We start from the raw sequence: 58,186 nt of genomic DNA on the forward strand, positions 1-58,186 counted from the left end.
CAGAGCTTTCAGGGCCGCCACCTCCTCACTCAGTGCCCCGCACTCTCGTGTTCTCGCCAGTAGGCGCATGCCCAAATTTGTGGCCGAGACCGCGTTGAGCACGGTTAGATTGTGGGACTCGTCCACTGCCATCTGGTCAGACCTCTGCGCCACATGCAGATGATCTACAACTGTAAGTCTGCTGACAGTCATGCCCTCCGGCAATACTGCCCTACGCGGCACCACCTCAGAGAAGTTTGAGGCTGAGCCATGGTGGTATGAGGAGTTTGGGAAGATAGGGTTTGGAGGAGCCCGTATCTGGGCATTTGGTGGTGCCAGCGACAACTCAAGGTTAAGGTCATCAACAAGCATATCTGGGGATGCCATTGATTTTTCTGTCTGGGCTTTTTGATGGTTTTTCTTGAGTTTGCAGGTTGAAATGCAGGATGCTCCTTCTTTCAACCGAGAAGTGGTTTAAATAGCCATATGCTCATAAGGGAGCCGACACCACTTTGCATTTCCTGCGCAATTTGCGGTTGCGTCCGGTTAAAAGGGGAAGCATTTCTACTTTCGCTTTGCTTTCTTTTCCTCCCTGTTTTCTGGTGCATTATGTTTTGATTTCTTTTCAGTTTGTCGTTTTTGTTTTATTTCAGTTGGGGAAGTGTGATTTGTGTCTTTTTCGTTTGTCGCATTCATTTTATTCCGGTTTGGGGAAGTGCGTTTTGTTTTTCTTCTTTGTCTTTTGCAACTTTCTTTTCTTTTATTTCCGGAAACGAGAAATTTAAAATTTAAAAAAACAAACAAACAAACAAACAAAAACAAAAACAAATACACGGAAAGGGCAAAGACAACCAGGCACACCACTAATACATTAGAAATTATTCTTTCACAGTGCTCGGTGTCTCGGCCATTGGACCTTTGAGTTTAGCCCTATGGCTATCCTCTTCCGGGGCTTCACGCACAGCCTCTTGGGGCTCATCACTCGAGCTCCCAAAGATCGCACTCTTAGCTTGAGCGTACCTACTCTCGCGATCTGTTTTCTTGCGTTTACCCGGTTGGTCCAGGTCCTCCAGCTGCTTTCTCATGTCATGGGCGTAAACACTTACCATCTTTGAGAGATTTTTGTTCTCTTCCCGCAACGCCTCCAGTTGGTGTCGATTCACCTCCACTATCCTTGCCCTTTCCCTTTTTAAGCTTTTAATAATACTCTGGCATTCTTCCACCATACTTCGCTCCGCCGCCAGCTGACCTCTTAGCACCTCCACCTCATGGGACTTCGCAATTAGGCGATGACCCACACTTGCGACTGTTGCCGAGCTTTGCACGCTTAGTGCCAGAGCATCGCTCACGACCCGGTTGTCATCCCTTGATCCCAGCACCCGTATATCCTTGGGAGTTACTAGATTTCTAGCAACTCCAAGGGCAACATCGTTGTCCAGCAGTATCGAGTCATTCACTGTCACGTGCCCCCGTGCAGAGGCAAAGTAGGGCATCCACACTGGTGCCACTGCTTGGCCCCGAGTCTGAGTCGGTGGAGCTAGGTTGAGATCCAACGAGAATGGATAGGAAGAGGCCATTTGAACTTTCTTTTCTTTTGTCTTTCTTTTCTCTTTTGGGTGTTTCTGAGTCTGTGTGTTCTTCCCCAACTCTTTCTCTTCTTCTTTTATAGAGTTAGTTTTTACGTAACCCTAGCCACTGCGCTTCTGCGTTTTGCGCAGCCCTTACGGCCTATCCCCTTAGGTCACCTCACCTGGTCCCCAACCCCTTTAATTACAGTTCCGCCTTTCAGCGCTTTTGAGAAACGAAAGTCGTCACGCCTTCCTATGAAGCCAATAATTCTGGCTTGGGACCGTGAGAGAGACCTCTGCTTGTCGACACGTCTCTCACTTTGTATCCCGTGACTCACAGGTGCCGAGACTTCAGGGCCCACTTTTTCTATTTTACTGAGTCCTCACTCTTTGTGCTTCTGACTTGGTTTCTTTGTTTTATTTACTTTCTTCGCTTTTGGGCTTTCGTTTGGGTTGGGCTTTCATTTGGTTTGTGCGTTTCATTGGGTTGGATTTCTGCATGTGTAAGACTGTTGTTAGGGCTTACTGTTTTATTTGTTTCTGTTTGGTTTCGTTTTTGTTGTTGTTTTTGCAACCGTGTTGTAGTTGTTTTTCGTGTTTGTTCTTGTATTTACTTGCTTTATTCCCTTTAATTCTTGTTATAACGTTGTTGATGCCTGAATTCTTTAACATTGAGGACAATGTTTGTTTCTAAGTTTGGGAAGGGATAGCAAGTCTTTTTCGTTTCACTTAAATTCTTACTTTCTTTTATTTTGTTTTCTTTTCTGTTTTGAGTCTTTTTTGTTCTTAAGTCACTTTCCGGACATATATGATGAGATTGTGATGAATGTTTAAATGACTTGATTGAAAATGCTTTAAAAAAAAAAAATTTGTTATTCACTAAATGGCATCGTTCTAGCATGATATGTTTGAAACCCTCTACGCACTTGCCATTTGTTTCATAATTCTCTAGTTGAGGGACTTGCATGATCCAAAGAATTGTATCAAGCATGAATTAGACTTGTATAACCATATAATGTGAGCTTTGAGCCTTGTGCTTCAATTCATGAGTGTTATACACATATTCTTACTTTTCTTGTCATCTGAGTTGTTGTTTGATCTCATTATTCATTGATTTGGTTGAGCGCTTAAAAGTTACTCATTCTTGTGCAATTTGATTACATGACATTTGAGAAATGATATTAAGGCCCTCTTTGGACCGTTTGTGCCTTTCAAGCTAACCCTATGCATGCTTAAGCATGATTTTTCCATTGTTAACCACCTTGAGCCTATATGTATGCCTTTTCTTTCAAGTAACCAATTATTACTTCTAGCCTTAGCCTGAAAAACAAGAATTTACCTTTCTAAGGAACTCGTGAGCTTTAATTTAGATGTGTTTTTCATGCTAAGTTTGGGAAGGGTTATTACACCAAATCAAAAAAAAAAAAAAAAAAAAAAAAGTACTTCACTCAAAGGGTGAAAGAAAAGAGAAAAGTCGTGGTTAAGTGGCAATGGTTTCAAATTCAATTCCATGTTTCTTGGTTGTTCAAATGGAAGGAAGGAGTGTGAATCGTAATTAGTGGAGGTATAAGGCTTTGTGGTCTAATTGATCACATATAAAAAATAAAAATAAAAAAATAAATGAGTGAAAATCTCAAGCGTGATGTTTCAAAGTCTTTTAGTCAACGATTATATGCTCTTACATTGTGAGTTCCTTGGACTTTGTTGTATCATTATCCTTCATTTCTTACTCACCTTACACCCTTAGCCCCATTACAACCCATGGTAAAGACCTAAATTGATCCTAAATGTCATGTGGTTGTTTTGCACACATTTTTCAGCTTTTAAGTGTTTAGCATCCTTCTTGAGATCATATTCATGCATGTTTTTCATCTTGCTAATTTTGAGTTAAGTCCCTTATGGTTTAACTCTATTCTCATATTTACTATTGAGTGTTGCATTGTAACCCTCTTCCGAGTGATTCATTTGTGAGAGGACAACTTTGGTGAGATTTGAAGTTACATTTGTGCTTGGTATGATTTTTGAAGTTGTGTGAAAACTGAAATTGGAGAATGAGTTTCATTTGGCCATCACACTACTACACTTGAGCATGTTGTGTTCTGAACTTTGCCGCCTTGTGACTAATGTCTAAACTGAGTTTTTCTTGTGAAAACTTTTGAGTCATTTGCATGAGTCGCTCTCTCTTCGGAAAGTGTTCGGAAAGATTTGTTTCGAGTCTTGTTTTAATTTCTGTTTTGCTCGAGGACTAGCAAAAGATAAGTTTGGGAAGTTCGTTCGGTTCATTTTTACACATGATTTTTCATGTTATTCACCCACTATTTTGAGTTAGTTCTTGACATTTTATAACTTTTTACTTCCTTTTTGTGTTTTCTTAGATTTTACCTTGGTTGGAATGAAAATGAGCTAAAAGTGCATTATTGGTTATAAACTTTGTTTTTGTTCATTTTCGTAGGTCAACTTCTTGGCCTGGGATCAACATGCTCTGGTGCTCGGATGAGGTCATGATCTTCATGAGACTTGTTCCAATGGATGTTAACTACAACATATCCAAATTTGAGCTCCATTGGACAAGTATTGCCTATCCAACCAATCCAGCATGTTACCACAGCTCTGGAAATCCGGAATTGGCCAGCTTTTACCTCCTTTGTGTCATCTTGATTCTTCTTGTTACCATAACTCTTGGTAACAAGAAATTACCTTTGTAAATGAGATATTTTCTGAAGCATTTGGCATCTTTGTGAAGTCAAGACTTCATCATGGCAAAGGGGACAAGGGCAAAGGCTTTAAGGAAAGTATGAGTTTTATATTATATTTGTGAGCTGGAAATTGATGGGCAATGGAAAGTTAATTGCAATCTGAAGTGGGAGAGGTTTTGAACGTGGGTAGCCTATCCATTTTATCATTCTACACATTGAGAGCAGATTTTGGAGAGCTTGGAGCTAGGAGAAAGCCAAGGTGCAGCCAAGCAAAGTGGAGAAGAAAGCTTCCACCATTGATGACCTTGAAGCTTTCATCATTTTCTCAAAATCTGTAAACTCTTTCTAATTTTATTTTGAGTTTGTATTTGGAATAAGTATGAGCAACTAAACTCCAAAGCTAGGGCTTAGGTTGAAGCCCTAAACATGATTACCTTATTGTTTTGATACTTGAGTGTATGAATTTCTAGATATTGTTGATGAATTCCAATTCACCAAATTAATCTATCCTTGATGTGTGTTTTTCCTTGGTTGGCCATCTTTGAAAGCATGCTTCTTGAGATTGTTGGGATTATGTGTATCTTCATGTTATCCTAAGCAATAAATGGATGAAGTAAGAATCATCCATGTGATTTGGTTTCTTGAATACCTAATGTAAACACCATGCTATTAGGATTCTTGTGATGTTCATATTCTCTTTGAACTTAATGGGTTCTCCTTGTAATTGAATCGAAGTACGAACCATACCTAGGTTCGGTTATGGGGAGGGCACAAGTATTGTAGCACGAACCATGCACTTTACGTATATTAGAGAGAATCAATGCGTCTTGAGCCACGACCCATGGTCTTGATTGCGAACATCTTCATCAACAAGTTTAGAGTTCATCACTTGAGTATCCATGAACATAGGTAGAATTGTTTAGGGTGGATTCCGAAACCCTAGTGTTTGTTACTTGGTACTTTCACATTTTGATAATTCATCTCTGCCATTCTCATTTAAATTCAAAGTCCATTTACTTTCATGCAATAGAATTAGGTCACTTGAACCAAACCAAACCCCCCCCCCCCCCCCCAATGTGTGTGTGAGTTGTGTGTTTGTTACATTGTGTGTCTTGTTTACTGAATTCTGTTTATTTTCGTAACTGTTTTGGACTTTTGGTCCGCTTTGTGTTCTTGCATTTTCTGTGCTGAATCCAACCGTATAAAGAACGTGAATTTTGGACGTACAGTTGGAAAGTTATAGGCAAAACACTGGACAGAGGTCGAAACTGAAAAACAGAGAAAACGAATCTGCCCAAAAACGACCGGTCTCTTTTACCTGACGACCGGTCGCTTTTCACGTCAAAATTTGAGTTTCGACTCTGCCCAAAAACGACCGGTCGCTTCTGCCTCACGACCGGTCGCTTTAGCACTGTTCATAGGTGATAAAAGGGTGATAAAAAGTGCTGTTTGTGTTTTTCTTTAGTTTTCCTGTGTTGTTTTATTTCTTTTACACTTCTTTACTCATTTCTAGTTTCCCTCTTTCATTTGTGCATTTGTGGTGTGTTAATTAAGTGTTCTCTTTGTACTCAAATTAGAACTTATAGGAAGCCGACAAGTTCTTCGTGGGATCGACCCCGTACTTACATAATCTATACTTCAATAGATTCGTGCACTTGCGGGTATTTTTAATTGGTTGTTTGCACATTAATTTGTGTCCTTTTAGGAATGCAACAATAGCCCCAATAAATTCCTCTGCCTATCCCTCATAATTTCAATGCCAAGGACATATGAAGCTTCACCTAAGTCCTTCATCTCAAAATTGTTAAACAGCATGGATTTTGTATCTCGCAATAAATTCAAATCACTACTAGCCAAGAGTATATCATCAACATATAATACTAAGAAGATAAATTTGGAGCCATTGATTTTAAGATAAATGCATTCATCCAACTTATTTTCAATGAAACCAAAAGCAGTAACTACCTCATCAAATTTAAGATACCATTGCCTTGATGCTTGCTTGAGGCCGTATATGGATTTTTGAAGTTTACACACCATATTCTCCTTCCCCCTTTCAACAAATCCTGGTGGCTGTATCATATAAATAGTTTCAGTTAGGTCTCCATTTAGGAAAGCTGTTTTAACATCCATTTGGTGAAGCTCCAGATTAAAGTGTGCCACTAATGCCATAATAGTCCTTAAAGAATCCTTCGAAGAAACTGGTGAGAAGGTTTCCGTGTAGTCTACTCCCTCTCTTTGTGTAAACCCTTTTGCAACCAGCCGTGCCTTGTGCCTCTCAATATTGCCATTAGAGTCTCTCTTTGTTTTAAATATCCACTTACAACCAATTGGTTTCACAGCTGCATTTGCATCAACAAGTGACCAAACTCGATTCTTTTTCATAGACTGAAGCTCATCCTCCATTGCTTTTCTCCATAGATCAGCATGTTCACTTTCAATTGCTTGCTTGAAATTAGAAGGGTCATCTATATCTCCAATATAGTCAACTTCTTGAAGGTAAATGGCAAAAGGCCCCTTATGTTGTCCAGCTTCAGTGTACCTGCCAAAATACTCACCACCCCTATCGGATCTCACTATTTTAACATGTTTTTCCAATTGTTTTTCAACCTCATTTTTGAAAATTTTAAAACAATCTAAAACTGAAGATTTTTCAGAGATAAAAAATATATAGGAATAACGTGAATAGTCATCTATAAACGTAACAAAATATTGATTTCCACAGATTGTTTTAATTGGAAAAGGGCCACAAACATCTGTATGAATAATTTCTAGAAGTTGTTGACTACGTGTGGAACCTAACTTTCTTTTATTTGTCAGTTTTCCCTTTATGCAATCAACACAAGTTTGGAAATCATCAAAATCAAGTTTTGGTAGAATGTTTTCCTTCATTAAACGTTCTAATCTTGCCTTTGAGATATGCCCTAATCTTCTATGCCAAAGCATAGAAGAGTTCTCATTGATAAGCATTCTTTTATTAGAACATTCAATATTCAAACATTCATAAAAATAAGAACATTCAAATTGCCACAAATCATTGTTCAAAAATGCTCTTCCAAGTAAAACATCAAATTTATTTTTCTCAAACATCCTTACACTATCATTATCAATAATGAAAGCATAACCAGACGCGACTAATTTATTTGCTGAAATTAAATTCCTTCTCATAGAAGGTACATAAAGAACATTTTTCAGTTCTAAAACAAAACTTGAAAACAAATGCAACTTGATAGTCCCTATAGACTCAACAGCAACTTTCTTCCCATTTCCAACAAAAACTTTGAATTCATCCTTATTTGGTGCTCTCCTGTTTGTTAATCCCTGCAAAGTATTGGTGATATGCACAGAAGAACCAGTGTCAAACCACCAAGAATTCATAGGGACAGCAACAAGATTAGACTCAATGCACACAAAAACATTTGAAATACCTTTCTTAATCAGCCACCTTTTGTATTTGTCACAGTCCTTCTTCATGTGGCCAGACTTTTTGCAAAAATAGCATTTGAAAATTTCAGTTTTGTTGACTTAACATTTTGAGACCCTTTAGGTGGTGGTTGGGCAGTTTTGGCAGAAGCATTTGAAGACTTAAAAGCATGAAAGGGCTTACCAGAACCTGATGCACCATTTTTCTTACCATGAGTCGAATGCACAAGGTTGACAACTTCCATTTTCTCACGTTTCAGCCTATCCTCCTCTTGTACACACATGGAGATCAACTCATTAAGATCCCAATTTTCCTTTTGCGTGTTGTAAGAAACTTTCAGCTGTCCAAACTTTTGTGGTAGTGAATTAAGAGCTACATGCACGAGGAAAGGGTCAGAGATGGTTACTTCCAAACCCTTGAGCTTATTGGCAATGTCAATGAGTTTCATAATGTACTCCCTGACACTACTTTCACCATCATATCTCATAGTGTTGAGGGCATTCATCAAACTTCCTGTCTCAGCCTTCTTTGACTCCTTGAATTTCTCCCCAACAGCCTCTAGGAAAGCCTTTGCCTTATCATTGCTCGGAATATCACCTCTCACTGTTTCTGTCATAGCCCTTTTCATAATGAGAAGAGACATCCTATTAGCCTTATGCCATTTTTCATGTTGCCTTCTCTGTGCATCACTGCTTTCATTTGTAAGAGCTGCAGGTTCATCCTCTCGTAGAGCTAAATCCTAGTCCATGAGCCAAGAACAATCTCCACATCTTGCTTCCATTTCTTGTAGTTACTTCCAGTCAATGTCTCAATTGAAGAGAAATTGAAAGAGGGATTCACAACTGATGAAGCAGCCAAAACATATTATGTTAATTTACACTATCAAGAACAAAAAGATGAACTTTAGTTTTGTTCTTTAAATCCCTGAGAAACTTTATGCATTATTATATTTTTTCCTTTGGGCAAAAACATAGTATGCAACGAAAATTTTCTTTATTGTACCACCAATACATAGAATACAAGGTCAATAAATAATCCCTACACCTTTAGGTAGAAGAAACCATTCACAACCAAGCACTCTAAAATTGTTATTATAAATAAACCCAATCCTAGACATGTATTTATAAAAAAACCCACACACTATTTAAACATATAAACACACCCAAAATCAACCCCAAAGTCAACAATTGTATATTTTTTGGGTGTGTTTATAAATGAGCTTTGAGTGTGTGTAATGATGGGTTTTGGGTGTGTTTATAAAGTGTTTTGGGTGTTGGGTTTTTTTATAATTTCAGCCCCTATTTTGGGTGTTTTAGTTAAACTCCCTTTAATTTACCCGTTATAACTTAGAAGATTACAAATTATGGTCTATATATTTCAAATGAACTTTGAATTAAGATAGATTATTTAAACTATCCACTTTGGTGAACATCAAATATCTCCTTAAAACTAGGCCAATTTCTTGATTACCATACTAACAGTATGTACAGTAAAACCAAACTTTTATGTTCATGTATGATGAAAACAAAAAAAAAAAAAAAAACATGAATTTATTGTAAAAGAATCACACACAAAAGTGTATACATCTGATTGATTGAGTACGTGTAATGTTTTATTTTTTACCTTGTTTGCTTCTTCCTTAACCTTTGATGTTAGCGCAGCAAGAAGCAAGGTAGGAGTGGAATAGATCTCACCAACATAATCAATCAAAAAAACCCATATGCCCAGATTGAATGGAGATGAGAAGAAAAAGAAACAAAAAAAAACAAAAACAAAAACAAAACCTGTACTTTTGGTCTTTTATCAAAATCCTTTAACCAAAATAATAATGATAATTCCAAACAAACACACGATTGCAAATTTCTTTATTCAACAATTTAGTGAGCGAATTCTAAGCATATAGCAGAAGCTCTGATACCACATGTAAGCACATATATGAATACATTTAATCCAAATAGCATATATGCAAAGAACTACACTCATCATGTGAATTGAACCATAAGAACTAAGAGTACAAGAATTGAGTCTTACCTGATGAAGCCATTGATCACAGCAGACAAGGAAGGCTTCTACTCTCAGCAGCCTTGACTAGTTTTGACTAGTGCTTTAGGATTCAGTCAAGTATATGGGCTCAGTGATCACTAAAGACTCTTGGACTTGTCATGGTAAAATATGTGCAGTATAATCCATCTACGCCCAAGTGGGAGAATGTAAGATAATTTGATCTACGCCCAAGTGGGAGAATGTAAGATAATTTGGGCTTTGATTGATTATATACAAGGCACAATTTTTACTATGATTAAGCCTAAGAGGGAGCCCTGATTAGTTGACTAATAGAGTATCCTAATAAGGAGGGCAATCAAGCCCGAATAAGGTGTGTCTATTGGTATTAATTAAATAAGATACTGAAAGGAGCAATCACATTCCTTGATAGGGGGGATCTGATTTGTATTGTATTCTTATATAAGGAGGTCCCTGCTCTCACAGCAAAATGCGTTCTAAAAATACCTAGTCCTATTTACTAGTTAGAGCATTCGGTGCTGCTGAGAGTAGAAGCCTTCCTTATAGTAATCTATTTTATTATAGTTTTATGAATAGTAGTGTACATTCTAATTATGTTGAAAAATATTTTGATAATCTATTTATTGTTTGTTTTATGAAAAACATTTTTTTTTTAAATGAACCTATTTGTTTCTCTAAATAATGTACCTATTTTTTTTCTCTAAATTATGTACCCTTTTTTCTCTGAATAAAGTACCTATTATTTGTTTTATGAAAAATAATTTTTTTAAAGGAACCTATTTTCTCTCTCCAAATAATGTACCTTTTTTTTTTCCTCTAATAATATACCTAGTAAAACAATGTACGTATTTTTTTAAATGAAGCTATTTTTCCTCTCCAAATAATGTACCTATACACATTTATAGGTATATTGTAAAATAATTTACCTATGGGTAAATAATGTAACTATATTTCTATAAATTATTGTGTACCTATTTTTAATTTATGAAAAATGTACGAAAATTTCAATTATAAAGTAACTGACTTAGTTTTTTTAAATTTTTTTGGTAAATAATATACCTATATTTTATTCAAATAATATATTTATATTTTATACGTGTATATTTATATTTATATTTTTATAGGTACATTATTGGATATGTAATTGTAGATTTTTTTTTGGTTTGCAATTTAAGGGGGCGGTATGTGAGAGGGAATGACAACCAAAAGAAATGGGGTGATTGATATGCTATTAATAGGGAGTGTTAATTACAATTATGACAATTAATGAAATACTTGAAATAAATTATAAATAAAAAATGAAGTTTGGTGGCAACGATGTAAAAACATAGGAATACTATGACCTCTTATATCTTACTGGTCATTTAAATTTGAAATTGGGTTTTACGCATAGATTTATAGAGTGATGGGTATATGTTTAGGAAATAGAAAATGTAGAGATCTATATTAGACAAGTCTTCAAATGAACGGAACATCATGCGAAGCCGGAATTTGTCTAAGTGCTCATATTTCTCATGAATTTCCCAACACCTGTCCACAAAATTGATGAACTTTGCATGTGGCTTGTCCGCCTCCTCTTCGAAATCTAGTACTGGGACTGAAGACCACAGCCCTGCCCATTGCTTGCAAAGAGAGCTCATGCGGATGGCTTGTTTTGTGGGAAGGAATTGGAGGATATGGTGGATAACAAGGACGGGTAAATGAGGTATTATGGCGGTGGCCATGGAGTTTTGCTTTCCCTTCAAATTATTCTTGTTTGTGTTTGGGTGATTTGGGATTTTTCTGGTAGCCATAATCGATTTCTTGTAGGGATTGTTAACCTAAGTTTCTTATGGCTTTATATACATGGGTGATCATATATAGCCTCTCATCAATCAGGGAATTAATTAATTATAACAATTCTAGAATCACTAGGAATCCTTCTAAGGTAAGAAAGGGTGTATTCAATTGAGATTTTAAAAGACTATTTGGGGATAAAAAAGTCTAGTGGATTTAAACAGAACATAATGACTTAGAGATTTTCTATTTAAACCTCATACTTCTCTTAGTTCACCCCAATACTTAAATTATTAAGCTGTAAGTTTTATTATTGTGTAAAAAGACAAAAAAAGTCATCCAACTTAATACTTAACCCTATACACACACCCCACAACTCTTCAAAAAGACACAAAACCAGGGAAGCCACACAGGTGGTCAGCTACAAAGCTGAGTATGAATGGTACAGTACAAGTTGATCCATCTTTACCCACGTAAAAATAGAAAGCACATGTGTTCAAATTTCATCACCATAAACTAATAATATTATTAATATTGATGCAGTACATCTTTTGGTACAGTACATTGAGTCTGAAAAGGTCCTGCACACTTCTGATATTTTTCAAAATCATGATTCATCCCTTTTGTCCCATTGCTATAATTAACGTCTAGTGATCCAGCAAACCCAAAACCACCATAGCTCCTATATTCTTGATCACTTGCATGTTTATGCACTTGAAAATAGACAATGAATAAAACTCTAAAATATCATCAAAAAATTAATTTAATACTTACTATTTCTCATGCCCATAACATATTTCCTCCTCTAAAGATAGCTTGTGGGGTTTAAATAAAAAATCTATTTTTTTTCTTATTTTTTCAGCTTGTGGTGTATTTAAGGGTAGTTTGGGAAGATAGTGGGGTTTACTTAGAAATTGTGAAAATTTAAATTAAAAGTTAGGGTGAACTTAGAACATGGAGTGAACTAAGAGAAGTGTGGGGTTTAAATAGAAAATCTCAATGACTTACAGGATTTTATTTATGAATTTATATAATAAAGATTTTTTACTTAAGGATTTTTAAGATTTCTATAATAGGATTTGGAGGATATGGTAGATAATGAGGCCGGGTAAGTAATTATAAGGTCTTGTTGAGGCTTTTGTCTCCACAATATTTTTTTTTCCGCAGCCTTGTTTGTGTTTGGCTTGTTGTGGCTGCGTGCTCCCCCCTTGTAAACCATTGTGAATGAATGACGACATTGGAGAGAAGAGATAGAGGAGGTTTTATTTATAAGGCTAGAATCCTTGTAGGAGTACGAAACCTTTTTTTTTTTTTTTTTGAAAAATAATATCGTAGTATGAGTCAGAAATTTTTATCAAATTTGAACTCAAATAATATCTTATAGGATTTACTTCCAAGTTTCCGTTTTATTAATTTATTGTACAAATGACTCTTTCACGACACGTCTGCCTATTTGAAAAAGTCAATGCTTAAACCTCGTACAAAGTTGTTGACAAAACATACCCAAGTCAAACACAACTATCTATTTTTATTTAATTATCCATTTACTATTCCTCGAAATATCAGCAGAATCCCTAGATATTCTCTACAAATTTCCAGAATAAATCTTATCGAAAAGGGTAAGTTTTGGCGCTTTCTTCCTTGGCAATCAATCATTACCTTCTGCTTATTCCTCTTCGCCACTTTCTTCCTTACTTTGGTCTCTTCTCTATTGCTTCTTCCTCTTCTCCAGTTCCTATTTATAGATAGTCGGGTACCAAAATGAAATTAACCCCCATACTTTTTCTTTTTGAAGTGGTAAACCATCTCAAACATAGAAAATTTAGACATTAAATCAATTTAGAAGAGAAGTGTTCTTTGTTTTTCAACAAATGTTTGGTCATGGTATTTGAAGAGTTTCTCCAACAAAGTCGAGATGTCATTGGACTATATGGTCATGTTAATTACTTGGTAAAATGCTTCCCTCCACCACATAGGGGTTGAAATTTCATAAAAACAAAGAAATTACCGAGTTCAACCAAACACAAACTTACTGAGTTTGATACTTCCAATCATATATATATGGGCACACCGCCCGTGCCGACGCCCGAGAGACTAGCTAGACTTGTGGTTGTGTAGAAAATGTTTTGGCAGTTGTATTCTCTTCCTTGAATAATTAGTGTCCAGATTTAGGTCACGATATTGATTCAAAAACACAGACATATGCATCGAAGAACGTTCAATTTGCCAAGTATAAAAGTGTGCGTTTTATGTATGGCATGAGAACATTCATTGCATCATATTTTCTGCCACACAAATTGCAGTCACAAGACACCCTGTGTGAAAACAAAAAGAAAAAGAAAACAAAGAGTGATAAAACCTACAATTGCGTTTCATCTTATATGAAACCAGTCTTCCAAAGAGTGATAAAACTTTTCCTTTTTGAAAAGGGTATATAACAAGGATAAATTAAGAGATTACAATGCGTCCGAAAACGAAACAAGGCCAAATTAAAGACACCAAGAGCATAGGAAATAAATACTGCACCATCAAACCAGAATTTAGCAAAACTAACCAAATGTCTACCATAGACAACCACCAAAACTGAGCCAAATTGCACTATCAAAAGGATTCAAGACTGCAAAACGAAACTTTAACTGTTCCATTCAAGATGGCAAAAGTACACGAAGTTAGTGTCAAGCACTCGATAGAAGGGCACCGTGAAATTAAATTGGAGAAAGCCCGGCGACCAAAGTGCACAGTTTTGAGTGACAAAGTTTTCACAGATGGAAGGCTTATGGGATGAGAAGTGCTGTCATCAGTTATTCTCAAACTCTCCAAATTTAAGGTTGTTACAGATTTTGCATTAAGAATGGTCTTGGATAGGCAATAGTATTTGAATTTAGGTTTTCTTGGAAGACTGATCTCTAACACTTTGACGCTTCTCTCAATTGCAAAGCTCAACCACTTTTCTATGTTTCTACTTTTCCCACGGTATCTCATGCGAAGCCTGAACTTATCTAAGGACTTGTCTTCCTCACGAAATTTCAAACACCCTCTCAAGAATTTAATGAACTTCTTCCGTCGAAGATTTTCGAGCTTTTCGTCGTTATCATAGGGCTCGCCCTCGTCAAAATCTAATACGGGGACCGAAGACCATACACCTTTCCATTGCTTGGAAAATATGCTCACGCTGACGGCAAGTGTAGTGGGAAGGTGTTGGAGGATTTGGTCGATAACAAGGTCCGGAAAGCTAGGTATTGTGATGTCGTCTCGGTCACGATCATGATCATCTTCCCTTGATTCATAGTACTCTAGGGTTTGGAGCTTTTTACTTGTATTTGTGTTTTCTATGGGATTTTTTCTCTTGGTAGCCATGGTAGATTGAGCATGAGTTTTGAATGTTGATGAATATAAGAAAAAGCTATTGTGTTTGTAATGGTAGAAAGGTAGGAGTCTAAGCTCCAACTAGAAGTCTTTAAGTAATAAAAAACCAAACAGGAGAACATATATTAATTAAAATTGTTAACTTATATCAAGAGAGAGAGAGAGAGAGAGAGAGAGAGAGAGAGAGAGAGAGAGAGAGAGAGAGAGAGAGAGAGAGAGAGAAGGTGTGTGTTAACATTACGCAATCAGAGAGAGAAGAGAGCAGAGAAAGAAGAAAATGGAGAAGAGGAAGAAGCAATAGGAGAGAGAAGAGACCTAAGTAAGGAAGAAAGTGGCGAAGAGGAATAAGCAGAAGGTAATGATTGATTGCCAAGGAAGAAAGCGCCAAAACTTACCTTTTTCGATAAGATTTTTCTGGAAATTTGTAGAGAATAGCTTGGGATTCTGCTGATATTTCGAGGAATAGTAAATGGATAATTAAATAAAAATGGATAGTTGTGTTTGACTTGGGTATGTTTTGTCAACAACTTTGTACGAGGTTTAAGCATTGACCTTTTCAAATAGGCAGATGTGTCGTGAAAGAGTCATTTGTATAATAAATTAATAAAACGGAAACTTGGAAGTAAATCCTATAAGATATTATTTGAGTTCAAATTTGATAAAAATTTCTGACTCCTACTACGATATTATTTTTCAAAAAAAAAAAGGTTTCCTACTCCTACAAGGATTCTAGCCTTACAAATAAGACCTCCTCTATCTCTTCTCTCCAATATCGTCATTCATTCACAATGGTTTACAAGGGGGAAGCACGCAGCCACAACAAGCCAAACACAAACACAAGGCTGCGGAAAAAAAATATTGTTGAGACAAAAGCCATGGCCTCAACAAGACCTTATAATTACTTACCCGGCCTCATTATCTACCATATCCTCCAACTCCTTCCCACAAAACTTGCAGCCCAGGCTAGCTTTGTTTCCAAGCAATGGGCAGAGGCGTGGTCCTCGATCCTGGTGTTCGATTTCAAGGAGGGCGATCCATACAATCACGACGGAAAATTCAGGCTCCGAATGAGGTACCAGGGAGATGCGAAAGTCCTAGATGCATGGTTGAGATCTGCAGTTGAGAGAAGCGTGAAAGAGTTAGATATAAGCCTTGGAAACGTACCGACCGTCAAACCCTACTGCTTGCCGCAAACCCTTTTTGATGCAAAGCTTTTAACCACTCTCAGTTTGGAGGGTGTGAGAATAGAGGACAATGCTGATCAGCCTATAAGCTTACCATCTCTAAAATCCATGTCCTTCAAAATGGTGGACTTCGAGGGCATGGCACTTTCCAACCTAATTTCAGGCTGCCCTTGGATCGAGCATTTGTCCTTAAATTTATGTGACCTCGGCTCCTGGACTTGGAAACTCAAAATTTCAAGTTCGAGTCTCAAATCCTTCGAAATTTTCGATTGCTACTCTCGCCACATTGAAGTTGAAGCCAAGAATCTTGAGTCTTTTAAATTTGATTCAGACTTTGAATTGCTTGAGAGCATGGCATTGTTTGATTGCACCAACTTGAAATGCATTAACATCTTCAGTCAGCACCTTCAACACCTTATATTATATGCATTGTGCCAAAACAGTGTCGAGGCAACAATTAACACTCCAAATTTACATTCTTTTGATTTTAGTGGATATTTGATGGCTAACGTTTCCATGGCTCCATTGAAATATTTATCGGATGCAACACTCATTCTTTTGGATCACATCAGAGGGCCCGCCTTCAGCTTGCCATTGAATCATTTTTCTACTTTGAGAGACTATCTTGAACACTTTGATTGCTCCAAAAAATTGAAACTGTACATTCATGATGCTGAGGTATTTATACACATCCAAAAATTTCATTTTAGCAATAAATCTATGCAAATATTTATTAATATTTTTTTTTGGTGTTTAATTGTGTAGGGTGTCATGTTTCCAGAAGATTTTAGAGAGGCCTTCCCTTCACCATTACCAAATCTCAAGCATCTCAACATAGTCATGAATTCTGCAGTAGAGGGGATAAAGTCTGAGTTGATGGAGTCCTTGCATTGGATGGCACCTTCTGTAGAGAACCCATCAATAGAATCCTTAAGTAGAACAAATTCGTCCAGTACAATTACATGAAAATAAATTGTATTATTTTTTTTTTTTAAACACCAAATAAATTGTATTGATTTTTTTTAATACCAAATAAATTGTATTAATTGAAGGTGTATAGTAATTTACAATAAATATAAATAAAATTCTAGTTTCCATCCAATTTGTTGGAAGTCCTGGGTTCAAGATGTAAGACTAAATGTTTTCGTTGTTTCAGTTCAAATCTCATGGAAGTCCTTAGTATGATATGACCCCTCTCAATAGGAAAGGTCTTTTAAAAAAACCAAACAAACTAAAAACCAATTAATACATGTAACCAAATTAAATGCATATTTGGATAACAAATACATTTTGATATAATCATCCATCCTGTGAATCAAATGCATTTTGATAACAAAAAAGGAACCAAATATATATAACCCAATACTAACAGCAGCTAGGTACAAAGGAAAAAAAAAAGGGGGGGTTAGAGTTGATTGTGTGAGCTCTGTTGCATCGATACGGCAGTTTTTGGGGATATGCTCGTATCTGATACCGTATCCGATATGGCAACGATACATATCTGATACGCCACATGGCATATCGTAGACTTTTCTCGCCTGTTGACTTTACGATACGGCTCCGATACTCCATCGATACAGTCATGATACACTCGCGATAAGTCAAGGGGTAAAAGCGAAAATATTTTGAAACTTTGGGGGTGATTTTGAAAGTTATTGAATATTTGGGGTTAAAATGTGAACTTAAAACTTAGAATTAACTACACTTTAGTCCCTGTAGGTTTAGTGTCAGTATCGAAATGGGCCCCAAGGATTCAATTCAATCAATTTCATACCCGACATTTCAAAGTATTACCAATTTACACCCGCCGTTACATTGACCGTTAAAGTCAGACGTTAAATGCTGACGTGGCAGTCGTGGGACCCACCTCATAACCAAACAGCAGTTAGAAAGAGACTAATATAGGACAAATAATATTAAAAAATTCTTTATTTTTAAAGTTATTTAAAATCAATTATTATTTTTTATAAAAAAACATAATTAAAATGACAATAATAATAATATTGATTTTAAAAATATTGTCGGATTGGCAAAATCAATGAAACTATTGTTAAAATCAATAATACATAATATTGATTGTAAATACATGTATTATTGGGTTTGGATTTAGGTAAATACATGTCATTTTAAAAAAAATCAATAATATTGTTAAAATCAATAATAATAATACATAATATTGATTTTAAAAAACCCTATTGTCAAACCTAAATCCAAACCCAGATCTTCACCACTCATCCCTCTTCCTCTTCCTTCTTCTCTCCACCCATCAAACCCTAAATCCAAACCCAGCATCTCCACCACCCATCCTTCTTCTTCCTCCTTCTCTTCCAACATCCCCACCTTCGTTCCTCACCCACCACCCACCACCTTATTCTCCCTCAATCCTCTCCTCCTAGCCCCAACCAATACCAGAGCCCTAGCCAATAGATCTGAGGAGGAGATCTGCGCGTCGTCGGAGACGTATGGCAGATTCGGCATATGAGTTCGCGACGACGTCACTTAGTTTTCAAGGTTGACGATGACCCAACCACCTGGGTTTTCGAGGTCGACAAAGACCTCTCGATTGCCCGGAAATTCGCACCTCCTGATTGCCCCTCCCGATTGCCCATCGCACCTCCCAATCACCCGGAAATTTCTAGCCACTTGCAGATCTGGGTATGGGGCTTGGTGGTGGGAATATGGGTGTATTAGCATAACTGGATCGAACCATATGTAAGAGAGAGAGAGAGAGAGAGAGAGAGAGAGAGAGAGAGAGAGAGAGAGAGAGAGAGAGAGAGAAGAGAGAGAGAGAGAGAGAGAGACTAAGAGGGGAGGAGATATTTCAGAGGAGGAGGGAAAGGGGATGGGGCTAGGGCGGGGCTGCGTGGAGAGTAAATTCCCAGAGCAGAGTTACAACCCCGAGGCATATGAAGAGATGATGGAATTTTTGAGTAAAAACTCGTTGAACGATGGAGACCAATTCTGTGCCAACTTGATGCGTGAATCTTCCAGGCATAACGCTCTGGGTATATTCATTTCATTTTATTAAGTTGTTTTTTTGAAAGATAAGGAGGAGGAAGAAGAAGGGTGGGTGGTGGAGATGCTGGGTTTGGATTTAGGGTTTGATGGGTGGAGAGAAGAAGGAAGAAGGATGGTGGTGGAGATGTTGGGTTTGGATTTAGGGTTTGATGGGTGGAGAGAAGAAGGAAGAAGGAGACGGGTGGGGAGTTTGAAGGGTTTTTTAATTATGTTTTTTTAATTATAAAATAATTGATTTTAATTAACTTTAAAAATAAATAATTTTTTAATATTATTTGTTCCATATTGGTCTCTTTCTAACTACTGTTTGGTTATGAGGTGGGTCCCACGACTGCCACGTCAGCATTTAACGTCTAACTTTAACGGTCAATGTAACAGTGAGTGTAAATTGGTAATACTTGGAAATGTCGGGTATGAAATTGATTGAATTGAAACTTTTGGGCCCATTTCGATACTGACACTAAATCTCTAGGGACTAAAGTGTAGTTAATCCTAAAACTTAGAATAAAGACCCTGCCTCTGTCGAGAGGCTAGCTAGGTCTTTTGGGCGATTCAGACGGCATCCAAAAAAAGAAGAAGGAAGAGAGAGAACCCACCAGCCATCGCCGTCGCATCCATCGCCATCGCCGTCGCACCCATCGCCATCGCCATCTCAGATTCATTTGGTTGGGTGGGTTTCTTACGCAGCTTAAGGTTTTCTTCTTTTTCTTTTAATAAGCTGCTGTGTTGTTAATTAGATAATAGGTATATGGGTAATATTGGGGTGGGGATGGCTGTATATATCCTTTTGTTTCTATGGTATTCTGTTTCATCATCTATTATGCAGAATTTCATAGTGTGTATGCAGAATTTCATCATCTGTTAGACATGCAAAAATAAAAGATTTCATTAACACAGAATTCCAACTGATTCATTTTATGCCCTAATATTCTCATCTGTTTTAGTGTGTCTGATTTTGAATGTTTTTGGATTTAATTGTGTTCTGTATATTGTCTTTCTTGAAATTAATCAGCTTTGATTTCAATTTTTAGGGCAAACCCAATCCTATTTAACTCAGATAATTAAAATGAAGAAACCTCGAAGCACAATCTCCACATCAAGCAAAATAAAGTTCGAAGAACCCAAATCTTCGTCTTCATCCGAAGATGTAAGTAATCAGAAGTAATTTTTTTTTATTGCAATTATAATTCTTATTGTTGTGAAGGGGAATCAATTTTTGCATTTGATTTTCATTCTTTTTTTTATTTATAATAGGAGGAGGAGATAGAGCAGGAGCTCGCAGATGTGACATTTGGAGAACTGCAAAAGGCACGCTCAAACGGGTCACATTTAGTGCACCCAAAGCCCAAAGAAGAGAAGAAGGGTGGCCGGGCGAACAAGAACCGGTAATTTGAGCATACATTAGATTGTTTCCCATTGGTTTTCGTTGGGTTTTTCGTAATGCAATTGAAGAGCTGAATATATGTGTGTATGTTTGCTTTTGAAGGCCAATGGAGGTTAGTTGCAAGAAGCCTGTTACAAGATTTCGAGAGATCATTCAAGGTTCGAAAAAAGTGAGCTTTTGATATAAAGATGTACTGCATTGTGATTTTATGACTTAATTAAGATTCAACCTTATTTGTGGTACACCTTTCTGTTTTCCTATTGGGTTCCAAAGGTCTTCAAGAGAACATATTGATAACTTAAATAGTTTACTATGACAATAATTGACGATTATGGTTTTAAGTATTTGATGTGGATTTTATTCTTAGGATTCATTTCTCCTAGAGAAGTCTTTTTGTATCAAAGTTATGTTAAAGTGAGAAAGTGGATGAGCAAAGTTGTGAGTAGTCAATCTGTGATTAGAGCTAGTTATTTCCATACGTAGGCAATCATCTTATTAAGACAACTAATGGAGTATTGGAGTAAAGTGGAAGGCTTACATGTACTTCGTTTAGTGTAAAGCTTGAACAATTCAATCAGTGTACTTTGGTTGAATTTATTTCTTGCTATGCTCAGGTGGTACGTGACCCACGTTTTGAATCTTTATGTGGAACACTGGATGTTGACGGGTAGGCTTCTCTCTCTCTCGCCCCCCATTTGTGGTGTGTGTATAGATTACTTTATTTGGGCTTCTCTCTTTTTATGAAAGATGAGTTGCTACTTCTGGCTTCAACAAAATTTATGTTACTTAGAAAACAAAAAAGATAACCTGTATTCAACAGGTTCAGGAAGAGATATGACTTTCTATTTGCAAACGAGCTTCCTGCCGAGAGAGAGGTAAAATTTCTTAAATATGTTATATGTCTTCAGTTTCATCTCTACATATTTATTATTTTTCTCTGATTTTTGTGTTGCATATGACAGGAATTGCTGAAGCAAGTGAAGAAATCCAAGGACCCAGAAGTCATTGAAGAACTAAAGAAACGCATATCTTGGATCGTAAGTGCTTGCCTTCAAAAATATATATTTGATAGATTCCCTCATTTATCTTTCCTTGCTATATATTCCTTTTAACTCTATTTTGCTTGAAAGAAAAATTAGAGAAACTGGCTCTGTCACTATTCAGTTTTCTTCATTGTTGTGTCTTTTCAGGATAAACAGCTCAAATCTGAGTCAGCCAAGCGCACTGAAGCTGCAATACTGGCCAAGCACAAGCAAAAAGAGAGAGAAGCAGCAAAGCAAGGGAAACAACCCTTTTTTCTTAAGAAATGTAATACTCTCTTGCTCTCTCTCCATCTGTGTGTGCATGTGCATGTGTGTTTTGTTTTAATGGTCTTATATTTCCGGATAGTACTTGGCAGATGCAAGAAAAAGCAAAATATTTTAGATCTCCCAATTTTAGATTCATTATACGAGGAATTCTAGACCCCTTGACAAGAGAACCCCAAGATCTTATCATCTGATTATTCGAATCCCAATTGTACTTTTTTAACTTTCTTAATTATTTGCAGCTGAGATCCGAAAGAAACGACTTATGGAAAAGTATAAACAACTCAAGGTATAAATTTTCGTTTGTCATGATGTTCAAGATACCTTGTTGGGACTAGTACTTAGTCATCGTGGCTTGGCAACTAACGTAATTTTTAAAAAATGATCAGGGATCTGGCAAGCTTGAAGCCTTCATCGAGAAAAGGCGCAGGAAGAATGCTGCAAAGGACCACAGATACATGCCATACCGTAGGCCTGACAACACTGAGCAACAAATTTAATGACTTCACTTGGTTCTGGAGAAGCAGAGTAAATTTTCTTATTAGCTGAGTGGCATTGGGAGACTACTGGGTAGTGACATGGTGAGTTTGCTTGGAAAGCTGCAAATTTCAGTAAATTTTGAAGAAAAGCACCCAAAAGATAATTTTTTTTACTATTTGGAATTTAGTTGTCAAATTTGGATGTGGGTGGCAGGGTGCCAAAGAGTAATTCAAATGATCTTTTAATTATTCGTAGCTGCTATATTTGCTCACTATTTCATTCCTTAAAATGCAATAGTAAAACAAAATATTAAAAAAAATCAAATAAACTCTCACCCTCTGTCTTCCCCACCCAGCCAACCCCAGAGCTCTGATGAAGGTAGCCTTGCTGCTGCTGGGAGAACTAGTACTAGTGGGCATACAAAGAGTTCTGCCAGAGGCCATTGGAGATACGCTGAAGATTCAAAGTTGAAAGAACTTGTGGCCCAATATGGTCCTCAAAACTTGAACCTAATAGCCGAGCATTATGATGGCAGAGGGACATGCAATAGTGCGGAAACCCAACAACCCATCACCATTTCATCTGCCAAATACAAAAATGAACCACCAAAAGTCAATTGACCTTTTTTTAAAAATCCTGTAAAAGGTCACTTTGACTTAAAATACCACCCTTGTTACAATGTAACTATTCAAAAAAGGTTTTTCATTTTAAACCCAAAAACACATAGTGGGTTTAGCTAAAAGCTAAGATCGGTAACCTCAATTAAAACTAATCCTAATTAAGAATGAATCTAAAATTTCCTATAAATGATATGGTTTTCTTTTTGCAGGGAAATAACGTGTATGGAAATGATTGCTAGGAGAGTAGTTAAGGAGTTAATATTCATGTTAATCACTCTGACTATGATTATTCAATCACTGTCAGTGGTTGTAGAAAATGATGACCCTTTTCATTATTCTCCACATTCCCTTCATATTTTCTCCTCACTCACTTCTCTTACTTTAGACTATTATTAATGGGACCCAAAGTGTTTCCCGTGTTTCTTCCATGCAACACTTCTATTATGTGTTTCTTGAAAAACCACCTCAAGTGCTTTTGAACCCCAACAAAGGACTCCTAGATTATTTTCCAACATCGTTTTTAAAAGACATAAGTATTTGTACTAATTTAAAACAGCTTTTGGCAGCTCCAAAAACACTCCCAAACGTTCCTAAATTATGTGAATGATTCTTCATCGTTAAGGTTTTGCATCCTAAAACTAAGGTGGATATTAATTAACAGGTGTTAATCATGTTAATCATGTTTTATTAAAAATTGTCAAATTAGAGGACCCTACTCGTTTTAGCCACAACATCCCGGCCTAATTAGAGCATATCCATTCATTGTTCATTACGCTTAATCTATTTGACTCCAGTATTAAAATCAAATCTAAAATAAAATGTTTTCATTTTCCTTCCCTTCGGATAATCCACTAATTTTTTAAGTGCACTCCCAACCCAATTCCCACGTGCTAATTAAAGAAACGTGAAATTCGTGTTCCCAATTATTTTACTCCCGAAAAGAAACACGCACATGTTGTATTCTCACAAATCACCTGAAGGTTTTCGCTTCCAGTACACGTGGCAGTACGTGGTAGGGCTTTCAGAATATTGTGAACGCACATGCTGTATTTGATCAAAGCTGATAGCTACGTGTGGATCCCACAAACAAAATTAGACTTTAAAAATAATACTAATTTGTGTTCAATTTTACATTGCAAACAAATTACGTAACAAAAATGTGATTTTCTTCTAAAATTGATCACATTAATGTTAAATGAAGAACAAACGAACTTGTTTTAGTCACGTACAAACCTACAATTTTGTCTAGAAAAAAAATAAAATAATATGCAATTTGCCTGAAAATAAATTGGGCTCAAGCGCTATGAGCATTTCCAGAATCCGATGAATGATCAGTGGCAAAATCCATCATCCTCATCCAGTGTTGGATTTCGTCTTCTCCAATCATTTCCCAGAATTCCTTTTCCTTTTCCTTTTCCTTTTCCTTCCCAATCTCCGTCATTTCAATTTCCCGAGAAAATTCGTTGTTTGTCTCTTGCTCTGTAACTACCTGCTGGGGCTGTGAGGGCTGTGCGGGTTGTGCGGGCTGTGCTGAATTGGTTTCCTGGGTCAACAATGTGGTGTCGGGAAATGGAAAATTGAGCTTTGCTCTGGGTCCGCGGAACTCGATCGCGGCCTTGTCGTAGGCCCGGGCAGCCTCCTCCGCCGTCGTGAATGTGCCGAGCCAGACCCGAGCCGCCCGTCTCGGGTCTCGAATCTCCGCAGCCCATTTACCCCAAGGCCTCTGCCTCACTCCCCTGTAGTTCTTCTTCACCCTCTTCTTGGGCCCCTTTTTGTTATTGTTTGCCTTTTCCTCCTGCGCTGGTGGCGGGAAAAAATTGCACCCGAGACAGCCCTTGATTTTGCACACGTTGCAGGTGTCCAAATCGGACGGTGTCAATAGGGCGTCGCTGTAGCAGCTACTTCCAGTTGCGCCCGGGTAGGAAGTGGCGGCGTATTGTAGTGGGGGGAGGAGGGAATTGAAGTCCATGGAGGCGGTGGTGGCGGTGCCAGCGACGACGTTGCGAAGCGCGGAGACGATGACGGTGAGCTCTTGGTCTTGGGTGAGGCGGTGAGGCGGCAGCGGCATCGGAGGCTCAGCCGGGTGGATGGGCTGGGGGTCGTTGAGCTTGGGTCGCTTGTAGGAGGATCGCATGTTGTTGTTGTTGTTGTAAGAGAACAGAGAAGAGAAGTGGAGATAGTGTTGTGTTTTGTGTGAAAGTGTTTGACAATTTTTGTGTTGGAGCGGAGAGAGAGAGAGTGGCGGGCGTTTATATACGAAGGGGTAAGGTGACGTGGACAACAGCTGTCACACCGTTTAAACACGCAGTGTGGTCACACACGTGGGGAATTTTGTGAGTTGTGTTTGTGTTTTGGAGGAAAGTGGAAGTGTACAAGTGTCCGAGCTGACAGACTGTCTCTTGGATTAACGGTGGACTGACGCTCACACGCGCTGTTTTAACAGCGGAAGGTGACCTGGGCTTTAAGATATCTAAGGATAGGGACACGTGGCAGCTTGAGAAGTAGACGGGTTCCGCTATGGGACAGGGTTGGAGTTTCCTTTTGCTTAAAGACCGACATATACCTTAGTGATTACATCATCATCGCAGACAAATGAAAATCCTGACATGTTGTCCCTTGCTAGATTACGAGGATGAACTTATTCAACAGTACTTGAGTCAACATGGAGACTTCGGAAGTTTTTTAGAACACTGCTTCAACTTCTTCATAGAACATAGCTTGATTATTTTTTATACAAAAATTACAATGAAATGTAAATCAAAGAAAATTGAGTAAAACTCATAAATATTTGATTGATAATAAATTAAACTGTCACAAATGCAACGATACGAGTTGGTTTAAATTAAAAAAACCAAAATACTCTAAAATCATAAAAAATTCTAGATTCCAGAATATTTCTAAATTTAGCTAATGAAAATTCTAGCTAAAATTATATTAGGAAAATAATATTCTAATAGATAACTTATTAATATAAAATAAAACATATGCTCAATATCAATTTATAAAAAGCAAACTTTGTTGTTTTTGAAGTTACAACAAATGATTTCAATTTTTTTGGAAAATAAAAAAGTTATTGCGAGTAAGCCTGAAATAGTAGAAACTCTATAAAAAAAAAGTCGTCGTTGATGATTTATTGGATTGCGTTAATACGATGACCTCAGCAACTTTTTATATTTATCTTGAGATGAACCAAAAGCAACTTTCTGTACACCCGAAACTTTCAACATGAAAAAACGAAACACGGTTGTCAACATCAAAGAGAGTCTCGGCGTTTCACACAACACACGGTTAGAAGAAAGCCTTAAAGCGCCAGCTGAACTTTTCATTCCCATCCCAGAGGTCAATCTCTCTCCCTCCACTCGTACTCCCAAAGGATAAGACAAGACAGACAGACAGACCCCACCAAAACTGGAAACATTCATTGCTGAATTGGATTTGCCTCAAAAAGGAAAGTTCTGTAAAATTATGGCGGAATCTTCCAACTTCCTTCCCTTACACTAAATTGTGTGCGGGACCACTCCTATTCCTGAGTGTGTGTGTGTGATCGCACACAAGAATCTCTCACATTAACACTCGCTCATTTTCTTTCTAGTTTTCTTTAATTACGCGTGGTAAAATGATTATCAATTGTACACCTGTTTTGGCGCCCCGTTATCAATGTCAATCACGATTGAGATTTCCCTCCGTCTAAAAGCTGCAATTTAATCAGATGGCTACACTCAATTTTGTATGATTGATAATTTTGCTACAACATGGTTTAAATTTAAAGCACGATGTCACACACACACACACTGACGAATCCATTAGGCCCCGTTTGGTTCACGGAATGGATTTGAGGGGAAATCAATTCCCATGTCATTTCCCAAGGAATGGGAATGAAAGATTCCTTTCCCACGTTTGGTAATGTTGGAAAAGTAATCGGGAGATTTCACTTTGTTTCCTTTCCCATGTTTGTTTTGAGTAGGAATGGAAAACAAAATTTGTATAATTTTCCAATTATACCCATATTAAATCAAATAAAAAAAGAATGCATTTAATGATATGTTGTAATTATAAATTGTTCATAGGGACAAAATAGTCATGAAAATTGTGCATTGAATGTTGGCACATTTTCCCAAACTTTCCCATGAGGAGGGAAAGCAAAACCCAAGTTAAGAGGGGGGCATCACTTTCCCCCCTACTTTCCCATGTGCCAGGAATCCGTTTCCCATTCCCGGACTTACCAAACATGGGAAAGCAATTGAATTCTCATTCCTATGCCTCCTTTCCCATGAACCAAACGGCCCCTAAAGGTCCAAGGAAGATCATGTTCTTTATGGTCCTAGATTTTCATGAAATTTTGTATTGAATGGGGCTAAGCTATTTGATAAAATGCCTCAAAGAAGACTAAGGCAGGGCAAGGAGGGCAACCTCTAATTTGTACATGGATACGTTTATATGATGTGTCTTTTTACATTCAAGAGTCGATTGATCTTCACTATTAATAGTTCTTGCTCTAAAAAGAAAATTCATGAATCTGCCACTGACCACACATATGATATTTGGCCTTAAAAAAAAAAAGTAATAATTCAACTAGTGAAATGTTGTGTGTTCAACTCCCTCTTCCCACACTATTGCTTGTAAAGAAAGAAGAAATAAAAAAAAACTTACGGATTCATAACAGGGACTGAAAGGTATTTTACATGGTAGCAAGAGTACTGCTCATAAGTTACTGGCATGTTAAAAAGACCAACTGAATTGGGTCTGGACCGCACTTGAAGAGCATCTCTGATGTTAGTGGCCTTGTCGGCTATGGATTAGACATTTAGGTCCCTGAACGGTGTTGGGAAATCAGTGTATAAAACTCGCTTCCCATCAAATCCCATGTCCCCTTGGAATCAAAGCATCTAACACATTTTCTGCACACCATTCACAATCTGCAATGAACAGAGAAGGGTTTTTCTTTCCGGTAACATAATATAGGAGTAATTTTTTCAGCATTGTCATCGCCCACCACACGTCTATAACTTGTGTGGATTAGTAACACCACGGTCACAAAGAAAAATTTCTCTGTAATATAGGGTTATCATGTAACACTTTCCATTCCATAAAATGTCTCCATATTTCCATTCCCGGGATGTAGGCATATCCTTGCATGACTTGATCTGAAGGAAATGGAAGATGTTAATTAGATGGACTGCAACTTGATCTCAAAATGGCTCATGGGGATCAATGTGTGACTTGGGATGTTAAATTATACTCTTCAAGATAGTGAATTTGTGAAGTTCATTGGCATTTTAAGGCCAGTTTTCCTTTGTAGAAAATGGAGTGTCAGAACAAACCCCATACACTGAAGATCCTTAACTTTTGGAGCAATATTAGCTTAAACACAAGATAACAGCTTCAGTTGCTAAAAGCTAGTACTTATTTGAATCTTCAAGACGTATAATCTGAACCCCATTGCAATGATCTGAATCCAGCTACGCATAGACACCTTAAACTGTTCTAGTCAGATATAGACTCAGGCAAATAATACAACCGCACTACAAAAATTTCTAACTAGTTCATTCCAGTTCCACAGAGATGAGATCAACAATACCCAATTCCTTTTTCTCCCACATGGCGTAATCCTTTCCAGAAGTTGCAATTTTGAAGGCTGGAGGCACTAGCTTCCCAATGTCAAGCCTTGGACCAATCTTGACTATGATTTTCTCATCGATGGAAGCTACATAGACGTCTGCATCAGCTGATAGAATGCGCATGGCACTGTCGGTGAGGCAAATTAGATCCCGCTCCTGGATCTGATTGCAGTGAGTTTAGTGAACTCCTCTTTCAGACCCCAGTCAAAAAAGTGGTCATAAAACTGTGACAAAGATAATCAGAAAAACAAAGTTGAAGTATGGGCCATAACCATCAAGTCTAAATAGGTTCACTAGGGAAAACAGAAAGACCTCAAATACTAGGCGGTGAGAAAATGCTCAATCTGGCAACGATATCAAATTATTTCATATTTATATGTATTGGAAAGCAAGTTCATGCTGAATCTTCACCTAATTTATCTGAAGTCAAATGAACTTTTCTGTCCAAACATCCTGAATCTAGTAAATACCATAATGAGAATTCCAGGACATCCTGAATCTCATTTTATAGTCAGCTAAAAGAGCATTTGTCAAGCACTTATGAAACAGAAACATGCAGTTTTCTAGCTTGAGAAAAAATGTAAATTGAATTCCAAGAACTTACAATTGACGGGATCCCTGGATGAGTAAGAATGTAGGCATAGCCCTGCATGACCTTATCCTAGAGCTCCACCCACTGAACCCAATTTCAGTGTCTAATCAATTCATCCAATCCGTAAGCTCTTTCTGAACTTTTGTGTTTTTGTGGTCAGTATCAGGAGCAGCATTGTAGTCAACTCCAGTGTCATGGTTCCTCTTGCCATCAGAATATTGTGTGTCGTCGCTGCAAATAAGAGAGGGACTTTAATCAGTCCTGTATCCCACTGTCATGTAAGGCACTTATCAGTGACTTCAATTCATATTGGCATCAATATTTTGATGCTTTGAGATCATAGAGCCTTCCAGGCATGTATCCTTAGAAAAAGGAAAGATACGAGACATGCTCAATATACAAAGAATTCTCCTATGACATCTAACATATTCTATTCTATTTCTAGAGTAACGCCGCGCGGCTATACTGTTATTTGTATAGTAAAGCCGCGCGGCTATACGTTTAAAATATTCTACTTGTGGAGAACGGCCGCGCGGCTATACTCTTAAAATATTCTTTTTAACCTTTTTTTTTATATAAAAAAAAGTTACTTTTAGTAATTAAATAATATCTTAGCCTTATTTAAATACTTTCATTAGTAATTGTGTTTTAATTATGATTTCTTTAGTGAATAATTAGTATTAAATATTTGAATAAAAATCCTAAAAATTTAGTTTTGGTACCCAAGTATTGTAGTATTCCAAAAATGGATTTTAGCCTTAAAACTTAAATTCAAGTCACAACATGATTTGATAATATCAATTACTTGTTGGCGTTTGATTGAAATACATGAACTTGAGACCTGCATTGGAAAAGAAGAGAATGTATCTACTCTTTATAAGTGGGAGTCTTCCCACACATGCTATATGCAAGGTGGGCCAAGGGGAGTGGAACTTGGATTTACTCAAACTAATTTTGCATAAAAATAAAATAAAAAGCATAGTCCACAAAATAATTCAAAATAATTAATTACTATTTATTAAGTAATTTATGAAATGAGTAAAATATTTAAATATTCACTAAACATAATTACTAATTAAAGTAATTAAAAAAGACTATGATATTACTTAATTACATATATATTAAATTAAAGATGTTGGCCGAAAAATAAAAACAAAGAAACTAATTTTATATGTTTAAAATTTATAAATGCTCTCGATGCCATTTTTACTTTTAACAACTAAGATATTGACGTGTATTGGTAAAGAAATTAGGCATCTCTAATGTTAACCTCTAATAATGACATTTCAATTGGATTCTTCATAGATAAGAATCCTAAGCAGTTTAATTTTCCAAAGAAATTCCACACATGCAAATTGTATTCACTTTCTTGCATCTTCCAAAGAAACCCCAATTTTTATTTTCGGTAGAGGACTACTATTTGCTTTATTCCTTGATAAATAAGCATAAAAGACACTTGCAATACAACAATTTCTAGTTACTTCAGTCCACAGATGTTATACAAGACTGTAGGAGGAAGAGAAATAAAATAAAACAAATGGACACTAGTTTCTTAGAAGAATAGGCTCTTTCATTATAATTCAGCACTCCAAAATAACAATGATAAAGGACCTATTTAAAGACTTCTCTTATCATAACCGATAGACCCACTCTCATATCTTAGACTCTTCATCAAACCCACTAATTCATGAAGCTGACAGTTTATTCAATTCATTAATACATGAACTTACTAAATCAGAGAATAAGAAAAGACTCAACATAATAGCATATTGAAACTTCTTGAATGCAATAATGGTTTCTTTCTCCAACAAAGACCTCATGCTTTTTTCTCCCACACGGCGTAATCCTTTCCAGAAGTTGCAATTTGGTAGGTTGGAGGTACAAGGTTCCCAACGTCGTACCTTGAACCAATCTTTGCTATGATTTTCTCATCTATGGCAGCTACGTAGAGATCTGCATCAGATGCTAGAATACGCAAGGTACTGTCGGGTTTGATTCCGTTCCGGGATCTGATTGCAATGAGTTTACTAATCTCCTCTTTCAATCCCCAGTCAAAGAAGTGGTCATAAAACTGGTACAAGATAATCAGGTAAACAAATGTTAAGAATGGACCACAAGTAACATAAGTTTTCTGCTCTAATAAGTACAATAATCAGAATATCATATTATAGTCAGCAAAACGAGCATTAGTGGAGGGCTTATGAAGATGCCAACTTTCTAACTTGAGAAAAGGTAACTCAAATTTGGAAACTTACAATTGAGGGAATTCCCGGGTGAGTGAGAATATAGGTATATCCCTGCATGACTTTATCTGATGGAAATGGCCAAATTTTTTGTGTGGAACCTGTATCATGATTGTCTATGAAAGTTACACTCTTTCCTGGCAACAAACCAATCATTCCTGGAGCCTTTCCATTCGGGTCCTTCAGCCGCCACAGTTCCCCTTGGACTGCAGCTTGAAGTATCCCTTTAGTGGTAAAATCAAATGCTGTAACATCTCCTCCAGCACCCTCTACCCATCCCGCAAGCTCTTGACGATGGGCATCCTGATTGTACTCGGGTTTTCCATCACTTCCATAAGCAAGGGAATTCCAAAGTTCACCTACTGCGAAATTTGGACTTGTGTTTGTCACATACAACTTGGTAATTGCTGGAGAATATCCCTTGACAAAATCAAGTCTCCACCCACTGAACCCAATTTCAGTCTTTAGCCAATTCATCCAATCCGAGAGCTCTTTCTGCACTCTTGTGTTTTTGTGGTCAATATCAGGAGCAGCATCGTAGCCGGCTCCAGTGTCAGGGTTCCCCTTGCCATCAGAATATTGTGTGTCGTCGCTGCAAATAAGAGACGGGCCCCAATCAAGGCGATCATCTGGAGTTCCTCCTTCAAAGATGCACCATATTCCTCTCTCATCTTGTTTCTCTGCAGTTCTGTGGTTTATAACTATATCTGCCACAGCCTGTATCCCACTATTGTGGAATGCGCTTATCAACGACTTCAGTTCATCTTGGCTTCCATATTTTGATGCACTGAGATCATAGAGCCTTCCAGGCAAGTATCCTGGAGAAAGGGAAGAATTGGCATATGGCAGTCATGCAACTGCTGCAAAATAGCTAAAGACTCTATGCTTTCAACATTGCCACAAACTAAATTTTAGGGTAATGTGGTATTATATGGATTTCAAATGATCCCTTATAAATAGTTATTTCAAACATATTGTATCTAGTTATTTAAATACATCGTATCTAATGTTTATAGATTTTGATTTTATTTTTGACTAATTTTTTTGGGTTATCAAACTTAAATCATTCCATTCAAATGCACCCAAATTAAGTTCTAGCTCAGCAACTTCAAAAAAAAAAATTCTGGTTTGAACAGATTTTACCTTCAGATGAAGCACCCTGAGAAGGTGGAGGAAGCCAAACATGTGTAATTCCAGAAGAAGCTAGTTCAGGTATGGACTTCCTTAAAGAGTTGTACCATCCTCCTTCCGTCTTCCATGATTCCCAATTGAACCCCTGATCATCAGCCCTCCACAAAATTAGTTAGCCCTTTGACACAGAGAGAGAGAGAGAGAGAGAGAGAGAATATTCTTTCTGTAAATACCTGAAAAAGGATTTGGGAAGCAGTGAAGTTGGGCAGGAGATTGATACAGAGTAGGAGATATAAGAGAGAAGTAGTTAAAGATTTCATGTCTCTTTCCTTGTATCATAACCTGCTGGTTTGAGGTTAAAGTTGCATTGTGAAATAGTGTATGTTTCATCATTGTATTTAGGCTTATTTACTGTAGCATCCCTGAAATTTTGGTCAAATTTCACTTTGCCCCCTAAAATTTAAAGTGACCCATTTACCCCGCTTGACCGTGGTTTGGTGACTCACTTTGCCCCATGCTGTTATCTCCATTCATAACTCCGTCAATTTGGATGACGTGGCAGGGCTATTTTCGTATTTTTACCACAAATGATGATGTGTCATGTACATGGCCCACTTTTTTTGCTGCAGTGAAACAACATATTAATAAAATAAATAAAAATGTAATTACTGTTTAATTTAAAAAAAATATGGAAAATTTAGTTTAAAAAAAATATCTTCTTCTTCATCTCTCTCTGTCTCTTTGCGCCCTCTCCTTCCCCTAACTTCACCATCAGACCACAGCCACCACCCAACCCAACGCCACCCAAAGCAGCCACCAGTCAAAACCCTAGCACTTCTTTTTCTCTATCACCATTTTCTTTTGCCTTTTCTTCTCTCTCTCTCTCTCTCTCTCTCTCTCTCTCTGAACAAACAAACTTGTTATTCTCTCACTCTCCAAAGCAGGTTGCTGAATCGAAGGAATAAATGTGAAAAAATAAAAATAATGCTAAATTTTTTTTTCTTTTTTCTTTGAAGAGTATGATCCCTCCATCTCTCTTCCGCACTCTCTTCGAACAGCTTCACAGCCCCATCAACACCATCGAAGGCTTCACAGCTTCGAGGAGATCCGATGGCTTAATCGGGTGGCAGGCGCTGACCCGTTTCAAACCTGATCTTGGCGGTCGTCACTCTCTCTCACACACACACAATCCTTGCTACAATCCCCAAATTGTTGACAAGAAAAACTCAAATTAAGGAGTTTTGTAGGTATGAGAGTTTTGTGGGTATGAGAGTGGTGGATGTGGGCATGGTTTGAGAGAGGAATTTTGTGGGTGATTGCGGAAATTTGGGGCTGCAGTAGATTGGGTGGGGTGCGGGTTCTGGGTAATTGATTGGGTTATTGTTTGTGTATATTAATTTGGTTGATGTTATATTCTAATGAGTTTTTTTGGAAATTTGATTGAATAAGAAGGTTAATTTGTTGGTTTTTGGGTTTTTTTTTTCCTTTTTCAACGGTGGTGGTGATACGACTGAGAGTGTAGGAGGCATGGGAGAGACAAAGGCAGAGAGAAAGGTTTGGTTTCTGGGTAAGAGATTTAGTTGATGAGAGTGATTTGAAAATTAGTCAAAAAATGGGAGCAATTTTCCACATCACCTGGGTTGGTGGTTGTTTGGGCAGGGAGGGGGTGGGCTTGAGGAGGGCGGTTATGTCTGCCAAGAGGGGTTGGGTAGAGAGAGAGAGAGAGAGAGAGAGAGAGAGAGGGAGGGAGGGAGGGAGATTCTTTTTAGTTTTAAATTTTTTAATGTTTTATTTTTATTTTTATTAGTTTTAATTATTAGAATATTTAATTATTTTTATGTGGAGGTGGGTTCCATTGGCCATGTCACCCTTTAATCGGTGGATAATGATACATGTGTATGAAATTACAAAAACACTCATGCCACGTCATCATAGTTAACAGATTTTTAGATGGAGTTGACGGCAGGGGGCAAAGTGAGTCACCAAATCACGGTCAAGCGGGGTAAATGGGCCACTTTAAATTTTGAGGGGCAAAGTGAGATTTGACCAAAATTTCAGGGGACACTACAGTAAATAAACCTTGTATTTAAGATTATCTTAAAAGATGCAGGTGTGAAAACGTGACTGCTATTTAGCCTAACTTGGTATAAATAGTCCACATCAACGTCAAGATATTTTCTTTTAATCTTCGGAGTAAATGTCGAACTTACGGTGTCTTTTTTCATCCAAAAAAAAAAAAAAAAACTTACGGTGTCTTTCAACATTGTGGAAGAGAAATACAATTAGCTAAAGTCAAGCGCAATGGGCTGCGTCTGATACTTGATAGGTATTGTAGAAGACAATTCTAGTGCCGTGTGGAAAAAGGCTCTAGTATTAACGGTTTTATTACGTTTTCCATAAATCCCTCTTTCAAATTGGCAATTAATGTAATTAGAATAATACTACTCTTATCATATTTGTATATCACATTTCTATACCAATTTATGCAGGTGGACAACCACATCAATTAAAATTAATTAATATTTTCTTTTCTTTTATAATTTATTGACACTTTTTAATTGATGTGGTTGTCCACTTCATCTGCCACATAAAGGTGATATGAGAATGTGGTATACAAATATGGTAAGAGTAGCATTACTTATGTAATTACTAATAGCAAAGAAAAATAATTTAACAACTCAAATATTTTCCCAACTTTCAAATATTGGATTCTACAGGATTGTTCTACAATACAAAGCCTACATTATGAATCAAGTACTCTTTTGCCCACACTCGTGGTTTCAATTTTACACTAGAACAACCGGAGTGTTATAGCAAAGCCACCAAGCAAAAGTGATTTGCAGACACATTATGCAGGTTATCGAATGTGTGATGATTGTATTACTCGTTCGGCTTTCAAAAGCTTTCGGACGAATATCTGATTGAAAAAATGCTGAAATTTTTAGATGTGTGACCCTCAAAACCCCTAGTATAAACACTTTTATGCATTGTCCTCAAATAAGAGGTTCAAGCACCACACAGGAGGTCTTGAATCAAATAACGCAAAATTAAATGGGGATGGAAAAGCTAAGGGCCCGTTTTGTCATCTTCCTACTTTTGCTTTACTTGAAAGAGAAGGAAAAAAAAAGGGAAAAGTGAAACGTGAAAAGAAAAAGTTCTAAGCACTCCACAGGAGGTCTTGAATCAAACCACACAGCATTCCGCAGAAAGATGATTTTCTCTTTTTCTATTTTGTGAATACCATCCATTTCTCCATACAAAGGCCAACTCAAAACAAATGATTATCCAGAGAAGAATTATACAGGAATTTCCTTCTATTTTATACACCAGAAAGATACCAAGAGACTCCATCAAAAGAAAAAAAGAAAAAGAAAAACAAGATAACAAGGGATATGCTCGACGTTCCAACCTCCATATGACTACCCATAAGAAGGATCAATGAAAACTTGAATATGGAAGAAAGTATGAAGCCCTTCCTACAGATAATGACCACTTTCAAGTGGAATGATAGGCCAACCAAAGTCAAAAGTAGGCTCCCCAGCATTTGCACAGACAAAAAAAAACTTGGGAAGCCTAATCATCGTCCTCTGAATCTGTATACATGCAGGAAAAAAAAAACAATCAGAAAAAGGGACAAAGATCCTGTTTAAAAATCACTGAAAAGGCATAGCTTTCACTTTGAAATTTGTTTGGCTGTGCATGAAAGTAGATGTTATACATGGTTGGCTTCAAGAGCACGATATGGGGTCTGAGTACAATGAATAATCTCAACTCCAAAATCCTTTGAGTAGTATGGGAGGGCAAATCACTAAAAAGGGGTGGTCCAGTGCACCAAGCTCTCACCAATACTAGGTCTGGGGAGAGCATAAAGTATCAACCATAGGACAGTGCTAGAAAATCTAACTTTATTCCCAACTCTACCATATTCAATTAGTACCAAGAAATGAGAAGTTTTATAATGTGGTTTTCTTAGGTATTGGTGCATGCATTTATTAGTGAAGGTTTCTTTTACAGAAAATTCAACTAAATGCTTCCAACCATATTACCGAATCAATGAGAGTGAAAGAGAAGAAATATATTTTCCAAATATAAAAGAGTAGTTCTCCAAACAAATTTTATAAGCAGTATAAGGCTTTGTAAGATTCAACCATATTACTGAATCAATGAGAGTGAAAGAGAAGAAATATATTTTCCAATTATAATGAAGTAGTTCTCACAACAAATTTTATAAGCAGTATAAGGCTTTGTAAGATTCAAACTTGTAAGCAGTATATATGGTTTACCAGATCTTATATCTTCTCCAACTTTTCCTCTATTTTTCAGCTGTCTTCTTATCATTGCACATATCATAACCCACCAGTATATGTGGAACACAAACAGCATCAGTAACATTGTATTGAACACATAGTACAGAGCTCTGGGAGCAAGCTTCGATAGATCCAAGCAGTCAATAAGGTCATAGCTGGAAAATACCAACCATAAGAAAAGATAAGTCAGAGCCACTCTACATGTAAATTTGGTTTAATAAAACGGTTTACCATGAGAGCAGACCTTGATGAGCTTATAACCCAGAAGGGGAAGAACATTAGCCTCAGTATGAGCCACGAAACAGCAAAAAATCCAAAGAACACACTTGCGGCAAGCTCCTTCTCAGAATACTTGAAAACCTTGGCAGCTTCCAAAAATACATCACTCGCGTCATGCAGGGCAAGAATGATTGAGCCAATCCGAAAAAAGCTACAAGTGGCCCAAAAATGAAAAGAAAGTCATTGCATGAGATCCTCTAAACCACACAAATGCACATTGCTAAATACATGCTCGGTGATACCAACAGATTATTGTACTCGCAGAAAAATCTGAAAAATACCTCGTAATGTATGAGTACCCAATCAGGAGAACAGTAATTACATGGTGACCCATCATCACTGAGAAATCCTTCCTTCGAGTCTCCCATGTAAGGAGGGCAACAATGCTGTAGGTATAGAATCCACATTGACCCATATACAAAAGCTTTAGGGGAAGCCTGAAATGAGAAAGGAATAGAGTTAGAATAGACAATTTCAGAATGCTATGTCTGTAAAACTCAGATTATGCGAAAACTCATCATTGATCTAGAATTCTACAAATTCAAGTCATTCCTAACTTCGGTACTCCCCCCTCTCCTTCCAAACAAATCATGCAAAAATTGAATTGTAGACATGATCGAACCATCTTCAGCTTTTTTAAATAAAATAAAAAGGAAGAGGGAGGGGGGTGCTAGAAGGGGATTATATAACAAGTACTACTAGTCCAACCATATGAGTCACTCACCCCAACTCCTGGTTTGGCCAGCCTTTAAAGTACTCTTTTGTATCTCTGAACCATGGCTCCTGGTAGCTTATCTTGAGAATGCATGCTTCAACAGTGGCATAGTATGTTAGCTTCCAAAGTGACTCTGAACATTTTACAATCTTTGCCCGTGTAGCCATATCGAGCTTCAATGGAGCAGATCCCTTGCTCAACAACCAGATGGAAATTTTCTGAAACACAACAAAATTAAGAGAAAAAAATTTACAGTATGAGGATTATAATTCAAGGTAAGATAAAACATGCAAATCTTCTAAAGCTGCATGCTTTCATGTTCCTTTTCACTTAAATAGTTACTGATGCTGCTTTTGTTCCCCATATACTGGTAGGTTATGATATATAAGAAGACAGCTTAAAAATAGAGGAAAATTCAGCCTTATGCTGCTTATTAAATTTGATTTAAGAATATATTTGGAAAGTAGTCAAAATTTGGATCGTACTTTTTTGTATTTCACTTATGGATCATATGAAAAAACATAAACCTGGTAAATTGCATGCTTGAATATTCATTTTCACTTAACTTATATAGGATAACTATCAAATCTATGGTATGCTTGCATATTCCTTTTCACTTAACTTGGAGATGGTGTGGTGGTGGCAGCTATAGTACAAGGTAGGATAGGGGTTAGGGTGGCAGAAATGTTAGGTTACCATGAACATATTGCTATGATACCCTGTTGAAAATAAACTTCAAACAATATGAGGAAGATCATTTTTTCCATAGCACAAGAATGGAGTACATAGGTGTATATACAGAACACCGAAACATCAGTTCTCCAAGTACATGCTCTAGAAATCAGTCTTTTCCTCTTCTTTTTCTTTCAATAAATTTCGTTTCTATTAAAAAAAATATATTAAGCCAACCTAACTTTTGGATGAAGCCAATGTAACAAGCTGTAAACTGCCTATATTATCAACACCTGGAAAACCAGTTAACAATTCCAAGGGGATCATTTAGTTCACCTTAAATTTCTACAGAGTTAAGGACCTATAAAGAGCACATTTCTGATGCAAGACTGAAACTTGTGCTACTAAAACCTTGAATGTCCCAACATCAGCAAGTTAATAATGAACCATTCAACCTATACTACAAATATTTTACCCCATAAAAAAAAATTATACCGCAAATCAGCACAAATCTCAACTTTCCCGAAATCATGGCAAGATTAAACAACTACCATGTTAAAGTCCTATAACAAGCATTCAGATGGTAGGGCACATGCTTGTACTACCATGTTAAATCTTCTTGTCCTTGCAATTGTTCAAGATTCTTTCTTGACAATTATAAAGACAAACTCAATTCTTTGAACCCACAATATAGAGATGCAAGTTCTCAAACAAACTAAAATTCGTACTAAAAGCCCAATTACTTATCGCGCCATTATTTGGAGTCCAAGAAACAAAAGCGCTTATCCAACTAAGTTACACAGTCAAAACTTTGGAAAGGAAAAAATCAGAGTTCAAAGAAAATACTACAAGTTAGTATCTAATAAGGAAAGTAAAGGAGGACAAGATATGCAATTCAAGATATTATTCTCTCTGTTTTCCACATTTATCTCAGAAGTCAAACAGATTCTACCAATTGAAGATTCAAAAAAGAAAGAGCACAACCAAATGCTTAAGCAACTTGAAATCCCAAACACAGCTAGAAATCTTACGCAAAAGATGAATCTGTCAAAGAAGAGCCGAGCAGCCAAAAACCCAAAAGCGAAGTAGATAACGACGAGGAAGTGCCAAGCGTCTGGTGCGCCATTGTCGCTCCAGAACGATTCCATGTGCGTCTTAGAACCAGAACTCGACCGAAAAGCATCAATTAGCGAACCCCGGATCAAATTCAAGCTCAGCTCCGACCTCAATGCCTCAGAAATCAGCAACCGCGATGCAATAATTGCACGCGACTTTCTTCCATTTCCAAATCTTGGGATCTATATCTGCCCTAATCCTCTCATGGAGGGGAAGAAAGTGCGTTGATTTTTCTGGTTCGGAAGTGTGTGAGTCTGAAAGATAGAGAGAGAGAGAGAGAGAGAGAGAGCGCGAGGGAGGAGAGAGAGCGTGCCGAATGGCAAAGGACATGAGGTTGAGATCTTGTCCTTTATTATTATTTTATTTTTATCAGGTCATTTATTTGTATATATTTTTTGTTTATTTGTAAAATGCAGGTGGGCGATGTGCGAGAATCTCAGAAAGTCATGCATTCGTAAAAGGCAGCTAGTCTTCTCTTCTACATTTAGAGAACTCATTATTTGACCATGGTGTTGCAAACTTCCACCTACAACCTAATTTCGCAAACAACATGTTTCTTTATATCGTAAATTGGTTATATAGATTATCGTTAATTGTTTCCTTATAAGATTTTATGTAAATTAAAAATAGGATTTTTAGGTTTAATGATCCCTAAATTCTGACCCGATTTACATTTTGGTATTTTGATTTCTAAAATCGTTCCCCTGTTCCTTCAACTTCACTTTCATTAGGATAAATGGTCATGCCGGCAATTTTGATATCTTTTCTGTTAAATGTAGAGGCAAAATGAAAATTTTATATTATTTATAATTTTCACCCTATGAATATTCATTTCATCCGAAAATAAAAATACAAACTAAGGACCCATTCGTTTATGTTTTCGGAGCACTGTTTTCATTTTCTGTTTTCTATTTTCACCAAATATGCATTCGGCACTGCTAAATTGAAAAACATATAATTTGCTTTTTGAAAATGAATTCAACGATCATGAACAAATATTGAAAACGAAAATTTGTCGTTCTCACGGACTGACTTGTTTTTTTAACTGTCGGAGCCTGTGGGTTTTTTTTTTTTTTTCTTTCACCTCATCTCGAAAGAAAACGGGCAGAGTTGAGGAAAAAAGAAAAAAGCCTAACCCAAATAAAAAAGAGGAAAAAGTGTTATATCAAAACGGTTGTCGTGGGGCATCGTCGCCGCGTTTCTTCCAAAGACGGTCAGAAAGGGTTTCTGTTTACTCATACCCCACAAACACACTCTTTCTCTCTTCTTAGCAGCGAGGACCTTAGAAATGCTCCAAAAACCTGTAAGTGCTTTTTTCTCTATCTGCTTTTACATTTGTACTTGGGCGCAATAGCTTTAGCTCAACCTCAAAACAAATTTCAATGATTGCTATTACTTCATAATCTGATTTGTCAAGGCATGTGATGTGGTGAAAGTTGTACTTGTTATGGGTAGAGATTTGGGCAATTGTCTTTAAAGTCTTTTTTTTTTCTTTCTTTAAACTGTGTCTATGAATGAATCTTCAAATTCTGAAAGTGCTCGAGTTTTTTTTATTATAAATGTTATATTAATTGTCTGAAAATTTGTATGCAATACAAGATGGGTTTTGTCATGGTTCTTGATGTTATTGCATTTCCAATGATGTTAAAATCGAAACAACTCAGTTTCAATCATCAGTGGAAGTTAGTCTAGCTAGCTATTGACCAAATAAAAATAGTAGAAACCATTTGTAATGATATCGTGTACTATTTCGTTCATGGTAGGATCTCATTAGGGAATTCCATTACCTCATTGACCATGCTAGAGGAACTTTTATATCCACAACTTCAGACAACCGAACTAAGCTTATTGTTGGAAACCAACAAATAAGTAAAAGCCGAAATCTTTATATTGCCCTGCACTTTATGAAAGACACCGTGATTTTCTTTATTCATTAGGTCATTTTAATTCTTGGAAAGTAAATCCTATTATTTGAAGGATTTTTTTATTTTAAGAAATACTTTGTGCAAACTGCAAACAGTCTGTACTGTTGAAAGCTCACCTCTATTTACAGAGTTGATAGAGATGATGTTTGTGCAGCTAGAAATACATTATGTGAAGTAAAATACAAATCAAAGATGAGATGAAAAGTGAATTAAGAGTGCATTTTGAGCCTCAAAGACAGACATACATTGTGTTAAGTAAAATACCACAAATAGTCTTTGGTCTTCTAGAGACCTCATCAATATTCAATAATCCCATTGAAGAGTTTGTGAGGTTGCCTCACCAAAGTAATGTATTTGTCGGCTCTTTAAATAGAAGCTCTTCTAGATTTTAAAATATGCCATATCACATTTTGTTATACTAATCAATGTTTTAGAAAGCCGATATCTTCCCAGTCTACGCATGACCTCGTTCTGCTACATTCATGAGATTCTACTGTTTAGGGAGTTCGCTGCGATCCTGGTCTTGTTTATCCAGTTAACTTGTATCCATGGGGACTTGGCTAACAAGGGTTTCCGAACTCTAATTATTAAGTTGCAGAGAAAACAGTTTTTTTAGGAAAGGGGATAAACAAAAGAAAAAGGACCTTTGTCCACCTGCTTCGCTTAGCTCTCTCAAGTAAATTACCATTGCTCGTGGGAGAGGCCATTGCCTTAGGTTCCTCCACAAGAAGAGTTGAAGATGGTGCAACATCAGATCTTGTTACCTTACTTCGAATGGAATTTTAGCCCATGAATTTTAATTTTCTAGAGTTTGTGGCCTTTTTTCTTTACTAGATTCCGCATATATTTTCTTCTTTATGCCCCCCTCTGAAGTTGAATACGTGTGTGAGTGGTGCAGGCAATACTCCTGTCAATTGTGGTCGCTCCATATAGTTGAATCATTTATTGTGGTATCCTTTGGCCCCAGTCTGGTTTCTTGGATTCATCTTGGCTATCTAACATCCTGAAATCATTTTATAATATCTTCCACGGTTTACCAAGGATTTACCTGCATCTTTTTCCATATACTTATTTTAGCTATGAAAGTATTTGTTCATTTATTTATTTTTCCTTCAGTTAAAATCTTTTAGTTAATATAACACTGACTTTGCAAGGAGTCAAAAAGGAGACAGTAAAGACATTATTGGATAGGAGAAAATTTGAAAATCCTTTTATTAGCCAATTTGATTTATACAATGTATTCCATTTCACAATTCTAGGGTAGAACTAATTGTAATGAAATTTGACAAGAAAATAGACAGGTATAAGGCAATTCAGGGATGACGGAGAATTAGTTTTTTTGTTTAAGGTTATTAATTGATTGTTATAAAATGCTCTATATTCAGTAGCACTTCAAAATAGTCATCCTGCTCTCCTCCCTTCCCTTGGGTTTTTTTTTTTTCATTAGAAAGGAGTGCAGGATGACTATTTTGGAGTGCCAATAACATCTCCCATATTAAGTATAAATTTTCAACTCAGGGATAAAAAGACATGATGATCATTGATCTGGTAGGTAGTTTGGGATCACGGACAATGATTATTTCAATGATACTAACCGAAAAAGTAAACTTAGCTATGAATTCCACCCAACAGATAAAGATATGGTGATAAGTTAGGGATCATTGACCAGTCTGGCTCTAGAATTATAAACTTTTATTACTGGAGTATTTTCTGGCGGTTTGGTTCTTGAAGCTTCATGTTCCTTTCAATTATTGAAGTATATAGTGAAATATCATTTCCTTCCGCAAAATTCATGCCGATTTTCTGGTGGAAGTTTGAATACCATTTGTCACTCCAGAAAATTCATAGGGTTGTACTGTACATATTCATACCCATTTTAAGAGGGAGCCTGAGGTTTTTTTTAGAATGGACGTAATGCCATTATGGCTAGGTGAATAGAGATCAATTGACTAATGACAAAGAAAGTTCCATTCTCAGTGCTCCATAAGCTGTATGATCCCATTTATGTATTGATGTTGTTTGTTGAATATCATTTTGTCTTTCCAGAAAACAAGTTAACTATTTTGAGAAAGATTTTATTTCTTATAATACCTGATACCGATGACACTCTCTTTGCGTAGATTATCTAAATCTAGATTGTTCATGACACCTTAAAATTGGATCACGTAACTAAAATATCTGGCTTTTGCCTTCATTAGGTGTTTGATCAACAGGGAAATTGATTGAATTGTCTGCATCATATGATGATAAGTATTAAAATCATCATCATCATAATCACCATGGTGAATTAAGTGTGTAAGCAGTCTTGATGATTTTATATTATGACTAATTAAGATGTCATTACTGAATTGATTTCCATGAATATTGCTGACATGGAAGTACCCTGTACAGCTATACAATTGATATGCATTGTACCAAGTGAAATGTTAATGGGTACCTTAAGTTAAATCCTTTTCTCATTTCCTTGGATGAAAATGATGATGGCAATGAGATGGTTCCCATTGAAAATGTTGGTGTGAATGAACTACTGTTGATGCTACAGCAGCTATATTTACTTGATGAGGGTTCCATCTTGTGATAATGCTATCGACCTTAGTCAAGAATGATGTTGATGGTGCCATGTGAACATCTAGTACAATTCTGGTGTTACTTGTGACATTATTTTTCAGCGTCAATGAGACGATTCCATTGTCTATGACATGGGAACGTGATGTGATGATCTGATGTCCTTTTCCCCATTGGTGGATGGTACTCTAATTTTGGTGATAGACATCAGACCAAAAAAAAAAAAAAGCTTGGTGATAGACAAGAACATCCTGACAAATCGTGTCAAACGTACAAAGAATTACACATTTCAATTATGATGGGGTTGATTTTCATGATTATTACATGGTTTTTTTTTTCTCTTTTCGATATACTTGCATAATGTGTTGTAGACATATTGCTTAATGCTAGCTAGTACGAGAATAATAACACAAACATAACCTAGTTCCAGCTGCCCTACATTACTTGAGTAACAATCCTTTTAGCTTTGTCCCTGCAACAGAAAATGACTGATGCTATAGTCGGAATTTTCATTGAACATACTGCATTTTTAATGGAACTCAAGGAAGCCTTACCTGCTTGCGTTGGTCTGAATGAATCTATTATAGTTTCTTATCAATCAAGCATCTTATTTACACAGCCACCACACACTTCTTTTAGAACTAAGATCAACAATTTGTACCAGTCCATTTGATGGTCTTTGTTGAATGTACTCTGTCTTAAAACTTAAGCTCCATTTGGTACTACTTTGAGTGCTTACAAATTTCCTTTATGCTGCAACGAACAGCTAGATGATATTTCTGGGGAAATTGGAAGCATGCAGAAATTGTGTCCCTGAAGGTGAAGGACATACTGGTCGGAATCTTTTAGACTTGTGTAATTTTGGCCATTCCTACCGGGTGGTGCTCTATTGGAGGACAGTTTTGTTTGTCCTTATTGAAATGTCAAATTTGGGGCCATTGGGCCACTGGCAAAACCAAATAGGCTTTACAATTTGCAAGCAATAGGGGGAAGTAGGCTGTAGCTGGCTAAGCTCCCAGAACCACAACCAATCACTCAAGCCTTCTGCCCTTTGATTTGCTTTGCTGCCTGCCTTCTAAATCTAATGCCCTCCAATCAACGGCACCTTTGATTTCACTCAGCCAACCAGATTTATGACACGTGGCTCTTTTGTGGCCACTGCTAGTGACCCCCCATGTGATGATGTGAAGCAATATGCAGGCCCAATCATCAGAGGAACAAAGCCAGGTCGCATCAGATGGATTGAACAAATTTCCTTATCAACGGTGTTTGATAGAGAAATTTGATGTGTAGAAAGTCATTGGTTTAATATTTTTTTTGTGTTAATTCAAATTTTCCTCTTTCATGTCAAAAATACATAATCACTGTAGCAAATTTAAATGCTAAAAAAAGATGCAGACAAAAATCCTAATTGAAATTTGGACAATACAATGATAGAGTTAAAAAAAAATGGACTAGAGTAGCAAAGTTTTGAAGTAGCAATCTTTATATTGAAGTGTTAGGTAAGTTGGAAATGGTTCTCCTTTTATTGTTCTATCATTTGAGACACTTTTTAAGTTTGCAAATTTTAGACGTCAACAAATGATTATGTTCTCTTTTTTCTCTTTTAAGTTTTACCTATGGAAGAGGAAGGATTCGAACCTAAGACCTCTTCCGACATTAGGAAAATTAGTACCACTAGATTAACATGTTAGATAGATGATAATATAGTATGAACGATATACAGAATATATTTTCTTATAAATGCCTAAGTTTTATTAGCTTTGGACAAAGTTACAATAATAGTAATAACATATCCCTCATCTTATGTTAGGGTAATATAAAAAAGGTTTACCCCATTCCATTATAGATGATCAAAGTCATCCATAAAAATTACAAGGAGTAGATATATGATAGGTTACTTCTAGAGAGAGAAAGGCCCCATTTTAAAACAAGAGGGCTTTAAATTGGGTTTTAGGGAGGTAAAATGAGTAAGTTGACATCTTCAATTAGAGACCCACGAGTCTTATTTGAGATTGTTGGATTCTTCCCAAAATCTGACTGGTAAACCATGCTGAGGAACTGGAAATGGGCCATACTGAATCCCACTTTGTGACCCCTCTACTTCCCACCTGCAACGCAAATCATAAAATATCAACAACAGCCCTCTGATAATATGATCTAAGCAATGTTTCTGCATAATGTTTTTGATAATATGATCTAAGTAAGAATCAAAACTTGTTAAGCAGTAAATTCCATCTCTAATCTGATGCAAAAAGCTGTAATGAAAATAGAGATGTTTGCATTTTGTACCTGAATTTGGTCACAAGATGGTGGACCAAAATGAGCATCTCCAGCTTGGCAAGCTCATTTCCAGGACAAGCATGCACTCCTTTGCCAAATGGCATGAAAGTTTTAGGCTTTGGACCAACCTATTCACCCACAACCAGAAAAATAAATATATGGAAGAAAAAAAATGAAAATTTGGTATTCCATTGAATTTGTTTGTGTGTGAGAGAGAGAGATGCTGATACTGGCAAAAACCAGCTGATATCAGACTCTCTCTGGTTTAAACAAAAAACCACCTTTGTCTGCGACATAATACATACCTCAAACCTAGATGGGTCAAAATTCTGAGGATCAGAGAAGAATTCTGGATTGTGATGTATGTTCCTGAACAATGGCATCACCTTCCAACCCTTTGGTATAAGATATCCTGCAAAATTGATTTTGATAAATATTAAAGAAATTAATGGACATAAATCCTCTTTACTGCTATCCTGCTAATTAAAAGGCACAGAAATGACCAAGGACCCACTAGTGTAGTGGTTTGGAGTAATTGTCCCTCCAAGAAAGGTCTTGGGTTCAAGCCTTAGTATCCATGTTGTGTGTGTGAGTTTAGTAGCTATCGCCCCTCTCAATTGGAAAGGTCCTCAAAAGAAAAAGAAAAAAGGCACAGAAATGAACTTTAAATCCTCACCTTTGTATTCTACATCAACCACTGCTTCCCTGAATGTGAAAGATATGATACTTGCCATTCTCAAGCTCTCTAATAGAACCTGAAATTCCATTTATATTCAGCTCACAGTTAGTCTAAATTTCTTGGTGCTGTTTTGCATTTTGAATACAAGAGTAGTTAGAGTTGGGCTTACTCTATATGTAAGAGGCATGTTCCTAATCTGTGCCCATGTCAAGGGCTTCTTGCATCCATCATTTGCTTCATATATAGCCTTCTGCTCAGCCTGCAATAAATAACAGCTTGACATAAACCAACCTTTCACATGTACAATTTGTGTGAAATTTTGTAAACTTTGCAAGGAACTCTTACCTTCACAGCTTCAAGAATTTTTGGGTTGTCATGGAGGTATTTGAGGATCCATGTTAAAGCACTGGCTGTAGTGTCCTGGGCTGCAAACAGAATTCCAATGATGTTATCTGAAATTTGATCCTCAGTTAAAGTTTGCCCCTTTTCATCTTGGAAGTTCAGCAGATCACCCAATAGATCCTTCTGCAGTGTTTTCTTCTCTTTCCTCTCACAAATTATCTGACTCAAAATCTGACCAAGCCTTTTCCTTGCCTTTGATAATTACCCAGAAAGAATAAACAAAAGTTAGTGTCAGATTTAAAGTTTATAATCTTTCTGTATGATTACATATATTATTTTTAGAGAAAGAATGACTATTGCTTACCAAAAGAGCTTTGTGATATGCAGTACCAGGTATCTTTGTTGGAAAAGAATTGTAACCCTTGTCTACTATGCAGTAATTTTCCTTGAGCCTTTCTCTATAAGTGTCATCCAACTGACCAAAGATGGCAAGGAAGCCAACATCAAAGGAGAACTGTAGAGGGACACAATGAGATCCATCCATATATTAGAATAAAATATTACTTGATCCAAACAAAACAGAAGGACCCATTTCAAAGGAAGTTTTGAGAACATCAGCAATAAGACAAACCAATTTGAACCGCCAATGATGAAACCAATAAGTTGAGCCAAAAAGGCATAAGCAAAAACATGAGGCTCACATTAAAAACATGTTGTGGGTGAAACACTAACCTTTTTCATTTCATGATAGGTGTTAATGACCTTGCCACCTGCAGCCCATGACTCAGAGGCAGAAATGGCTAATGCTTCAATGTCAGGAACTAGTTTCTGCATAGTGGTGGGGTTTGGGGACAGAGAGCTTTGAATGAGCTTCCTGAGGCTATTGTGGTAGTCTCCTTGGTGAAAGAACAAAGCTGAAGGACCAATCATCTGCTCTTTGCTCTTGGGGTATGTGGGCTTGAACAAGTGGGCATGAGTGACCAGCACAAACTTTGTGGCCTTAGGGCTTGCCAGCATGACACAAGGGCACCCAAGTATGTGGGTTTTGAATATCTCTCCATACCTGATGAACACAAAAAAGAAGGGCAAAATGAAACAAGTTTGGATCAAATCCATGGAGACGAAACATAATGGAAGATTAATAGGATTCAGAGGTTGATAATAGATTAGAACCTTTTCTGCTTTGAAGCAAAGAATATGTTTGGGTCCTTAGAGTACATTTGTAGAGTCTCTCCTATGTAAGGCCACCCCATTGAGCCAGGGGGAAGCTTAGCTTTATGTTTAGAATTTCTCTTTTGTTTCTTTATGAAGTGGTATAACAACAGAGTTGAGAGACAGAGCAATAAGTATATCAAACTAGAAGCAATCTCCATACAAATGTAGCACCTGCTTCTCTCTCCCTCTCTCTCTCTGAATTCTAGTATGTTTCTCTGATGACTTAGAGGAGTGTATATGGTGGAGATGGATGGTTGCCAAGGGAATGCACTCTCAAGTCAATGAGTATTGATGAGGGGGTTTGGGGTATATATAGAGTGAAAAAGGAGGTGGCTTGCAACTTGCAAGAGCCAAAATCTGATATGGGTTTAAGGAAAATAAATAAATAAATCATTTTCCAAATCTTTGAAGGGTCTGGACTAAATTAACACTCTGAAATGGGGAGTACTAGAAATTACTCCTTCTCATGAGAACTTTGACTTGTGAGTTTTTGATACAGAAGCTTCTATTTAGCTTAAAGTGGATTAGGTTCCTGAAAGGATAGGTAACATGGAATTTTTTTTCCCCTATCAAATTTGATAACTGTAATAGTTTACAAATTGGATTGTTATTGCTGCCCACTTTAAACTCCTGAAAGAAATAGTTTATTTCAATTTTTGGTTTAAGTGAATGAAATGGTATTAAAATTGGATTGTTATAAATAAGTTGCAAATTGGAACTGCATGCTATAGTCTAATAATCTTTGTAGTTGGGTGATTTATATCATGCATGGATTGCCACCTTGATGTTACTTATAGATCAATGTTTATAGATCAATGTTTCAAGTAACGATGACAATTTGAACACGTAACTTTGAGCGCAGAGATAAATACTCTAAATCACTCGAGCTATAAGGGTGAGTGAGCGCAAAGATGAATGCTCTAAATCACTCGAGGTAGAAAGGTGACTTTTGCATAGAAAAGTGAAACTTAATTATGTGTCATATAGGTCGTACTGTTTCCAAATGTGTAAAATATGAGACCTCATCTATGCCAATGGGTGGGGATATTCATTGGTCACCTAGTTTACTGACAGGTGGTGATTTCCTTACCTCCAAGTTTGTGTCCCAGACGTACCTTACAGCTTATGTATTTCTTCAGCCGTTCATTTGTCTCAATGTTTTTGTGGTCAAAGATTTGTCTCAATTTAATCATAACTTTCATAAGTTTCATCATACATCTTCTCGATTTCTATCAAAAGGAAAATTATACATGAAGAACAGAAATTCAAACTTGGAACATCGAAATATATAAAAGGCTTTATTATACTAGTATTCAAATTTCACATTGCTCATAAGTCCCAATGACTCACTTTGCCTTCTTGAATAACATTTTGCATTTTAGTTTGTCACCAAGTAAGGGCCATATTAGTATGTTTGACGAAGTTTTTTGAGGGAATTGATGTGGGTAAATGAGACAACAAACGTTGGTCAAAAACAAAATAAGTCATTATGACTTCCGAAGAAACCATGTAGGGTTTGATTATACTTTAAAGGAGCACTGCAACAATTAAGTCTAGGTAAGGAAAAAAATTTCGTCAAGATTGTTAACTGATTTGATTTCACTTGTCCCGCACCACACCACAAACAGCTTTCAATTTCCTTTAATCTCATTTCCAGAAAGGACTCCAAACCCTACTTTCAATTTCATAACCAAAAACCTTTACTCCAATGGATACAAAACCGCACGCCTAATGATTTTATTATTAAATGACAACCAATGTTAAAGAAAACCAGAAGAAGGTATCATATATAACTTTGCGATTCAAGATTACAGAAATCTTGTGTACCAATTCATTTTTTGTTTTCTGGTACCATTTTTTCAAGTTTTGTAAGCCAAAGAAAACTAGAATGTAACATAAAACATTGTGAAGGAGTAAATTGCAATGGAAAAGACACTCCAGCTTTATCTAATTTGTGAAAAATGACTAGGAGATCACATTGTGCATCGCTTCAGACCTACTTACATTGGTGAGTCCTACCTCTAGTAGAGATGCGCTTAATATGGTACAATAATGTGATCTCCCTAGAAATATTCCTCGGGCAAAAGTTATTTAGTGTAATTCCACGTAAGTGGGGCAAACGTCCACGAACAATATATCAAAGTAAAAAGATAGAGTTCTCTCTCACCGTCATCGTATGTAAGTAGCGGATGATAAAAACAATAGAGACGCAAACTCACTCCCTCTTCTCTATCTCCATCTCTTCCAAAAATTAATCAAATCCCCATAATAAAAAATTACTCAAACTTCCATGTGGGTACTTAGAGCACCTCCAGCCTTTACCCAAGACTGGGCAAAAGGCCCCCCAAGGCAGCCCAAGATAGCTCCAGCGGAAGAAAAATGGCCCGGGCAAATGGTGAGTCCCATCGAACTGGGCAAGCCCACGGGCAGATCTTGCCTGGGCTGCAGCCCGAAGGCGCTGACGTCAGCGAGTAAAAAAAAATCCAAAAAAATTATAGATATTTTCCCTATAAATACATAACAATTTTATTCACTTTCTAAATTGTTTATATTTTGTTGCATAATCTTTTTTTTTTTCTTGCCATTGCCCTAGCCTTCCAAGGGTGGAACCAACTAAGGCAAGGCTGGCACTATTCATGTGAATAGTGGCAGCCATTGCCTTGCCTTAGCCTACATGGGTGGAGGTGCTCTTAGTACTTACGAATATCACAAAAAGTAACAAAACAAAAACTCATTTCGCAGATTAAATAATCTTATGCTAAATAAAGTAGAGCCTTCCTTTTTCGCTTTTTGGCTTTTCTTTTTGTTTTGGGTGAAGAGGAGCCTTTCCAAGGATAACGATACGTAATGCGTTGGCTATTTACGGGTTCGACGTGCGACGATGCATTACAGCTCATACACCCGCCCCATTAGGATTTCCCTGGGATCCGCAAGCCTGTCAGTGGTCCCCACCTGTGGGTCGGTGATGTTGTACGGTCAATGCCGACGTGGAATCTTCGCGAGTGCGCGACGTCAACAATCAAAGGAACAGCAGTGTCCGTTTGCATCCGTCGCCATTAAACGTTAGATAGACACGACACGTGTAGAAATCTTGGTTGTCCTGATCGAGAGAGTTCGGGACGAGATGAGAAATAATTGGTTCCACGTGGATGTAGGAACACTGGGGAACCTACAACTTAGGCAAGCCTACAGTACTGTTTGCCATAAGGCAGTCCGTACGTACACATTGCTCAAAATTACAAATGAATACAAATGCGTGGCGTATGCGTACACTTTTTTTTATTTATTTTTTTCCCCAAATAATATTAATTAAGAAACATATTAGGTAATAACCACATTATACGGTAAGTGATATTTGCTTATTTGGACTATTATAGCCGGTTGATTATATGCACGTTATCTGCCACATAATTTGATCAATTAATATGATTCGTCTATAATTATTTTTAATTTTTTGGTCAAGAGTCTACAATATTTAACTACATTTTAACGATTGAAATTTAGTTTTCATTATGTACATTTTAATTCTCCACCCATATACCAATTGATTTCGTGTTGGAGGCTGACATTCTAATACTCTCTTCATCACATATATTATATCTCTTTTCATTTTTCTCTCCTTTTCCCTTTATCAATCTTAAACTAAGACAAAAATGTTACCAGACAGCCTACAAAACATTTGTGTGATTAATATTAACCACTCCCTACTTAGCACCACATCCCGACTTAATCTCATGTTAAATTTCATAATTAATTCCATTTGCCTGTGTTACAGAGGTAGGGCAAAGGACAATGATACATCTTGTTAGGGAGAAATCATCTTCATAATATACATTGGCAAACCCTTTAGCCTTTAAGCATATATGGAAATTTTGGTGCAGCAAGCAAAGTTGGTACTAATTTATTGTAGTTTTCTCTAATATAATCTGTACTTTGGATAATGGGCCGTATTGGAGGGTCGACACTCAATTTGCTAAGTAGGAGATATATTATTCATCTTCTTTTCTCAGTTTGCTTTGCTCCTTTAAGGCATTCTTTGTCTCCATGCAACAAGAACAAGCATGCAAACGTACAAAATGTGTACATAATACAATCCTCTAAGATATGAACTTTTTCTAGCTAGGTTAGATGCATGTCATATTTGAAATCAAGTGACATAACCCACACAACCATTCTGAAACCTGAGTGTGTGTGTGTGTAGGCCACGTACCAATCAACAATAAGTTGGCTCGGGTTGGACTGGGTTTGGAATTGATTCCAAGCTACTTATAAGCCTCATTCCTCTATATGAGACTTGTAAGATACAATATGCTGAACTGTTCTCCAATATAATAATAAGTACAATCTTAGCATGCATAAGTTCATCAAATAGTGATCATGACATTATTGTTTAATTTAATTGAAATAGTCAGTACAGTCCGAACCACCCATTAGAGCTCCAATAGCCTCCAAAGCAATTGGGAGTCGGTGAGCCGACTTGATATTTTAAGGTTGATTATATTTTATTCATGCGATTAATTCAAACTCATGAGTCTTCTAACTAACTAATGTCAGATTTTTTTTTGAGCTTGCCCTTTTTCCCCTCTCTAAATTTTAGGTGGTGTTTAGTTGTGCGTTGTAGGAATATATCATTAGAATGAGAATGGAATCAAGGATAGGGTCGATTGGGTGTTTGATTGAAAATGGAAATTATCAAGTTTGGTAGAAATTGAGGTCCATGGTTGTAAGAATGCGACGAACGTATTTCTAACTTGTAAGAATGATCTTTCCCCAAAATTAATGCTCGTCCATTCGAATAAAGTAGACCTCTTAAGAATGGCATATTTTCCCAAATCTTAAACTAATTATAAGGTTCCCATGGATAACCTCTCTATTCCCAAGTTTCTGAAGTTTCTGAAGAATAACCTATGTTTGCAGACATGAATTAGGCTAATTAGTCAAGGGAATGAACTGTCCCTTTACAACCAAGTTTGAATCTCATTCTCTGTAGATTGGATTAATTTTATGTTTTGACGTATTTTCAACTCAAAAAATTTTAAACCCAAAGTTTGGCGTTCCCAATACAACTATTCGTCAATACACAGGATCTCAAATAGTTTTTTAACTTCAATTCTCCACTCTCAAACAATATTAAATCGACAATATTAAGTCTTTTGATTGATTGTGAAATGCGAACATAAATATCTCCTATAGGAGTCTTTTAGGTTTTCCAGGGTATCCCCGCGCGACTGCGGAGACTAAATCCCTCGAGGTACGGTCAGGTGCAAAGCGGGGACCTCTCCCAACAGAGTCTGCTCTATTTGCAAGTGTCTGGGATCGAACCCAGGACCTCTTGTTTAAAGGATCCAAACCCCTTCCACTTGGACCAACTCATGTTGGTCTCCTATAAGAGTCTTTTGATTGTGAGACAGGCATGCCATTCCATTAAAAGTAAAGCATACGAACCTCAAGCTCCATTCCCCTTTAAAGCTAGGTAAGAAAATGACCTAATTTTTTAAAGCTAGCTAGGAAGATGGAAAAAGTAGCTGTAGAAAAAGATATGTGGAAATCCAAATGAGTCTAGGTAGACTAGACTAGCTGGTGATTCGAAGAAAGGCATGCCTCCTTTTGCTTTTGCTCTCTCCTCCATGGTAGCACAGCAAGCAATCATGCAATGTCTACGTGAATCACACTTGGACAAATAGGGGGTGGGCAGGCGAACCTCGACAAATAGGGTAAGAATGAATCTGTCATTAGATTTGGGAAAGATTAAGGCCACTGCGGTACGGCACTCTGCCCCATCCCTCTCTCCTTCCTCCTTTGGATTTTCATGTGTGATTCTTTAGGATGGGAATTTTGTTCCACTTTCCACATACGCCTCTGACCTCCCACTAGTGACACTTTTCACTTCCAACAAGTAATCATGAATTGATTGATTATCTTTTGTGTTTAGGTTTATGTATTGTTAATTATTGCCTTGTTTCAATCTTTAAACTTTTATTTGTAGAAGTGAGTTGGCAGTTGTTTAGGTCAGTGAGTCCGTCCTTTTGTATTTGTAATTGTACTTATATGTATCCAAAATATGTTGTTTCAGTCTTAAACTTTTATTTAAACAAGCATAATATTAAACCCTAATTCTAATACGAAACATCTTATATTGTTATTGGGTTTATCCAAAACTATATACCATGTCTAATTTTAAATTTTTATTTAGATATACACAATACTAAACCGTAAACTGTAATTTTACATCCGAAAATATTCGCTATGAACACATACAAGTAGCAAAAGAACACACATACGTAAGTAGAAAATCTGTTTCCAATATCCATTTTCAAAAGTATTTGACTAAACATATACTATACCATTCAAAGAGAATAGCTTAGCGGGGGCATTTCATGGTCAACAATATATTATGGATAGAGAATATGTCTTCATCTAATCTTTGTGGATGTGTCATGATTGAGTCATATAGCTCATGGGTATTTGATATTTCACAGAGAGTCTCCTCGATAGACCGAGGTTACTTTCTTGTCACTTTCACAGCACTACAATACAAGGCAGCTAAATACAAACGCATCCATTTCTATCCACATGCAGCTTTTGTTTTGGCTCACAATAAAACGATACAAAGTGGATGCATTTTTTTTTAACATCACTTTATCTTTCTGTAAGAGATCGTCATCTCCATAATCTACAGAAACGATTAAAGTGCCCCGGATTGAGACGGATGGGACTACTGTTTCACTTATTTAAGACAATGTGGTGAACCAGGATTTGCTTTCTAGTTTTATCCCTTCTTATTCTTTTGTTTTTTTTATACCACTCTGGAAAAGATAAAGATTCATTCACAGGTATATCTTTTGTAGCACAATCATGAGCCATGTGTGAAGCCCAACAAACACGTGCTCCACATCAACCAATATATGATGTCCATGTGTTAGGCTTGAAATGTTGTGCCAATCATGTTATACTCACCACAATTCTAATATATGACTTTTATATTTTTAACAATACGAATAATATCATATTTTAGCCATTAGATCGATGGGTTCACTATGTTCTCTCTTCGCTTATACATTCATCAAAGTCGTTCCTTCACATTCAATGCGAATTCGCACGGTTGATGAGTCTCTCGAGTGGAGAAACACTTACATGAAACGGTGATAGCACTATTTTGCTATACCCGACCAATCACGGTATTCCATGCGTGATAACTTTTTCAAGTGGTAGACTGTGATTGGCCGGGAATAACAAAATAGTGTTATTCCCATTTCATACAAATTTTTCTACCTCGAGTGACATCCTTCTATTAGACTCACTCACATGTAGCTAGGGGCAGAGCCATATTTCAATCCGAAATGGCAGTGCCAGCTCTTGGTCGTTTCAACTGTAAATACAATTCCTTCCCAATAAATGAAAGCTAGTTCCACAACCATTACCTATTTCATAAAAATCAGGGTGGAAATTATAGAAAGTAACACTATAGTGTGCCCAAAATAACTTGTGACGTCCAATCTCGTGGCTCATAGTCAAACACCTCATAAAATCCGAAAGACGAGAAGAACCCACTGACATAGAATCGAAAGCTTCTGCCATTACATTTACTTCCACTTTTTCTCATGGCCGGCGCATTTGATCCTCAAAGGCTCAAAGCTATGGCTGAAATTAAATAGGCCAGAACTTTGTGAGGAAGCGTGGCAGGGTTTTGATCTTGCTGAGATAGGAGAGACGAAATCAAAACAGTTGAAGAATCAAATTCCACAACTCACAAGGCGTTTTTGGAATTTTCGTAGAAAACAAACAGAAAACCAGATTGCAATTTTGCTCCCAGATATCCAGAATGATGCCCCCATATCCACCTAGATTTGGCTAAACAGTGTGGCAAAGCTGACCCGTCACCTTTGCCCTATCATGACACTTTTGGAACATACGGCGGATCATGAACTGAGAAATCAATTGCGTTGGTACTACTACTGCCTAACTCATGACCCTATGCCTACGTCGATTATATTAATAAATATATAATTGGATTTGCTTATATATTATAAATAAATACTTGATAGGATTTTTCTGCCATGCATTAATTGTTTCATGAATTGTTGTATGACAGAAATTTTCATCCCTGAAATCATCTATTAATATGTCAAGAGTGTCCAACACAACACCCTTTCGGGTGGTGAGATTTTGTAAAAAGAATTGAATGTGATTGAAGATGAGTCATATTCAAAGCGAAATAATTATAGTCTAAATTATGGGTGAATCTCGCACTGTAAGATGTTTATGTTATCAGATAGTTATTACGAGTGAATTTGGACCACTAATTTTAGTTATAAATATAGACCATTGGATCCCAGCTATAAGATATTTATGTTATCAGATAATTTTATTTTATTTTTTTAAATATGAGTGGCAATATTTTATTGATGATAAAGAAAGAACAAGTACAAAACAAATAGATTATAGCCTAGAGGATTAGGCGAATCTCTCTACACATACGGGCTCGGCCGTCAGACTAACTGAGTAGCCTTACCCTCTCAACAATAAGAAAACCGCAAGCAGGAGAAGGAGCCTTACCACTGATAAAGCGCCCTCTCGTCCCCCTAAGTTTGTACCCGTAAAAACTCTATTTGTTACAATCCTCAAACAAAACAAAAACAAAAAAACTGGGTGTGGCTCTTCAAACCATGTAAAAACAGTGCCAATATTCCTAGCAAAAACATGTAAGTCGATCAACCACCCCATTTGCAGTACGGAAGATGTGTAAAAACTTCCCCAGTGATCTGTGTTACCATATAATTGTTACGAGTGAATAATTGGACCACTGATTTTAGCTGTAAATATGTACCATTGGATTCCTTACACGCCTATTATAGTTGGGTTGGAGGAGGATTGTAGCCCAAGGTTGGGGTTTAAGGCCAATGACTTTGGCCTGGTTCAACAACATTGAAAATCCTAATTTAGTGTGGAAAGACATCAACAAAATCAATCACACTCAAACCATAATTTTGTGGTATCGGCTTGTATTATCACCACCATTGTCAACTTTTGACAATAATGCAAACAAGAATAAGGCAACTGCTACATGTGGTTGTCACATTAATTCCAATGGCTTATTAATAAGCTGCCTAACCTTTAGTTCCGACAATGTAACTGTAAACCAATTTTCCTTTATTTAGATGTGGTTTCAGTTAAGCTGATGGTCACTTGGCAATTGACATGGTCCAAAAATGAATATGCAATTTTCAGACATTGCTTGATTTTTTTTGGGGTCTTGTCTCAATCTTATTTATCTGATGCCGCTATTTCTTGCCCATTGACATGAACTACTCTATGCAAGTTGGGTTTATTGGTTGAAAATTTGAACTATTTATTGGTAGTGTCCTCCGGTTTTTGTGGGGCAAAGCCAAATCCACAAGAAAAAATATATAGGTGCTCTTGAATTAATGCTCTTTTTAATCGGTTGAATTTATGCTCCTTGAAGATTATGACATGCATAGTATGTGTAATATATTTTTAGTATAATTTAAGAAAAGACGAATTTCTAAGTGTCCTGATCAATTGAGAACCTGACTTTGAAAACAAAAACAAAAAAATATCTGAAATTTTTTTTAGTACAAGCGATAATCTAAATTACAGGGAATGGGATTTCTCACACACATATAACCAAGATGTCATGGAAATTCGAACCTGAGATCTCT

The 58,186-nt window shown here is 36.9% G+C and overlaps 7 protein-coding genes, 1 long non-coding RNA gene and 1 pseudogene across 11 annotated transcripts; 3 read left to right on the forward strand and 6 right to left on the reverse strand.

Annotated features, from left to right (window-relative positions):
* Positions 1–6,748: 6,748 nt before the first annotated feature.
* Positions 6,749–8,505, reverse strand: LOC148292525 (uncharacterized; annotated as a pseudogene). Its single transcript, XR_015826189.1, has 2 exons — positions 7,672–8,505; positions 6,749–7,564 (listed from the first exon to the last, which is right to left on the reverse strand). The product of XR_015826189.1 is annotated as an uncharacterized LOC148292525 (transcript).
* Positions 8,506–14,066: 5,561 nt separating this feature from the next.
* Positions 14,067–14,822, reverse strand: LOC110772525 (F-box/FBD/LRR-repeat protein At5g22700-like). The gene has a single exon (XM_021976960.2). The coding sequence runs from the start codon at positions 14,820–14,822 to the stop codon at positions 14,067–14,069; it is 756 nt and encodes a 251-aa protein (XP_021832652.2).
* Positions 14,823–15,706: 884 nt separating this feature from the next.
* Positions 15,707–16,981, forward strand: LOC110772524 (F-box protein At5g03100-like). The gene is made up of 2 exons (XM_021976959.2): positions 15,707–16,693; positions 16,781–16,981. The coding sequence occupies exons 1-2, from the start codon at positions 15,707–15,709 to the stop codon at positions 16,979–16,981; spliced, it is 1,188 nt and encodes a 395-aa protein (XP_021832651.2).
* Positions 16,982–19,550: 2,569 nt separating this feature from the next.
* LOC110772558 (rRNA biogenesis protein rrp36) lies at positions 19,551–22,925 on the forward strand. Of its 3 annotated transcripts, XR_015826217.1 has the most exons (11): positions 19,558–19,726; positions 20,065–20,180; positions 20,288–20,418; positions 20,520–20,586; positions 21,032–21,084; positions 21,238–21,292; positions 21,380–21,454; positions 21,608–21,725; positions 21,967–22,013; positions 22,114–22,305; positions 22,560–22,925. XR_015826217.1 is itself a non-coding variant. In XM_021976996.2 (10 exons), exons 2-10 carry the CDS (start codon positions 20,100–20,102, stop codon positions 22,222–22,224), a joined length of 738 nt encoding a protein of 245 aa, XP_021832688.2. In that variant the 5' UTR covers positions 19,551–19,703; positions 20,065–20,099; the 3' UTR covers positions 22,225–22,454. The 3 variants fall into 3 exon arrangements, 2 of the variants coding, with proteins under 2 accessions (XP_021832688.2, XP_021832687.2); XM_021976996.2 differs by lacking the exon at positions 22,560–22,925 and having other exon boundaries at positions 19,551–19,703; positions 22,114–22,454; XM_021976995.2 differs by lacking the exon at positions 22,560–22,925 and having other exon boundaries at positions 22,114–22,454.
* Positions 22,926–23,916: 991 nt separating this feature from the next.
* LOC110772557 (ethylene-responsive transcription factor ERF109-like) lies at positions 23,917–25,061 on the reverse strand. Its single transcript, XM_021976994.2, has one exon. It carries the CDS (start codon positions 24,956–24,958, stop codon positions 24,119–24,121), a length of 840 nt encoding a protein of 279 aa, XP_021832686.2. The 5' UTR covers positions 24,959–25,061; the 3' UTR covers positions 23,917–24,118.
* Positions 25,062–30,582: 5,521 nt separating this feature from the next.
* LOC110771692 (alpha-amylase-like) lies at positions 30,583–32,801 on the reverse strand. The gene is made up of 4 exons (XM_021976039.2): positions 32,642–32,801; positions 32,421–32,553; positions 31,290–32,095; positions 30,583–31,105 (listed from the first exon to the last, which is right to left on the reverse strand). Exons 1-4 carry the CDS (start codon positions 32,726–32,728, stop codon positions 30,851–30,853), a joined length of 1,281 nt encoding a protein of 426 aa, XP_021831731.2. The 5' UTR covers positions 32,729–32,801; the 3' UTR covers positions 30,583–30,850.
* Positions 32,802–35,606: 2,805 nt separating this feature from the next.
* On the reverse strand, positions 35,607–39,845 carry LOH2 (LAG1 homolog 2). Its single transcript, XM_021976044.2, has 6 exons — positions 39,413–39,845; positions 37,719–37,927; positions 37,276–37,431; positions 36,960–37,145; positions 36,692–36,870; positions 35,607–36,001 (listed from the first exon to the last, which is right to left on the reverse strand). Exons 1-6 carry the CDS (start codon positions 39,527–39,529, stop codon positions 35,982–35,984), a joined length of 867 nt encoding a protein of 288 aa, XP_021831736.2. The 5' UTR covers positions 39,530–39,845; the 3' UTR covers positions 35,607–35,981.
* A 554-nt stretch (positions 39,846–40,399) lies between these two features.
* Positions 40,400–45,332, forward strand: LOC110771686 (uncharacterized). The gene is made up of 2 exons (XR_002528918.2): positions 40,400–40,800; positions 44,754–45,332. It is a non-coding gene; the product is annotated as an uncharacterized LOC110771686 (long non-coding RNA).
* A 385-nt stretch (positions 45,333–45,717) lies between these two features.
* On the reverse strand, positions 45,718–48,798 carry CYP707A4 (cytochrome P450, family 707, subfamily A, polypeptide 4). Its single transcript, XM_021976030.2, has 9 exons — positions 48,465–48,798; positions 48,024–48,354; positions 47,656–47,805; positions 47,295–47,543; positions 47,119–47,208; positions 46,947–47,025; positions 46,576–46,682; positions 46,280–46,398; positions 45,718–46,098 (listed from the first exon to the last, which is right to left on the reverse strand). The coding sequence occupies exons 1-9, from the start codon at positions 48,662–48,664 to the stop codon at positions 45,993–45,995; spliced, it is 1,431 nt and encodes a 476-aa protein (XP_021831722.1). The 5' UTR covers positions 48,665–48,798; the 3' UTR covers positions 45,718–45,992.
* Positions 48,799–58,186: the final 9,388 nt, after the last annotated feature.

The sequence above is a fragment of the Prunus avium genome, chromosome 8 (genome assembly GCF_965620075.1).
Source record: "Prunus avium chromosome 8, drPruAviu1.hap1.1, whole genome shotgun sequence".
Lineage (NCBI taxonomy): Eukaryota > Viridiplantae > Streptophyta > Magnoliopsida > Rosales > Rosaceae > Prunus > Prunus avium.

Bases quoted from the DNA above. Each gene is read 5' to 3' on its own strand.
- LOC110772525 (XM_021976960.2), bottom strand. From the start codon at position 14,822: ATGGCTACCAAGAGAAAAAATCCCATAGAAAACACAAATACAAGTAAA.
- LOC110772524 (XM_021976959.2), top strand. From the start codon at position 15,707: ATGGCCTCAACAAGACCTTATAATTACTTACCCGGCCTCATTATCTAC. The intron at 16,694-16,780 runs GTATTTATACAC...TTAATTGTGTAG, and splicing joins TGTACATTCATGATGCTGAG to GGTGTCATGTTTCCAGAAGA.
- LOC110772558 (XM_021976996.2), top strand. From the start codon at position 20,100: ATGAAGAAACCTCGAAGCACAATCTCCACATCAAGCAAAATAAAGTTC. The intron at 21,455-21,607 runs GTAAGTGCTTGC...GTGTCTTTTCAG, and splicing joins AGAAACGCATATCTTGGATC to GATAAACAGCTCAAATCTGA. The intron at 21,726-21,966 runs GTAATACTCTCT...AATTATTTGCAG, and splicing joins ACCCTTTTTTCTTAAGAAAT to CTGAGATCCGAAAGAAACGA.
- LOC110772557 (XM_021976994.2), bottom strand. From the start codon at position 24,958: ATGCGATCCTCCTACAAGCGACCCAAGCTCAACGACCCCCAGCCCATC.
- LOC110771692 (XM_021976039.2), bottom strand. From the start codon at position 32,728: ATGAAATCTTTAACTACTTCTCTCTTATATCTCCTACTCTGTATCAAT. The intron at 32,096-32,420 runs GTAAAATCTGTT...CCCTTTCTCCAG, and splicing joins TCAGGGTGCTTCATCTGAAG to GATACTTGCCTGGAAGGCTC. The intron at 31,106-31,289 runs GTAAGTTTCCAA...ATCTTGTACCAG, and splicing joins ACCCGGGAATTCCCTCAATT to TTTTATGACCACTTCTTTGA.
- LOH2 (XM_021976044.2), bottom strand. From the start codon at position 39,529: ATGGAATCGTTCTGGAGCGACAATGGCGCACCAGACGCTTGGCACTTC. The intron at 37,432-37,718 runs GTGAGTGACTCA...TTCTCATTTCAG, and splicing joins TGGCCAAACCAGGAGTTGGG to GCTTCCCCTAAAGCTTTTGT. The intron at 36,871-36,959 runs GTCTGCTCTCAT...GGTATTTTCCAG, and splicing joins TGGGTTATAAGCTCATCAAG to CTATGACCTTATTGACTGCT.
- CYP707A4 (XM_021976030.2), bottom strand. From the start codon at position 48,664: ATGGAGATTGCTTCTAGTTTGATATACTTATTGCTCTGTCTCTCAACT. The intron at 46,683-46,946 runs GTGAGGATTTAA...TCAATTTTGCAG, and splicing joins GGTTGATGTAGAATACAAAG to GATATCTTATACCAAAGGGT. The intron at 46,099-46,279 runs GTACAAAATGCA...TTTGCGTTGCAG, and splicing joins CATCTTGTGACCAAATTCAG to GTGGGAAGTAGAGGGGTCAC.